This window comes from Rissa tridactyla, chromosome 4 (genome assembly GCF_028500815.1).
Source record: "Rissa tridactyla isolate bRisTri1 chromosome 4, bRisTri1.patW.cur.20221130, whole genome shotgun sequence".
NCBI lineage: Eukaryota > Metazoa > Chordata > Aves > Charadriiformes > Laridae > Rissa > Rissa tridactyla.
In genome coordinates this window covers 80,628,502-80,700,590 of record NC_071469.1, presented here as the reverse complement: position 1 = coordinate 80,700,590, position 72,089 = coordinate 80,628,502, and positions in this window count along the sequence as shown.

Genomic DNA, 72,089 nt, shown 5'->3' with positions numbered 1-72,089 from the left:
TTAAAGAGTTTTTCTTAAGATGTTTAATTCTAATACTCATATTTGGTATAAATGTTTGAATACAAGGCAATTAAGATAAACCAAATAAAGAGATCCCCTATTTCTTGAACACAGGAAATTTGATTAAGTACCTTTTCCCTGTTGCTCTCCTACAGTGATCTAAAGGTTCCAGTTCTCCCTACACTGCTCATGAGAGGTTGTTTGCTGACACTCAAAGGCTCAATTCCAACATAGAAACTGAAAGTTCCCAAATTAATCTTAGTGCTTTGGCATCATCTCCAGCATCTGCATACCTGGCACAGGAGTGTTAGAGGAAAAGTAGTCATGAGGGACTGGTACCATTCTATTTGCCTGTGTAGAGCAAAGCCCCAGCTAAAAAAAGACAGGTGAACATGAGAAGTAACTTGTGAAAGGGAGAGCAAAGATACTAGAAATTAAAATAAAAAAAGAAAAATAAGATTGAATTGTTCTCCTTCAGTTCAATCATGTTTGCAGACCTGGATCTGAAGGATTCAACCACATATTTCTTCACCCATTCTTACTTTAAGTGAAAAGGATGTTTTCGTCTCTTTATTTTAACTACAGCCAAAAATACCACCCCTGGTGATAAAGTGAAAGATGACAAATGATAGTGTTGGCAGAATTAATTGCTCTGCCCTCTCCACAAGAAAAAAGTTTCCATTAATTCTACATGGCCTTTCATTTTAGTTTGTTTGGTGGTTTTTTTGGAGGGTATTTTCTTCTCTCCAAGGAAAATATTTTCTACTGTCTTCTTCAAACCTTTCATCATGAGAATGGCTAACATTTTCTACAGTCTTATCCCTAAAAAAAATAACCTTGAATAAAAGAACTAACAAAAAGAGTGCATAATGACCTCCTTATACCATCAAAATATGAACTTCATTCTTTGCATCTACCTTAAAAAAATGCTTTCATTTACCGAAAAAAAACCCAACCGCAAAACCCAACATATATACTTATGAATAGATCTTACCATTGTTACTGAGACAACTTGAGAAAAACCAGGTTAAAAAAAAGAATTAAAAGAGTCTTAAACACTAAATCAGAGATGTTTTTATTATTATTACTTTTTCCTTATAGTTTCTATTTTGCCTACAGAAAAAGAATGGTGGAAAGGAACAGTCTGCTCTTTGGTATATCTGAACTCAAGTTTCACGTCTTCCTTCAGCTTTTTAACTTGTCCTTGCTACAGAGATCATGAGAGCAATAGGGAAAACACCAAGCACGTCTTCAGGTAAAATCCTTGTATTTTTCATCAAGACATAATTAAGAATTAATTTTGAACTTCACTAAATTTTAGGCTATGTTGAGAGAGGTCAAGTATACCATCACTTATGAACATCACCGGTTTTGTTCAGCTAGAAAGCTACAAGTCTTTTTCAGACATCTTGCCTTGCATTTTGCAAGCTATTAATGAATCATTTTGTCATGTCTAGAATATTATCCATCTGAGGACCATCATATCATGAAAAGACATTAAAAATGTGCTCTCATTATGGACACAGTGATTATTATAAATCCTTATTTTCAGGTCTTAGGATAAAACTCACTTTAGCAGATGCATTTTATTAAAATGTGCAGCAGCCAAAGGTTTTTCTGAAACTAAGAAATGTAATGATATGACAACAGTACTGGTGTCTCAGAGTGAAATGAAAAATTAATTTTCAGATGTTTTTGATCATTTTGCATCGCAATAGGATAAGTGTTGTCACACGTTAAAGGCTCTCACATATTAAAGACAGTTTGTACTTAAAAACCCATGGTCTTTCATTAGGGGTATCCAGTTTTTTCATAAGCCAGTGAAAGAACTCTTCTTTGTCTGTCTCTCCAAGGATTCATCTATTAGCATTTGAAGAGACTAACGCAGACAATCTGTGTAATAAGAGGCTGCAAGTAGAGACTTTTTCCTTTTTTGCAATCTTAGACACACTTGTAGTGCCTGTAGCATCTCTCTCAATCTTCACTGTATTTAATCCCACAACACCTTCAGAGGTGAAAGGAATATTGTCCTATTGAGGGGGTAGTGAAGCACAGACCTCATGCAGCATTGAGGCACCTTCTTCACTCTGGTATCGCATCTGGGTATCTAAACACCTTTTGAGATATGAGTCTAAGCAGCCTGAGGTGACACAGGAAGTCTACCACAAAGCAGCATGTTGAACCCAGGTCCGCTAAAGCTCCAGGCTAGGGCCTCACCACTGAGAAATCTTTCTTGACCTGAAGCTTCACTCTGTTTCTAAAAATACAAGTCATTTTATGAAGGTCTTATGTCTTCATATCTATTCCTCAGCCTATTTTGTTGCCATTTAGGGCCTGGAATATCAGAGTCAGTGATCACATTGCAACACAGAAAAGAAAATCCTATCATTTCTACACCAAACTAATTTTAAATCCATTGTTCCATGACTTGGAGCACAAGTCTAGGGCTGCCTGTGTGGGGAAGAGGACTGGTTGTGAGCAGGACATATTGTCAGAGTACAAGAAATTAGATCAGAGAGAAAACTCTGGCTGTTCCTCCAGCACAACCAAACTTTTGAACTCCTGGGTTTCATTCACAGCTGCTTCCCCTCTCCATCACATTCCGTCCAGTAGTGACATACTGAATTGCCATTTTGACCAGGCTGCAGGTGACCTGCGCACCATATGTTGGCAATGCTACTCATGCCCTATTTCTGAAGATCACCCTTAAGAGTTGGGGAAAAAAATTTACTGAAACTGATGTGTCAAAACTGACGCTGACTTACAGATCTTTTAGGGCACCTTCTTAAGTTCGATAAGGAAAAATAATACACTTTCATTAGAGATAAACTGTTTTTTAGGACTCCTGTGTGCCTTCATTTGAAATCACTGCAAACAGCTTAAGCAGATTACCAAAGCTATGAGCCCTTTTAGCTATTACTGCAACTGTAAAGAAACTAGAACAGTATTATTATCTTGTTTAAAGAGTACAAAAATCTGGATGTATTTAGTACATATTTTCAGAGTTCTAAAGAAAATGTTTCAAGAACATATAACAGCCACTAATTTCTACATTACCTAAATCCAGATACATCCTTCCAGCAGTTTGGCCTTTTTCTACCCCATGCAATAACCTCAATAGCAAAGAAGTTGTAGATATGCTGCTAGTCAGAGTGTAACATGACTAGAAAACACAAACGCAGCTGCAACTGAAGCTTAACATTAGGGGATGTACAGTGAAGTCTTCAGATAGAAGGTACTGCAGAAATACCTTCTTATTAGGTGAGTGGAAGAGCCCACTAAAGTAATAAAGAGATAGAACAGAGAACAGTTAAATGCTTTAGCTCATAGTTATTATATCCACAAAGATAAAATTTGAATGCCGTTTCTTTCATACTTTTCCTCCCATTCCTTATACCAGGCATGATGCTTTGGACTTGTTTATTTCTTGCAATCCAATGAGAAAGTCTACAGCTAAGCTGATTTCTCTTCTAGCAATTGTTAGGGTGACTCCCATCCTATAAATCTTTCTTGAATATGATCCAATGCAATATCCTATAAAACATTCAGCTACCCAAATTTCTAACCAAAAACTGCTTAACTCACTTTCATTATCTTTTGATGTACAGTTCTATGCCAAAATATTTGCATTTTCTCCTTAAATTCTATGCCAGAATTACAGTAACTTGACTCAGTGTTTATGCTTACTACAGTACATAAATGACCGTGTTTATGCATTGTTTTTTTCTAGTGGGCAAACTGAAGCTTATATAGAATCTAGTTTGGGTTTTTTGCATATCCTCCGAGACTTCAGATTACAGTATTTGCCAATGTATTCAAAAACTAGTCAACACTGACAAATTAGAAGTGTTATTATCTCAGTGGAAGAATTGTGAAACATTGAAGTAAAAATCTGCCTCAAATTTTCTCAAAATGTACAGCAGAGTAATCAGTTAAAAGCTTGATCCCCTGATATTCATTAATTTGATAACATGTGAAGGAATTAAGACTTTTATAATAAAGATCAGTAAGGATTTATTACCATAGCACAGATCATAAATCAGGAATTGTATGAGTTGCATGAAAGGTGAACTGGAAATTTTTAAAGAGGTCAGCTCTTTTTAGCCAACAAAGATATGTAGAAGCCTATGGATGCAACCATTGGGCATTTAAGAAATGAAAAGCTACACAGTTCACATGACAGAAAAGTAAATACTCCACAAATGCACACGTAGAAAGTTAAATTTAAAGAGATTTACAGAGAACACATAGATAACCAGGGTACTTAATTACATTTTGTGCCTTTGGAGAAACAAAAAAACCCCTACCAAACAGCAAAAAACCAACCACGTCAAAACACCAAGTCAACAAAACACAATACTCTCCCTAACTTTTAAATAAACTTAAGAGATAACGTTATCCCCATTAACAGTCCTGCATCGTTCTATCTGATGCAAAAGCTGATGAGACTGTTCACTCCCCATATCTTCATGCCTATAAGTGTCCTGATTCAGCACTCATCTGATTACAGAAAGATTAACAAAAAGATAAAAAAATATTTTTAAATACTAATTTCAAAGTGTCTTACCCACTCATTCTCAACTCATAATTTAAAAATCTGGTTTAGCTAGACTATTTTTCACTGATAGCCCTCATTCCAGATACAGAGAGCAACCCCTTTTTGCAAGACATATTTGTACATTCTGCATGAGCAGAATAGAGAACATAAGCAAATAAACCTCACAAGTGTCTTGCCTAGAAAGTGACCAGTTATTCACAGGTTGTGGCAGTTGTTCAATTTTTAAGTGAATTTTGCTGGAAGGTCAAAAAAATCACATTTGAATTCAATAGATCACATCTGTACAGGTCCAGCATACACTCTGCTACAGTATTGAACAGCTTTACAAATAGTGTAAGATTAGAATTATTATGTATAGGTTAATTTTCCCTAGTTTAATTTCTTTAAAAATAACATCAATGAACAGTTCCTTCACCTCAATGGCACATTCCTGTAACACTGAAATTGTGTGTCCTTATAAGCAAAGGCAGCCAAGCAGATGGGCTGTATTAGGTAGAGTGTGGCCAGCAGGTCCAGAGAAGTGGACCAACACCTGACTAGAAGATACAGGAAATAGCACCAGCCTTTTCTCAGGGGTGCAGAATAGTAAAATGACAGGCAAGAAATGCAGGCTGGAAGATGAGAAACCTTGAAGAGGTTGTGAAACATCCACATTTGGAGGTGTTCAAGACCAAATGGGAGAAGTTCCTGAGCAACCTCACCTAACCAGACTGGCTTTAAGCAGAGCTTTATACCAGATGACCACCAGAGATTCCTTCCATTCTTAATTATTCTGCAGTTCTATGCAACTGTCCATTATATTTCATAAAAGATTAAAGCAGACTTTATTTTATATATTTTTTTAACCTTGGTAGTCTTACTAGTAGTCTGGAGTTTGTTTTTTGTGGGTTTCCCCCCCACATCCTAAGCCTACTATGTCTATAGTAGATGACAACAGCGACCTTCAGTGCTTACAAATCTTTAACAAAAGTTATGCCACATATACCTATACATGTAGTTATATATGTAGACCTCATTTCCTATATGTATGTAATATGTGGTATTTCATACCAATGGCACTGATTTACCTAACCTGGACATAACTGTATCCTCGTCAGCGCAACTGCAGTGGCTGCTCTGGTCTGCACCAGAAAGCAAAGAGAAACAATAAAAGCTGACTTAAAAAGAAGAGATGTAAAATTTAAGCCAATTAGCAGTATTAGTCTAGGGTCACTGTGGTACCTACAGTACAGGCACCGTGCAAACTCACAGAGAAAAAGACAAAAGGATGATCAGAGATGGGCTTTAGCAGAGACCAGAGTGAGTAAAGTTTCATAACCCACATAAAGTTATTTTTAACTAACATTTTTCTTTTCCCCAAGCAGAAACTGCAAAGAAATATGCGGGTGACTATCTCAAGTCAGTGTGCTTGCAGCAAGGCCAGTCATTTTGAACAAAGCAAGCTCAGAGTTGATGCCTTTTAACACAGTTCAACAGCATGCACTTGAAGGACAACAGCCAACTGAATCCTGACATTTTCAGATCTATAAGGTGGTCTGCAAGTACAGAAGTTGCCCATGCAAATTTCCTTTTGATGCACAGATAAAAGTGGCAAATGATGTGTGGTTATTCTTATAGATAAACCACACAAAAGCCATGACTCCATCTGCTTGCGACTTGTCTTGAGACCTAAAAATACCTTATTTGGACAGCACAAAGTATGCTCAGGCTCTGAAATGAAGCGCTTTACAAGGTCTTATGTGTTTTTTTAAAATGCAGCTAATTATTTTTAACTGTTCCTGCACTCTTATCCCATCCCCCCACCCACAGTTTTCGTTCTTATGGATGAAAAATATCAGAGACAACCAAAACAGTCCACCTGAAACAAGCATTCATAGTACCAGCCACAAAAATGAAGTAAAGAAGAGATGGATCATCCCTGACTCTCTTTTAATAGCCCCAAAACCACAAGCATTCAGAACTGAAGACTTTGCTCAGTTTCCTGTTCCCGCATTCAGTGTCCATGAGACAAGGATTTCACACAAGGAGCAGCAGTTTCTAGAGCAAAACAGAGCTGCCCACTTCAGAATACTTCCAGTATTCTGCCCAGTTGCCTGGGCAGCAGAAAAAAATAAATGGGCAGCAGTTCTTTTGTACTGATCCAGCTAGTTCTTACTCCAGAAAGATTCTTGACTGGTTTAAGAAAAAACTGGAGCCTACATCTGGCTTGAGAGTCTGTCTTAAAAATGTTTGTCTCAACTAGTCAAATTCATTAATAGTTTGAGTCTATTTTATAGCAATTTTTATTGCTATAAATAAAACCACATTTTATAGCAAATAAACTGGTCTGTGGGAAAAATGAATAATCTCTTACAGCCATAAGCCTAAGAATTTATTTCAAAATACACTTTTGTCTATTTCTTATTTCCTTTTGTGATTTGCCATCATCTACTGGCATTTTTGGCACCCAAAAACCCAATGTAAGTTCATTGAAATCTTGCTATTGGTTGTAGCAGCCATTGGATCGAACCTATTGGTAGGAAGTCAAGGCTTTTTAATATAAAGACTTATTCCTAGGAGATTTTATTTCCACAGAAACAGACATATGAATAATTACATGCTTATTTTTTCATTCATGTTTTCAGAGACTGTGACCGGTCACAGACAAACATAATATAAACATCCTGAAAGACAGTTACAATCAAGCCCTTTTCTTTATGAAGAGTAAGTCACTAAACGATAGTTTTAGCTACAGGAAAATTCAATCAAGTGTAATGACTTTTATCACACAGCAGCTGTTCAAATACAGTAAAGCAAATTTGGCTTAATAGCGACTTGATGAGCATACACTGGTCTAACAGAGGCCAAAGCAAAAACGTAGCTGTGTTGCATATTCTGTCATGTAGGAAGGTCTTCAAGATATGAAAGAATAAAAAACCCCAATATGTCAGTTTCAATTCTACTCAATTATGCTGGACATTTAGATAATTAACATAACAGTATATAGAGTTTTGCCAGCTTAAAGAATTGATCTGATGACATATAGGCACCATAGGCAGTGCCTGCTATTGCTCTGGTAAGAGAAATCCTGTTCATTAAAAATAAATTTGTAAGAGTAAAATTAAAAGATTTGGAGGCACACTACTTTACCTTGTAGGCATCGATCCAGAAGTAAAATATTAAAAGCACTTTCTCTGGTTGAATTATGCAATTCTTTTGTACAATACACGATACAAAAAAGCTCACATAGGAAGAAGAGAACAAAGCTGATAAAGGAATTTCCTAGCAAACTATCACTTTGATGAAAAACCAGTAATGCTCTCTCTTACATGATGGATATGAAATTTCTGTAGCACATTCCCTGTTCAAGATCAAGTTTGAAGTTGTCCTCTACTGTGGGCCAAATTAGCCCAGACAACTTAACCTTGAGGCACGGTGCAACAGAGCTCAAATATTTCTTCAAAGGGAGGAAGAAAAAGAAAAGCACTGAACAGTTTTAGTTTAGGCTACATAAGAAAACAAAGCTTCTGGACTGAGTATATTTTGAGAGGATTTATATGGCTTCATATCTAACATTTTAACACAGTCAGAATAAATGTGGGGTTTTTTTTTTTTAAAAAGAGATGATAAATCCTTCTAACCTCTTCTCATGGAAGTGTTACAAGATTTCACATTTCATCAGGTCAGAACTGGAAGGTGCTGCGAGGACAAAGCTTCATTATAATTTAGTTGCAAATGGAGATCTGGTTTCTTCTCTGCCAGATGATTACATCTGTACACCAGCAAATGCTCTAAAAACCATCCCATCCTCATTCACTAAGCCACAGGTGAACTTTGAAGACCCACCTGTAGATCCACAAGGAAGGCACCTAGCTTTAATTTCTCAGTTTCCATGCCATAAAGGCTGACCAGCAGTGGGTGATGGTAGCAGCTCCAGCTAGCACAGGTGGTCTCAGGCCAGCCATGCCTCAGTTTGCCTTTCAGCTTCAAGAACCACTCACTTGACCATATTCTAAGGAACTATTTGCCCACTTATGAGGTGAGACAGAATTTTCCTAAGGTAGCACACTATCACATCCCAAGGCTCCTCCTCAATGCACACTTTCATTCTTCAACATTTAACAGGAAAACAGGAATTAGAATAACTGCTCACTTGGCACAGTCTATAGTGGATGAAAGCCTTCTCCTCCTGTGTCTCTAGTACTGAAAGAGGACACTTCTCCCATCACTCTCCTCACTTCAGATTGCATTGTACAACCATGTCACCCTCCTGGAGTTCTCCCCTGCCTTCAACTCTCCACCCTCTCCTTTATTTTTAAATAGAAAACACCCCTCCTTTCTCCCAGCTGACTTGATAACTGAATAGGGCTGATTGAACCTGATAATGTCGCTACTGTGTTGTATTAGTGACTTACAAAACACAAGGAGACAGCAATTTGTGCTATTAATATGGACGACAACAACAGTGGAACACCCTCCTGCTTTGAGAAGCAAATTGAGAGTTTCCAGCTGGAAGCTCTTATAGTTTCAATGCATTCCTTATCTGCCTTTGTCCACAGTTGCTGATGAGAACTAAAGTCTTGCATCCACCCCAGCAAATTACATGAGTTTAATCAAGTGGCTGTGTGATATATGTGGTGACAGCAGATTTAGTTATCCTGCTGTGATAAAGGGTTGATCAATGTACTATTATTCTTTCCTTTATTGGCTTTTCTTTCTTCCCAGCAAGCATAATACTACAGTATCACAGACCAATTTTTCTACACTTGAGAACTCATCACCCACTTCTAAACCCAAAGACAATATTTCCCGCTTCAGCAATAAAAGCATTTGTTGCATCTTAAAATTCATGCTTTTCTAGCAATCCTTTAATTTTCACAAAACTGAATTGTTATTCCATTGAACTTTTTATATTGGCCACCATTATTTGGAGACTTCTTCCTTGTTTGTTTGTTTTTTTCTAAATAGTTTAAAGCAACTGTCTTTTTTCAACAGTAGTCAAGGAATTCCTGCTTTATGGTCTTCCAAAAAAAAAAAAAAAAGAAAAAAAAGGAAAACAAGACAGCAATTTAGTCTTTTGTCTCATTGCTTTCCAGCCTTGATCAGTCTGACTCTTAGTCCAAGACTAAGCTAACAATGTGAACTTCAGTCGTACAGTCATTGAACTGTCTTTCCCAATAAATTTGGGGTTAGATAACACAGTATGGCTCCTGTTCAATGGTCAGATGAGTCAACCACATTTTTGGCAAGCTTCTGTAAACGTGTTCAAAAAAAAACCCCATTTTCTACATACTTTCCCTCTTGAAAAATTGTTCCTAGAGGTTGAAGAACTTGATTTAAAAACGCCTCACACAAATGTTCATTGATGCTACTAATAAATCACTTTTTTTTCTACATCTCACATCGGAAATACCCTCTTTGCCTTGTAAAATGCCATCTGATCCTTAGTAGGACAAGAGAGGACAACATTGCCTAGGTTCCTTCATTTTTGTGTTTTGCGGTTTGGTTTGTTTTAAGGTCTTCTATCTCAATTCACTTTGAGATATTAAAAGAATGCAACCCTTTGGAGTAAAAGGGCAGATTTCCAATTGAAGAGGAGTCTGTGCTGTCTGTAGAACTTGCCCTGCTATTCAGTGTGCTGTTATATATTACAATGTGTATTAAATTTAACTTTATATTTAAAAAGTAATTGAAGGATCAGAAAAGCAAAACTCCCCTTCAAGCTTTTTGCTTTTACTGCCATTTTCTGTCTTACTAAGCAATATCTTTATCATGATGTCATTTCTTCTATGGTAGTAATAGCAAAAAAATGCAGAAATCAGTCATCTACAGTAGAAGCTTGGAATGGGCACTTAACATTGGAACTTACCTTTACCTCTTGATTATAAAAGAAAATGGCCCATATGCCATAAATACCTTCAAATGAAATGGGAGTTCATGAATTTATAGCAAGTGTGATAAGGGTAAAAAGATCTCAAGAGGAAATGCTGTGATAATGGTCTTTTAATAGACTTAAGAGAAAAACTGGCTAATTCTTACCATAGCTGAGCAAATAAAGGCACAAATCGATGAGAAAAGTTGCTAGTTAAACAGAAAAGAATCCAGAGCAAAGTTCATGTAATAAAGCAATCTGCCTTCAAATGAAAGTTAAAAGGCAAAATTCTTATGAGACAAACCTAAGAGCAATAAATTAGAATACAAATGAAGACATCTGCATTAGTGGATGTTGAGAGCTTTTAACCAGTTTAGAGGCTGAAAGTGCAGACAACAGTGCACACAAGCGACTTGGAAAAGGGGTGGGTTTGGGGTGCGTGTGTGTTTGTTTTTAAAAAAAATCAGTGTTTGTTTTTAAAAATCAATATATTTTTCTTTACCTACTATGAAATTACTTCAGTGTATGCAAAATTCAAATCTGTGTTCATCAAGGCATTAAAATATCCATTTCTTAAAGAGATAACCTGTGGCTTCAACTACTAAGTGATAAAAAAACTTCTGATCTCAAGGTCTGTGTTATTGGTTCTGGAGCCACATATTTATTTCTCTGGTGCAGACCTACTCTAGGGAGAGAAATTAAGTTTGATTGGAGATTTTCAAGCTAATTAAACATGCAGTTTTAGTTCTTTTAGTAGCATCCAAACTGTTATTGAAAGTTCTCAATTTTTTTTGCCCAACAGCCCTAACACAGACCAACAGCTTCTACATTATCAGCATTTCTGAATCCTTCTTCTTGTGCATCTTTAGACCTCATCAGTTTAATTCAAAAGGTTGTGCTCCACTGACAGGCACAGGATCTTTATACATTGATTAAGTCCTATAGTCAGGCATTCTTGAAAAGACAATCTAGGAGTAGAGATACTGTTTAATGAAATTTTTATGTGAAACAGAGCTAACGTCTTTGGTTTTTGAGATTAGTTTGATTTCATAACTATGCTACCTGTGAAGTTTAGTGTCATACAAGCTAGCAGAGTGGAAATATAATACCACTGAACAAGAGAACTTCATCACTGGTTTGTTTAAAATCACTGAAGCAAACACTTCTTGATGGCACGAGTACGTCATAAGAAACAAGAGAAAGGCTCATAAACACATGGCATTACACACCAAAAGCTCAAAACCGATGACCAAACATTTAAATGTGAGTATTTAAGAACAGTGTAATTTGTCTAACTTAATTCAGTCAATAGGTAATTTACATTTTTTTCTGTAGAAAAAGGAATCTATAGAAGACAACGCATGCACTAGCTGATACATGCATGCACCTACTGCAGATACATACTCCAAAGTCCTCCACACTACACTGACTGATCATTTTTGTGTCTATAAAAATACCCTCCTTTGAAAGTTGTGATGGTCACCAATCAGATCCTCATTTTCTAGTAAAGTGATGCAGAAACTACTATCTTTTGCTGTGGAATTTAGACCCATTTTGCTGCATAATAAACTAAGGCCTTTATTATTCTCTTTTCTATATTACCTATGCAATAGCTTTGGCATGCATGAAAAATAGTGGGCAAGATGTTAAGAACCAAGCAGAACTGTATCCACTGGTCAGTCATAACAAGGCAGGTAAAAATCCCAGTCAGGTTAGCCACTTTAATTTCTTTTTCATCATAGCAGAACGTGTGTGGGAGAGCAGGAGACACGTAGAGCCAGAGACCTTGCTGAAAGGAAAGAACGTGATCTTCTCCTTGCACAAATTCTGTTTTGTTCTAGGCAGCATTACATTCAACAAGTCACATCATAAGAGCAAATGCAAGACTTACCCACATTTTAAAATGGTATTGCTACGGTCAGGTTTACCACACAGTGCACTCTATCAATGAGTGTCTTATGAAATAAGATGCTATTTCAGTTCCTCCTGGTATAAGTTAACTAGTGAATACAATTGAATAACAGTTGCTCCCACACTTCCACATACAAAAAAGGTAGCTGATTTTGTTGACTAAGTGGTTCATTTTGAATTATTCTCTCACATCTAACTGTTAAGGAGCATAGTAATACTTATAATTGTGTCTTGACTTGTGTTGGGAAGTTCTTGTTTTGTTTCCAACCTCCTACTCTTTTTCTTGCCCATTTCTCCTAACAGCCACACTATAAAACTACAAAGCAGATTTGTAAAGTTTTAGAGAGAAAGGAGAAGAAAAGTAAAGTTTTCTGTCATTTGATCACCACAGCCCCAATGAGAGAATCTGCAAAACGAAATGCATCTTCAATATAATGACCAGGAAAAGGATTCAGGAGTTATTGCAGAAAAATCCCTAAAAGCCCTCATCAGAACGAGCCACAGCAACAGTGAGGAAGGTATTAAAGCCTTTGGATTACACTGTCAGTTGCAGCTGAAATAGGTAAAAAGCAAAAATTCTCCTTTTTTTTTTTTTAAATAAAAAAACAACCAAACCCCCCAAAACAACAACAACTAGACTTCCACCAAAATATTGCGCTGTAGATAATTACAAGATCATAATCTTTTCTCAATTACATATGGAGTAAAAGCATACAGCTCAAATTCACCATCAGGTTTGTATGGCCCTCCACTGGCTCAGGTACTGGAGGCATCCTTCAGTGCGGAGGTGTGCCCAGTGGCACAACAGCACCCCAGTGATAGCAGCCACCAGCTTGCCAGAGATGTGCAGTAGTGAGCAGAGTGCCACTGCCTTGGCTGCATTTGCACGGCCTTCTGGGGAGCATCACAGCACTCTTGGCATGATTTTGAAGTCACCTGTCACAGAGAAAAGCTCACCAACCGTGACAGCTTCTATGGTGTAACTTTAAACCACATATTCGAGGTGTAGATGAACTCTGATTTTGCTCTTTGATTATTCTGCCAATGAAAAAACAAAACATACACTACACACCATATCAGAACCAAGCCTTGTGACAAGAAGCACCAAACAGGGCCACAAAGACATCATAGTTTTAGGGAATACAGCTAGAAATGACAGGTTAACCAAAACAAAAGCACAGCTTTTATCTAAACTGCTGAAATTAAAAAAAAAAATTAAGAAAATCAAGTTACAGATCCAATGACTCAGTCTTTCAGGACATTGCTGCGCATGTGTATCAGCTGAAAAGAAACAGAGCAGCACAAGAGACACTTCTGAAGTGCCAACCAGGCTTTCTTTTTTGCTAAAGGAAGTATATTCATTGTTGGTTAAAGTTCTCTATGGCCTGTATTTGGACAAAATTGGCACTTTGGGTGTTTTCCTATTCTGCAGTACCATCTAGTGACATTGCAATGAATGGGAATTGAGCTTCACTGCAGTGTTACTTTTTGGTGGTGTAATTATTGGACCAAATCTTGCAACTCCCACTTTAACCATTTCTTTCCTGTCTTGTTATGAGCCCCATAAAACAACATGTACAGCAGAAGACACAGCCTGTAAGAAAAAAAACATTCATGAGCCCAGAAACAAAGCACTTTCTGCCTGCTTTCCAGCTGACTGGAGAAGAGACGATTTCAATGAATCTACAGGTGTGAAACACATCCTTTCTGAAACCAGCTTTAAAATAAAATGCAGCAATTAGTAAAGCACTTATGCAATTCTACTGTCGCTACCTATCAGGTAACACTGTAACAGTATCTTAACTGTAGGGAGGGGAAAAAAAAAAAAACAAAACTAATAAACTGTGTCTTTGATTAAGGTAGCTGCTTCCCTGGTTCCCAGATCTCAGCTGAACGTGCCCTCAGAGGCATTCTTGGGAAAACTAGACAGGGAAAAAATATTTCTAAGCACATCCCAGCATTCTCTTGTGTACTGAATACAAACGTTCTTATCAAAGTGTTAAAATAGTGACTATTACTGAGTTAAAAGACTGTATTTGTTAAAAATACTTTAGATGTTGTTCCGACAGAGCAAAATAAATACTTCATTTGTAGGCTGCCTTATCTCAGCTTTACTGGGGAGATTGAGAGAGACAAAGATAATGAGTTTTTACAATGTCACAAAAGGTAAATAAAACCTTAAACTATAAAATTAAATCCTTTGTTATAAAAAGTTTTAACACCATTTTACACAAAACTTTTTTTCCAAAGCTGTTATTCCTAACTCAGATCACAAAACAAAAAGCTGACATTCTCAACCAGAACTTTCAATACCTATCCCTAATTACAATACCAAATACTACAAATAAAATAAATATTAAAAAGAAAAAACAACACATAAAAGCCATCTTTGAACAGGTTTTGGATCTGCTATATTTGTTCAGGATACAGACAGTGTAGCTTAAAGATTTATTTTACACTATAATGATTCATGCATTAAAAGTTGTAATCTATGTCTAATGCAGAAAGAGAATTCATGTGCAATACCTATCTTAAAGGCATACAAAATGATCTGAAAGAATAGTTGAAGGACAGATGATCTGCAGCAAGCAGGAATTACTAGCAGTTGTGCCTTTTTTTTTTTAATTTTATTTATTTTGCTTAACAAATATTCACATCACCTATCATCTGGGCAGATAAAGGAAGTTTTTGAAATAAACTGTGATCATAGCCAATGCTAGACAACCAGCTATCTGGACTTTTGTCAAGAGAGACAGGTAAAACCATTATCCGAGCCAGTGTAAGGCAACTAGAAAAAACATCCCTTGCAGAACTAATTACTTCGTCTGACTGTTTCATGAGTTGCAAGGCAGCTGCCCTCTGCATGACTGTAAGCAGATGACATCAAAACACTGCAGCATGGAAAAGACTTGATACCACATATCTTATCATAATGAAACAACAACACATCAATATTCTAGGCTTTCATCTCCAAGCTTTCTGCAAACACAACACTTTCTATTAGGATATGGTATAAAACTTACATCAGAATTATCTAATGAAGGATTGGGCCCTGAGTAACAAGTTTCAATAAAAGCATGTCTACAATTCTGATGTTAAATCAGGTTCAAAACTACAGCACTGTCAGAAATTCTTGGCACCGCCTAATTTTGCGGTCATTGCACTCAATAGAAGGCCTGCCATTGTCTTCAACGGGTGCAAAGAAATGGAGTAAAATCAAATTAAAAGTTTTTGAAAACCCTACAAGCACAGGCACTGTAGTCCGGTTGACTAATGGGCTCCATGAATTTAAATGTCAACAACCCAAAACAAGCCTGCTCTGCAGCACCATCTAGTGAGGTTACATCGGTTTCACAACAAACCAGTATTGCAAAAAAAGTGTTAACATTAATTGCACAATTTATATGTATTAATGCATTGCGTGCAGCTCCCACCAATCGCTTGAGAAGCACTTTAACCAACAAGTTTAGCTATAACTAAAACAAAAGCCTATACCTCCAGGCTACTGTTAGAAAGAAATCTGGAGAGATTCCTAATCCTTCTATGGATTGTCAAACCAAACAGTGCTGGCAACATTAACTGAAAACAGAAACTCTAAAGTTATATAGTTAAGATGTTGGTTGGTCAAACCAAGAGAAAATTGTTTTGTTGCGATATCTAATTCAAATTTATGTCAAATATTTGAGAACAGTCTCAATCTAAGAAGTTTCAGATTCTAGGTAACGTGTCATTGTATCAGCAAGTCTAGGAACACAGAAAAAGCTCCCATTCTCAAAACTTCTGGAACTCTCTCCTTCAAGGAGGGCTCAAACTGATGTTTTAATTTGGGTAGGGGGGTGGGGGGTTGGGTGGGAAACCTTTTTCCACAATAAGGTTTTTACTATATATGACAGTGTTTCTTACTGCTGTATTAAAATCGCTCAGTCCTGCATCAGGATAGTCTTTTACTGACATGATTACACTACTCCAGTGACAGATTTCTAGCAATTAAGAATAAGAGAAGTGGCAGACTGCTTTAATAGAATTCTTGCTTTCTTCAACGAGTGCTGCTGTTGCAGGAGACATACTTGGAAGTCACACGATAGGCATTAAAGTGACTCTTCTTCAAGAGGAGAAAGAGGAGACCGCAATGCCTATTGCCTGACTAAACGAGACTTAAGCTTTGGACCACAAACCCAACTGCATCACACATTAACTTCTGAAGAACCATCATGAACCAGCGAGTTCTGGCAGCATTGAACCACTTTTAGGAAGTTTTAATTCACTGTCTAAAGTCTTACATTGTCTTCCTTACTCATTAACTGCTTATCTACTAGATATTTTTAATCTAATAGCTCTGTTTTCTTGCTGTTGGATACTCTACTGATTCAGGACCTCAAAATGGATGAAGAAAGAATCTGGTTAAAAGGAAATTGGTTTAAGTCAAAGCACTTTAGTTTGCTAGATAATCTCACAACCTGCTTCAGATGGTGGATAGCACCTTGCAGAGTCCTCAGAGCTATTCTTTGCACCACTACAAAGTGTTCTGATGGATTTTGAGAAGCACACACACACACACAAAAAAAAAACCAACCCACAACAACAACAGAAAAACAAAGCAAACCATTTACCAATGACAAGTGGAAAAATTACTGAGCACGCCACATTACCTAACATTTTCTCTAGCTAAAAAAAAATAGTTATTAGATTTCCCCTGCATACCCTTTCCTCCCAAACTTTGAGAGGAAAAGCTAAGGAACACATGGAGCTGTAATGCACAATTCATGTTAAATTAGAAGCCTGCAGGAAGTCGCAAACCATACAGTTCTGATGTCTTCTTCATTTTCCAGGGAAGTCTGGAGATTCAGAAGAAGTTATCACAACACAGAAAAAAATAATCTTTGAATGGACCAAGATATAACAGCATTGCTGTCTCCCCTTATCTTTCTTACTACTATTGACGTTTACTCCATAATAGTTGCTTTTATCCCTGATCTTAGATTTGCATCAAATGTTTTCTAACTGTCATCATCTTAGCAGTGAAAGCGTTAATACAAGTAAACTTTCCTTTTAATAATGACTTATTTAAGTAAAAAAGTAAAGGCTAAAAACTATTCACATTTTCTGAAACTGAGACTTCAGAAATTCTCCCCTCTAAGTTGCTATGCATGTTCAGATAAAAACAATTATCTATATGAGCTATCGCATCATGATGTGGTGCTTTCTTCATGCTGCTTATTTTTTCCATGCAACTAAAAGAGATGCAAAAAACAGGTGGGATGTGGTATTATTTAGGCACAGCACACAAGATGCTTAGCAGAAAATTCCCCCACCATCTGTCTCATGGCTTCTTATGATATCTCCAGAAAGTCAGTTGCACACTACAGCACTTCCAGATTTACAGAGTTACTGATTACCCTTACAGGTACAGCCTCTGCACCTGCATTCCTGCCTGCTTTTTCCTGGGCAGTGCTAATCCCAAACTTTCTCCTGTATCCAGCTGCCAAAAGTTGCAAAGATGTTATTTTGTGGATTCTCACCCGCCCACCCACTCTCAAACCCATCTGAAACCATGTTTAGTATACAGTAGAGTGGAAGGGCAAAGGGGTCCAGGAAGGCTCTTCAAGAAGGAAGTCTTAAAGGCCCAGGAGCAGGCTGTCCCCAGGTGTCGCAAGATTAAAGGGCAGGGAAAATGGCCAGCCTGGATGAACAAGGAGCTTTTGATGGGACTTAGGAATAAAAGGAGGGTTTACCACCTCTGGAAGAAGGGACAGGCAACTCAGGAGGAGTACGGGGATCTCATTAGGTTATACAGAGAGAAAATTAGGAAGGCAAAAGCCCAGCTGGAGTTCAACTTGGCCACTAACATAAAGGACAACAAAAAAAGTTTTTATAAATACATCAACAAAAAGAGAGTCAGGGAGAATCTCCATCCCTTACTCGATGCAGGGGGGGAAGTTGCAACCAAGGACAAGGAGAAGGCTGAGATACTTCTTTGCCTCTGTCTTCAACAGTCAGACTAGCTATCCCCAGGGTTTTCAGCCTCCTGAGCTGGAAGATAAGGATGGAGAGCAGAACAACCCACCCATAATCCAGGAGGAAGTAGTTAGTGATCTGCTTCTGCACCTAGACACACATAAGTCTATGGGGCCGGATGGGATTCACCCAAGAGTACTCAGGGAGCTGGCGGGAGAGCTCACTAAGCCTCTCTCCATCATTTATCAACAATCCTGGTCAACAGGGGAGGTACCAGATGACTGGAGGGTGGCTAATGTGACGCCCATCTACAAGAAGGGTCGGAAGGAGGATCCGGGGAACTATAGGCCTGTCAGGCTGACCTCGGTACCAGGAGAGATCATGGAGAGGATCATCTTGAGTGAGCTCTCACGGCAAGTGCAGGGCAGCCAAGGGATCACGGCCAGCCAGCATGGGTTTAGGAAAGGGAGGTCCTGCTTAACCAACCTGATCTCTTTCTATGACCATGTGACCCCTGGGGTTCTGGACACGGGGAAGGCTGTGGACATTGTCTATCTGGACTTTGGTAAGGCCTTTGACACCGTCCCCCACAGCATTCTCCTGGAGAAGCTGGCGAATCACGGCATAGACAAATGTACCCTTTGCCGGGTTAAAAACTGGCTGGATGGGCGTGCCCAGAGAGTTGTGATTAATGGGGTGAAACTTTCTTGGCAGCCGGTCACCAGCAGTGTCCCTCAGGGCTCAGTTTTGGGGCCAGTTTTGTTTAATATCTTTATCGATGATCTGGACGAGGGGATTGAGTGCACCCTCAGTAAGTTTGCAGATGACACCAAGCTAGGTGGGAGAGTTGATCTGCTTGAGGGTAGGAAGGCTCTACAGAGGGACCTGGACAGGCTGGATCGATGGGCCAAGGCCAACTGTATGAGGTTTAATAAGGCCAAGTGCCGGGTCCTGCATTTTGGTCACAACCACCCTAAGCAACACTACAGGCTTGGGGCAGAGTGGCTGGAAAGCTGCCCAGCAGAAAAGGACCTGGGGGTGCTGGTGGACGGCCAGCTTAACATGAGCCAGCAGTGTGCCCAGGTGACCAAGAAGGCCAACAGCATTCTGGCTCGTATCAGGAATAGCGTGGCCAGCAGGAGCAGGGAAGTGATCGTGCCTCTGTACTTGGCACTGGTGAGGCCTCACCTCGAGTACTGTGTTCAGTTCTGGGCCCCTCTGTACAAGAGGGACATTGAAGTGCTGGAGCGTGTCCAGAGGAGAGCTGCCAAGGTGGTGAGGGGTCTGGAGACCAAGTCTTATGAGGAGAGGCTGAGGGAGCTGGGCATGTTTAGCTTGGAGAAGAGGAGGCTGAGGAGAGACCTCATTGCCCTCTACATCTACCTGAAAGGAGGTTGGAGAGAGGTGGGTGTTGGCCTCTTCTCCCAGGTGAATAATGACAGGACCAGAGGAAATGGTCTGAAGTTGCAGCAGGGGAGGTTTAGATTAGAGATAAGGAAGAATTACTTTACTGAAAGAGTGGTCAGGCACTGGAACAGCCTGCCCAGGGAGGTGGTTGAGTCACCATCCCTAGAGGTATTTAAGAAACGTGTAGATGTGGCACTTCAGGGCATGCTCTAGTGGCAAAGACTGGGGGGGTGGGGGGGTGGGTGTGTGTATGGTTGGACTTGATGATCTCATAGGTCCTTTCCAACCATGAAGATTCTATAACAAGCAAATAATTTCCCTGTTACAAAGACATAACTTTTGAGACCTGTGCTATATAGGAACAACTGGTGAAGTGACAACAACACAAGGTTCAAGGGAGTTGAGTTTTGTGTAGATAAATAATCAGAATCAAACAATAGGGCACACAGTGCATCATTCTGACAGTCCTGCTCACAAGACCTGCTGCACAAACTGAACAAGTCAAGCATAAAGAGGATAGCTCAAAGTAAACCTCACCAGAAGACCCCACATTATACATTTGTTGTTCTACTTTTATCCTTTAGGAATGTTGTAGCTCCTTTTATAAACTCTGGAAAGAAAGAACTCATTGCAGGCTTAAAACACTTTATAGAAGGAATTAGATAAACTTAATTACATTTAAACTCCTAATATAAGGGCTAAAATTACTGGAAATGCTGACCACACACCAATGCAGCCACATTACTAGGCTCTGCTAATTTTCATCCCAAGTGAAAAATAACAAACATAGAACGATGTCTATTTAAAGTACTTTTTAATTACGTACTGCCATATTGTATCCTACTGTAGATTAGAGAAACAGTCTCCAAGTACCTCTAAATTAGATGTTTTAGCATAAATGCAGAGTGGGAACAACATAACACTAACTAATCCTCAGAAATTATTAAAAAAAGAAATCGGATCAAAAAAAGAAATCAGAGCAAATTAGCTAGAGAGAAACAGCGCTCTCCTTCCCTCATACAGTCCACTCCCTCCCAGAAAAGGCTGACAAAACCATCAACATGGGACCAAAAGAGATATAGTTGGTTTCTGCTTTGTAACACTGAGTTTAAGAACCATCTCTTTTTGTGTTAGTCAGCTGAACAGACTGAGGAGACAGGCAGGAAAGCAAAGGAAAAACTCAATAATGTTGGTTGATTATATGACTGAATAGTTCAGGTATTAATGAAATATAGCCCAACATCTCACCTATTCAATGAGATCCTTTATATGCCCATCACAAAAAAAAATGAAATAATCAAATAAACTATGTATATTTTATTTCATTTCATGATGCTAGTTATCTAATGCAGCTTCTACCAACGCTAAGTATGATTATACGGACACACAAAGCCCAGAGATCCTGACTATGATTCTTCTCAAGGGTTTTCTGCCTTCTGGCTCTCAAACTAACTTGAAATAAATTGGCAACACATTAAAACACTGCAGTGTGTAGCCCTTTCAGAACAAGGTTAATTAAAAACAAACATAGTAGATAAGTCTCTCTTTCAAAACTGCTCAATTCAACCACAGGCAGCTTTGAATCTCTACCACAACAGATACTGCGTACCATCAACAACCCCATAAGCCCTCATCCTCAGGGCCTGGGAAATACAGTGCCTCCGACCCTAGCCCTACCTGTCCCACAGGCATCAAAACAGGCAAGTGCTCATCATGCAGCAAAGGTACGTTGGGAAATGCTAACAAGGAAGGAACAGTAACAGCTCCAGAAATTGCAAGAAGCAGTGGAGAAGGAACAAAGCAACCAGTAAGACTAAGAAAAAAGCTCAATAAATACAAGCAACACAAAAAAAATTATCCTAGCTGAAGAATCTCTCTTCCTCCCCTCATGGTCAACAAGCCCCCTTCTCCTGCCCTCCCCCAACACAGCCAGTGCTACAGGTTTTTGGGTAAACACAAAATAGTAGTAACAGTCAACAAAAAAAATTTTGAAGACAGAGTGATAATTTAAAAAAAAAAAACAAACACCACATTATTTCTCTTCTCAGCACTCAGCATTTGGGTTGGTGCAGAAGGACCACAACACAAGATATTTTTACAGCCAGAAGTAGCTTTGTGTTATTTCCACTGCCTTCAGCCTCTAGAAGCTGGGAGTGGACCTCCATACTCATCATGGCTTTCGCTGGGATCTAGCTAAGCTTCCTCACTCCATCTGAAGAACCTGATCTCGCATCTACCCAGAGCTCTCAGGACCAGTTCCCTCACTGTCCATCAGTGGGATCAGTGCCAATGACTTCCACAAGCATCAAAACAAGTCTTAGAGTCCTTTCTGTCCAATACTCAACTGCAAGTAATATCAGTGTCTCTAGGGATACAAGAAACAGGCAGAAATAACCGTCTTAAAATAAAAAAACACAAAACCAAAACACAACAGATCATTAGCAATGCTACAGCAAAAATGTGATGAACGTAAGACTTCTGAATTTTTAGAAATCTTGACCGTTTCCTAACACAGCCTGTAAAAACTGTCTAAAAAAAAAAGAATTTCCACTTATCTTTATGAATATTGGTTTATACCGCAATAGTTTTGCCTTTGTTTGGACACAAGACAAAAGTATTGTGTGTATTCTTTTCCTATTCTTGGTACCATTTATTTGGTGGATGTTTTATTCTTCCATTAAAGCATATATTCACTTTTCCCTAGTACCTGTTGTCCAATTTATTCATCAGAATAACAGATCTGAATTTCAACAGTCATTTGTAGACAAGTTCCAGCATCAAGTTAAAACCATATATTAATAAAACCAAACTGCAGGACAGCTTGGAAAGAATATGAAGGGACAAAAATGACTCCCAGGAGCAGAAAGAAAAAAATGCCCAGTTTCCTGCTGGCTCAAAGCCAGATTTCCACTTCCTGCTGAGCTCTTCAGTAAACCAGGCTCCAGGAGAGGAGCAGCCTCTATATCGGAAGCTGAAAACAGTACCGAGAGCAGTTGTTTTGTAGGTAGACGTTTCATAGAACACATTTTCTATCACTGAATCTCTTTCCTGCCCCACCTGCAAAGACCCCAGACATAAGTAACTGTCACGTGTAACAAGCTTGAGCTTTTCTCACCCTTTCCCCCCCAGCCCCCACATTCCTACAGCATTATAGCTCCAGCAGCTCCCCCCAGGCAAGGAGTCAGCAGCGGCACGTCACCTGCACTGCACTGACCTCCCACACCAGACCTGGCTCCTTGTGCCATGACTATTTGCGGTTACTGAATGCCAATACAAGGCACCAAGCAGCTGAAATCCACTGTACTCTCTGCCGCTGCCAGTCAAAAGCACAGTATTACTCCCAAGTTCAGCCACAGGCAGAGAGCAATTCAAGAGGGGCAGATAACAGCCTATTTAAGCTAAGACATTTTTCTTCTTCATTAGGTTTCCTGGAGTAACTGAATGTTACTCCATAGAGGATGCTCTATGCCTGGAGAGGATAGGAGTGGATGAAAAGATTGAAGAATAGCCACAAAAGTTCCTTTTCTCCAGGGAAACATCCCTTGAATAATTAATTTAAAACAGGGAGATGACACCACCCAACTGTTCAGTTGAGATGCGAACAACATCTTTAATGAATAAAATATTAGCACTAGAAAGCACGTTTATATTCTCCTATAACAGAGCTTATAAGCAAACCATAAACAAACTACAGCAACAAAAAGGCAACGTACTTGTAAATATTCATGACATTTTCCATTCCACTTTATTTTCATCCTAAAATTGCTCAAGGCCCAAATGTTGTTTGGTTTTTTTTAAGATAGTTGCATTAAAATAAAAAGGAGTAAAGGTACAAAGGTCAATCTCAGCACGCATAATCCCTCTCAATTATGAATTTATGATAAGATAGTTCTTTTTATGAAAAAAGGTAATGCCAGAATTAATTAGAATCCATACACTTTAATCCACTACAAGAAGTTAATTCGTTGTACAAGTGCCTTTGGGATTACCCCGATCTCTAGATTTTTAAAAAGTTTTTTTAATAATTTTTTTTAATGAGACAGGTATTTCCATATCATTGCAAGTAATGACAGGCAATGCAGGCCACTATAATGAATTAGTTTATCAGGGAAGAAACTGGTAGCCTATGGATCACTGTGAGTGCAAGCTTGCAGCATAACTAGGTACAAAGATTTGTTTAAATTCCTAACTGTTTCAGCATATTGCTATGGCTGGCAACAGTCTCACCCTGCATAAGCTACATAGCATCTTATATACTCCCTAGATCTTATTAAAACCTTACTAATTTTAACAGATTTATTTGAATGACTATTTTATCTTTTATAATTTGCATACCAAGTATTTTCTCTTGACGCTGCTTTTCCATTGAACATTACCATTTCATTGTATTAAGCGTACTGATAATCTCATGTTATAAATGACTCAATTTATCATCTTCTCTTGCCATCAGCTATTTGCGAGCAAGAATGCTAGTGATATTCAGTAAAGCTGCTGCTGCACTTTCATATTTAGGGTTTCATTTCACACTGAGGGGTTGTACTACATCAGAGAGCCACCTGGGAAAATAAGGGGATTTTACGGAAAATAAAAACCAATGTTGCTTTGGAAATCCTTCTGCAAATTTCAGTTTGCAAGGCATAAACAGGAATAACACTAACACTAGATATATGTGGCTTTTCATCTGATTTTCCAGCTAGTTTTTTGAACTGAATAATCACCCATGGAACTAGTATTGCACGGTTTTCTCAAGATTTGTAAAATCCCTTATCTACACTGGGTTAAGGATGCTGAACCAAGCTAAGAGGCCAGGCACCAGCACAACATAGTTGCACCTGTGGTGGTAGAAATTTGCTGTATTGTGAGCTTGTACAAAGGGACCTCCTCAAGCATCCATACTCAGCGCAATCACATTAGTTGTCTTGCAAGACACTTCCCACACTTGCTTGGGCTTATTTTATACTAATGAGGTGTCAGAATTTTAATGCCCCGTATATTCTCTGAGGGCGGAAGTGCACTACTTCCACCTTTCTACTGTTCTGCAGTGTGACTCATTGGCAAATCTTATTTATAGCCATAGCACAGCAAACAGCTGCAGCACAAACAACACTGACACACAGAGCCCCTCAAAAGGGGACAGTTGATTAAAGGGCTTGATAGGAATTCCCTGGAAGTCACAAACTTCCTCTTGCATATCCAGTAAGAAAAAAGAAAAGAACAGCAGCTCCAAGTACAGAAACCCAAATAACCTGCAGATAAGTACCAGAAAGAATTTTATCCATGCTGGATTCTTATGCTTTAGGATAGCTCCATTGATTATAGCGACAGCAGAGCCTACAGTTCTAAACAATTCTCAGATGTTAGATGCTGCAGTTAAAGACCTTTGTCACAATAGCATAACCGTCATTACCCCAGTCACTTTCCACTCTTCAGAAACCACATATGGTGCTTTAGCTCAGGTGTAGGCACAAGAAAGAAGGGTTGTTTCATGGAGGGAGTTTTGGGGTGTGAGTTGTTGGAGGTTTTGGGGGGATTTGTTTTTGGTTTTTGTTTTGTTTTTTAAATAAGTTTTTGGCCCTGAAACATATTTTTAAAAAGTACAAAACACTCTTGCACCTGAAGATTAGCAAGAAACAACTTCCCATCTTGGTGATGTGCGACTAAGCTGCGACTCTGAAACAGCTCAACTCTCAAAAAGGTGAGACAAGTGATGAAACAGTAAGAGAGAGACCTCGCAGAATGGACTGTGGTCACACCAACAATTTCTGGGAGCAAATACATTATTTAGAATAGTTTGTTCTTAGAATGCAAACCAGAAACCAATAGTCACATTATTACAAGAATTGATTTTTAAAAGTTATCAAAATCCAAAGCTAAATATTCCTCTGTCTATGCAGGCATGCTGGACTCCCACATCACCTCAGTTTCTCAAGACTCCTTTTACACAGGCAACACTGAAGTTAATGGAACCAGGGAAAAAGTTTAATAAAGTAAAAGCAACAGCAAGGGGATTATTTGCTATTAGGATTATTTATTTATATTTATTTTCAGTCTGATCCAATGCTTGTTTAAATTAATGGGAATAAAATGAAGTTTCATACCTAATTGTTTTTTCTTACCTCTCTCAGCCTCCTTGGATTTCTTACTTTCTTTGATGTTTACCTTTCCCCAGCACCCTGTTCTTACTTTTTCACATATTTGGACATATCTCCTCCCTTTCTGTGGCCTCTTCCCCCTAGCCCATATCAACTGCAGTGTAGCAGTTAAAAGGGAATGAGAGGGAGTCCCAGGCTGATCTCAGGTCTCATCAACCGCATGCAGCTTAACTATTACCAGCCTTAACTGACAGGGTGGTTTGAACTGCAGATTGTTCTCCCAACCTCCCATGCACTTACTCTGTAGTAATTACGAATGTTCAAATTGAGAATTTAGAGCACAGTAATACGGTGCATGACTAGCACATGACTGGCATAGCAGTTTGTGCAAGCATAGCTACCTTCATCTGAGACTTAAAACAAAAACAAGCCCCAATCTCCCCCTAGAAAACCAAACACACTCACAACAACAAAAAAAAAACCACCAAAAAGACAAGATGATGAGACAAAACTGTTTAAGTCATCCTACCTGGTTTTCCTTGAATCAAAATCAGGGCTTGATCACCCAAGCTGCTTCACTGCAGGTTGGAGAGAATAGTAGTCTATGGCATTGGCACAGCTGGATCTAGACAATCCACAATTGTGGTTAAGGCAGTAACTATTCTGTTACAATCAGGTGGTTCAAGTACAACTTGAAAATATTCTACATGGCAGAAGAGTTGCACAGACAAACACTATTTAGACGACCATAAGTCATCTAATAGTAGGTTAGTTTGCAGGTACACATAGCTCTTATAAGGCTCATATACTGCAATACTTACTATACAAGAAACTAATTTTATACAGTTGCCACTAAAACAAAAAGTAGGAAGTGAAGGGGGGGTTCTTATTTTCTCTAATACATACTGTAAGTATTTCCCAGTGGCTGAATATTCTCCAATATTTTCCCTATTTATTTACTTACTGTTATCTATAGCAGTCACTAAAAAGTCAATTTATTGCAGAACTTATAATTTGTATTACTTGGATACATATTACTTAGGGAAGGGTTTTTTTTAAAATCAAGAAAAGCTTACAAATATTACTTCTACTTACAATACAATTCTTTCCACAATCCAAATAACTCAGGCTACTTTAAGCTGCAAAGCTGTTGCTTTCCAGCAAAGGCCAGGCCTGTCCTGGAATCTCTCAGAGGGGCAGGGGAAAAGTCTATAGGTCAATTTAGGCTATATTGTTCAGTTCCCAACAGCAACCTTCACTGAAGGTCACTGTCAAGCTCCCACTTACACAGTTCTTAAAATTGTGGCAGTTTTGGTCTTGCTTTTTGTTTGTTTAGGTTTTTTTTGTTTGTTTGTTTTTAGATCCAGTAGTTCTTCATTAGTATGTATGTAATGCTTGCAGGAAGAGCTATTGTTAGAGTTTTGCAAACTTTACTAAAAAGTGTAAGAAAAAAGGGCATAGTACTGCAACAAGTTTATTTATCCTCTTTTATAAACAGAAAAATAGCCTGACTTGTTGGGCTCCGCATTCCAAATCTCCCCACCTTTTCAATAATGCAAAGGGAAAAAGGGGAGTGGGGGGAGGAGAAAAGGTTAAACACAAGTACTTGCTGAAGGGGAAACACAGCATTTTCATTAAACATTTCATTTTTGCATATTGAGAGTTGGAGACAATGAAGCTCCAGTATTAGGTTGAAAGATCATGCACTTGCCATATGTGCACACGCCCATGCAATGCTTTCCATTTTAGCATAGTTATACGCTCAGAGAAAACCATTTAATAGGCAGCTCAGCTGTTCTCTTCAGCAATGACAGTCCCAATGGCCATTAAAGGCAGGAAAATATCTGATACTGTCATCCTATCTAAACAATGCAGCTTGGAAGAATTAAATTGCTTCATGTATTTCAAGCCTGCAGTAATGAAAACAGAAGCATACCAAGGCACATCAGGGACATTGTTTACACTGCTTTTTAGGCCTTAATACCCTTTTTGATAATGCATGTTTCTGAATTATTCCATTAGAAACACACAGAGATGAAAAGTGCCGACAGTCTCCAAGACGTTTCAAAGCCATGCTCTTCTTTTTTTTTTTTAATAAAGAACTCCAAAGTACTAAACAATTCAAGAGAATAATGCAATTAAGTAATGATGTATCATTAATAACACATTTCTAATAGAACCTTGATGTTTTCTGAAGAGTTTGGTTTGTTTTTTTTAAAACATCTTGTTCTTTTACAAGTGTTTGTCTCTTCTTTACACTCTCGTCTGTACGTAGGTGAATGTTATTCCAGATCAAGCAATAGCAGGTCTAATTTCACTGCTTCCTGAATAAACTCCACTCCCAAAACAACTGTGGGTCAGTGTTCCCACCCACAACAACTAGGAAGGTCTTTACCTTAGGAAATATGTAGGTTCAAGCCTTTGATATTCCTCTTAAACCACTAAAACCAGATTTATTCAGCTACCTCAAGAGATTATTCAGTCCACAATACTGAAACCCACGAGTGTATGACCTTACATTGTTATTTTAACTGGAGACGCTATTGTTCTGTTATGCTGGAAGAAAGGCGCAATTCAAAGTTTTCAACAGGTATAAGAGTTTAAATAGCGAAGCTGAAGATTTACCTTTTTTGTCAGGTTTGTGAATCTGCAAAATATCTCTGTAACTCCCAGTCGTGTGAGTAGGCTTAATAGCTCTAATGAGGTTAACCACACAACTCAGTTTCTGAAAGGAGTCAAACTTCTACATTTAGCTGCTCCAGTGACATGGTTCCAACACCATTCCAGGAGTCTCTCCATCCAAGTCAGTGGAAGGATCTGAACTCATTCTTTTATAAGACATATATTTCACCACCAGCTGGTGTCACCATGCACCTTAAATTTATGCCAGTTTATTTTGTACTTATCTTGATCTCCAGCAAGTCATCAGAGAAAAGAGTTTAGTGTTTAGAAATAAGCACTGACACCGCTTCATACATACAATCATCTGACTGGCCTTATTTTAATTTTTAAAAGATCTGAATAAAGAAAGTTCCCCAAATAAATGCATTAAGACTTTTTTACTGCCTTTATACATTATTATTTTCACCTCGTTTTGTACATTGTTTATATCAACAGCAATCCCCACAAAACCAGATTTATTCTTATGTGGAGAAAAATTCACTTTAGGCATAGTGGTAGCTATTGTGTGTACTTGGAATCACACTTTTCTACTTCAGGACAGGTTGACTACATGCACTGAGGATTACTTACTTATTTTTGTGTAAAAGAGGTATAAAGAATCCATTTGTTAGAAAGAAAGATAGAGGGTAGGAGAGAGGTGGGTTTGTTTTCTCAAGCACTCAAATCCACAGGGCAAGATGAATTTCCTCCTAGGATATTTAAAGAACTGGCTGATGAAATCCTTAGAGCCATCAGTAGTTTATTTTTGGTAACTCAGGAGAGATGGCTACAGTACAAAAGATTATATTTAAAGAATGGCAAGTGTGGCATACCTATGGAAGAGGAAGAAACTGGACAGTTGCAGAGAAGTAGCAGAACAAATATGATTGGGTTTCACCACACGGAAGACACTAAACAGCAAGCAGGGTTTATCCCAAAGACATACCAAGTTAATCTAATCTCCTCCTGTAGACAGGTAACAGACTTTATAAAAATAAAATAGCAATAATGTTTTATCTCCATCTTGACAAAAAGCACTAAGCCATATTAGAATACGCCATCAGAATGCCTTCCAAAGAAGTGCAGTATACAATAGTCTACGTACACAACCAGCTTTTCAGTGGAGATACCAGCAATTTCCTGTCAAAGAGAAAGGTTACCCTGAGGGGAGTCCACAGCAATGAATCCTTTGAGTCAGTCCTATCAAGTACCATAGTGACATGGCTGATGAACTAAGGATTTTGATTATTCAGTTTGCAAACTTTACCAAAGCTGGAAGGGACAGGAAATACAGCGGGACCCTGTCTAAAACTCATAATAATATTAAATTGGAGATGTGCTGTGGAAAAAGACAGATGACAAAAAGGTATAAGACTTCATCAGAAACAATCAGCTACTGCAATAAAACTGATATTGTTCTGGATGTTGTATGGCAACACATCACAAACAGTTTAGCATGAAGAAGTGAAGACTGAAGTAAGAGTCCACAATTGCACTGAGGTATATAAAAATCTGCTGCAAAGAACACTTTGCCTTTGTGTCCATGTTGAATACGGACAATAACAGCATTCCTAAACTGTGACAACAGTATTCAGAATAAATAACGAATAGTATGAAAAACAACATAGAAACTTAATGGGGAGTAGAGGGAACCCCCTGCCAGCAATAGCACAAGCATATTTGATCTTGCTTCAGAGAAGAGTGCAATATCAGAGGGTCCTGAAGGTCCTTTCCCAGGCCCCACAATACTAGGGCCTTATGTTTTCTTCCCTGTTGTCCATCTAACATCCTTTTTCATTTCCTTACATCTTTTTCCTCTCCAGTAGCCTTATTTCATCTTCAATATCACAGTTTCACCACATTTGTGAATTAACATCTTTGTCATATTAGCATATCATTTTCTAGAAGATCACCAATACTTTAATCTACTGCCTTCATTTATATCTCATTATAGGATCCTTAGGCATAACACCCACTGAGTTTCTAGGCTTTTGAAATCTCAAGTATGGTACAGCTAGAAAGGTCAGCCTGCTGTGATCGGTCTCACACATGATTCGCCCAATATTAAGGATAAGGTAGCAGAAATCCAAACTACCCTTTTTTATTTTTCCACTTCTGATAGTAACAGCAACAGAAAACAAAAGCCGCTGTAAGTGTCTGGAGATTGACTACTGGCCTGGCATCTCAGCATCCAACCAGAAACCCTCATTTTGTCACAGGAAGAGACTAAAATTGCAGCTAGTAACGTGTGGGAAAGCTTATCAGAGCATTAGCAGTAAAGAATATGGATATACATCAAAGACTAACAAGTAGAAAAATTTAACTTTCAATTACAGCTCACTGAAAAAGCCACATGTGTCAATTTCATGTTTTCCAAATATTTTATTCCATTTTTTGTGCTCTGTTGGTTTCCATTTAGAACCACATATTAATTTATGTGTACAATCACTTACAGAATTTGAGTGAAAAACGTACTAATCACTAATAAAATTGGTTGCAGGAAAAAATGTACAACAGCTATAAACACAGGCACAGTGGTATTATGCTTGGATAATGTAGAGATAGCATCAATTATCACTTTATAATGAAGAAATAAAAAGCATCCTAAAAATTAGAAGGTAAATAAAATGAAAGATGAAGGTCTTGGATATCAAAACTCCCATTAACTATAAGTGGACTTTTAACTGTGTCCCACTAATCACTAATTCCTTGAGAAAATTTACTAATTAAGCTGTCATGACCCAAACTTGCTGAAGCCATTCAACAAAGAAGCATTTTTCTTTGTTATAAGATAAGTCTTCAGCATTTTGGGCATCTCAGGAAGGTGATATCAGTTGCACTGCAAATCAGTCACCTCAAATACCAAGTGTAGTGTGTACATATATGTCTACAGCATATATGAAGAGAGGACACAATGCTTTAGGACCCCTATTCAAAATTAAGAGATAGCTGCAATCATGCGATTAAAACCACATAAGAAATTCTACAAACGTATGAAATACCCATTCCCTAAAGCTTATGATAGCATAAATAGGAAAACAATGATGGGGAAAAAAGCAAACATTAAGAAGATTAGCAGGGACTAAAAAAGATTCCTAAAGGATCTGACCAAGAGAAGTATTCTGTTTCAAGAGAACAGTTTTAGATCCAAGGATTTCCCTTTTCTGATGCTGAAGGACATTGGAATTCCCCACCTCTCCAACCCCCACCCCACTTAAATCCAGTCAGCCTCTAATTCTCTTTGGTGACTTTCTGGATTTCTGTAGAAAGCATCCTGCAATTTTACAAATGCTATAGAGGCTCTATGAATTGAAATTTTTCTCTTCCCAATAAGGAAGATTGTCATTGCACTTATCTGTAATAGAAATGAATATCTTCCCTTTATAATAAACAGATACAGTTACAGACCCTGATGCAGTTGCATACAAACAAATGAGATCAATTTTTATCCTACTTGAGGGACAATATGATTTCACTAGGTAGTGGGAAGATTAAATTATTTAAAACAAAGGCAAAGTTAAATATATAGCGAAGATAAATGTGTTATTTGCTACCACACAAGCATGTTAAGCCTAAATGCAACAATTTCCTGGTGAATAAAATTAAGAGACATTTGTGGGGAAAACAACTCAAACCTCAACCAATTGTGCTCTCCCATCTTCGTCATTAAAAGTTTATATTGAGAACCAATGATTACGATATCTTTTATCTTTAAAGAAGTGACTAACTTACACTGAGCACTTATATATATAGTTAAGAAAGCAACTTTTTGTTTCTGTCCTTACATCAAAATAGTGTTAAAAGGTGTTACTAGATGTGATCTCTGCCAAAGTCCCCTTCATTTCACAATAGGATTATTTCTAATAATTGTTAGAAAAAAACCCCACCATCTCAACACATATAGAACACATGCTATAAAAAGCATTCAAGAGTTAAAAAGAAAATATATTTCCTTAACAGATGAAAAGGTATTGTAGCCTTTTAATAAAAATAGTGAAACAAGGTGAGAAGTACAATCAATTTTTAGTCAATATCCTGATTCTTTTAATATTATTTTAAGGAATGGCTAAAATTCAAAATACAGGACATCCTTTCCTGGCTCCAGACCCATCTACGTTTCCCCTACACTATCCAGAATCCAAGTAGGTGGACAAAGTGAAACCAGTTACCTAAATGCTACAGGTGCAAGGAGAAGCCAATTATATGCTGGCAACCACACTGCTTTTAAATACTCCGGTTATTAACAAAAGCATGAGAACAATCTGGGTGGTTCCTATTGTTCAGGATCTATGACTTGGTTCACCTGAGAGTTTATTTAAAATGTAATGAAGTCAGGATGAATCTTTCTAAACTTAAACTACACAGCCAGCCACAGACGAGACAGAAATGCACATTCAAAACAGATTAAGTAGAAAAGCAGGAATTTATCCCCCCAGGAGTTCATTTTTCAAAAAAAGGCTTTTTTCAGAATCCAACAAGTTGCAGGTGATTAGAGGCTCAGAGCTGAGAAGACCCATGTATTCACCCAAATGCTCCTATACATATCCACTTAACCTCTCACTCTCATATGGTCCTAATCAGAGTCCATCTTCAATGCATAAGCAAACAACTGTGTCAAACTGACACAATTATTTTATCCTCTACCCTAGTTAGGAATCTCATTTAAACTGTAATGAGGGCAGGAACATGTCTACTTCCAATTATGAATTGGCAATAGCTTTGCCAGAACTAATACAAAATATTATCAGCTCCAAGTAAACTAAACCTTTAATTCCAGTTGTATCTTTAATGTAGTCAGTCATGCAATTTTTCTGCCCAATTGTCATCTCCCCTGTATCTCCTTCTGTTAAGCCAGGTAAGTAGCAAGCATGTGAGCATCTGAACTGGGTAAATGCTACCTCAGCATTGCTGAATACCAAGATCTCCGTAGCAGTAATTCTACTGCTCAAAGTGATGGTGTGACGAGCAGAGATATTCCTATGTAGGGATAAAAATAAAAAGTTACATGGGAAGGGAAAGGGGAAACGGAGGAGGTAGTGGAGGTCTGTAATTCAGCAGTCTACTGATATTTCACTTATATGTATAACCTTGTACAGGTCAAGCTTATGGTTTAATTCTTTTTCCTTTCAAGTAGTTTGGTGTATGCTCCTCCTCAATAATGCATGTGTCATAGCTACCATTTACAAACTGCTGTCAGTATTGGAAAGCACAAGTTTTTAGATAGCTGCCAACAGAAAGTAATTTTAACGTTGCTTTCACCATACTTGTTACGCTAGAAGTTACCTTCACTTTCATGCAACTGTGTTACTATTTCTTTGAAATTCATAAGACTACTCATAAGTTGATAAGCATATGCAGCAAAGTTTGCAAGCAGGTGGACTGTTACTGTATTACCACTGAACTGTATCAGATGCACCAGACTCTCATTTGGCACTTACAAATTGAAAAATGTCTTTAAATAAAGTCATCCAGGCAATTTGCTGGCTAATTCTTCAAGTTTACAGAGCAAAAGAGCAACTACTACTTTAAAGGGCTTTAATTATTCCTACACTGTACATGCCTACAGCCGTTAGCAATGGCCTATTTAGACCATGAGATACCTATAATGTTTGCACAAAAAGAACGCACCTATGCACTACCAAGACCAGGATTATAGTTTAGGAGGTTTCAGAACATAGCCCTGAATCAAGTCAATGGACTACAGCATTTCAGGCAACTACTGCACAATGACTTGACTGCTGACTCATGTACACTTACATCCAAAAGGCTAATAATTCAGCATATTTTGCTGGCTACCTGAAAACATACACATTGCTTTAAGCGGCGAGTCCTCAAGATTGAGGTTGGAGGGCCTATGCAGAACTCTACGGCTTTACAAACTACAAATTATACCATGCAAAAGGAAGTCCTTCAAATATATCAGTAAATTACATATATCTCCAAGTACAGGGTTAACTGATGAATATTCAGACAAAAAAACCCCAACAAACAAAAACCAAACACATAAACGTAAGCAATTCAAAATTACCTTTGGAAAGCCAACCAAAATATTTAGGACTGGTATTGTAACATCACACTGTTTAGGCAATATGAAGTCTGGATGATATAAGTCAGAGTATTCCCAGAGATAAAATTGTTTATATTAGTATTTGACAAATATCAGAACAACAGCCAGTTGAGCATCATACATTTAAACTGAAAATCAGCTGGCATTGGAAAGCCATCTTCCTCTTGAAAGAGGAGTTAATATATTATGCCAGGCAGTGGGAAAATAACATTGCAAGCAAGAGTTACTGGATAAAATTAGGTCATTTTCAATAATAAAAACTTTCCTTCTCTTACAGGGACACTTGACAGACAATTCATGTGTAGCCTTTTTATCTAAGCAATCAACTGGCAAGTATTTGACAAATGTTTTTTGGATATTATTGTGATTATATTTACGAAAGGCAATTACTTTATTTCAGTGGCAAATAGGACATGTTTCAGGGAATTTTCAATAAAAAGTTTGTTCCCTAAACTATTGTGAATGGCCAACAGACAGCTGGTGGACTTTTGTGCATTTACAATTAGAAGATCAGCTGCCAAGTCTCACTTCAGTATTCTAAGCAGTAAAAATGCACAAGTTTCACAGCTGAAGCAGAACTGGCATATTTAGATACCTATGTTACAAGCATAAAGAGAGAAAAATACATAGGACTTAAAATTTGGGGAACTGGGAGTTAATTTTGGGCTGTGGGCTTAGCTTTGTCCAACATAAGGGTAGCAAATGCCACATGCTAGTTTCGTCAGTTAAGATATTTCCTGCCACTCATTTCTCCCCAGCATTCATTTCTCCCAAGGTCAACATCTTCACCCTCTTGAAACATTGCACAACACAACTGAGAACTGGAAAGGACAGCAGCACAGATTTTGCTTTGATGGAATGTGATACAGTTTCAAAGGTATAGCTGGTAGAGATCATTAGACGTGCACAGTTCTGCTCCGGTCCTGTAGGTTCAAAATGTGCACACGACCACAAGCTAGCTCTTGGTTGTGACTCAGTGGGAGTAAGAGAGATAGTACTGCACCAGGACACAGGAGACTTGAACTCTATTTCCAAATCTATGGAAGGAAACAAGAACACATAAGACACTCATGAAGGAGGTGATATGGACCCTAACTTACCGTGCACACTTTGATTCTTCATCATGCTTTTGACAATGCTCAAAACCCTTTCCAGCAGTCTGGCAATACATTTAGGGGTTGTGTTAGCTTGAGATAAATTCAAGTATGGTTGGTTGGATGTGACCAAGCAGTGGCCCAAATTAGAACAACAGTGCTCACTTTCACAGCGTCAGTAGTCTCTGCAGTGCATGCCACCTATTTTTTCCTCTCCGTAAACTACATTTATTTCTTATCCTCACAGATTCACAGCAGAGATTAATAACAAGATGGTCATACAAAACCTGAAAAGGATGGGCCGAATATTTTATGGTTTTAAGCCAGTTGCACTGTCTTTTAAAGCTACTGATAAATTTGATCTATATAAATACAAGTGTCATGATAAAGTCACAGTCTAGCACATTTGAAAGCACTTAATAGCCTGTCAGGGACAAGATGATTAAAATCAAGTTAGTGAGGTGAATAATGACAGTGTCATTTTTGCTAATGCACTAGACAAAACCTTTCTGTCTATATATATATATAGTCTTCAAGAACCCCATCAGCACCTGTGTGATTCACTTCATAATCAATAATGACTAACAGGAACTCCAAGATCAGATCTGTGATGTTATCCTTGTCAAAATAAAATGTCGGTTATCTGAAATACACATCAGGAATATTAGACCTTTACAGACATGATTCATAGCTTTGCAGTACTTAAGAAAATCGCTATGGCTACATACACCCTCAAAACAAAGCAGTTTTACTTCTGATTTTCTTTACTATTTCTTCTGCCTTTACTCCTTGGTGGGAACAAATTGGTTAGAACGAATGCAAATAAATCCTATAGGCAAAAGAAGCAACAAGAAAAGTGTTGCCATTTTTATTTATTCACACATGACCCTTTGCTGTTGACATGTCCAGCCTGTAAACTGCAGGCTGTTTTGCAAACTGCAAACACTACCAGCACTCAGCTGGAAAAGCACTCTTGCCTCCTTTTCCACCTCCCAGCTAACACACCCTGGGAAGTAGTGGTACCCACAGGCGGCTCAAGCTGGGTCAAGCTGCTTCGCACCTCACCATCTCACAGCTAATTCCTCATCTTGAAGTCGTATCAACCCTAACTTACCATCCAACCTTTGTTCTTCACAACCAGTTCTCCGGGAAGCCTCCATCCATTATGGCTGCCTCTACTTTTTATGCATTTTCCCAACTGCTGCTCAAATTATTTACTGTACTACCCACAAAGCCAGGAAACTGCTAGCCATCTATCGTACTCCTTTACACCTTCCCAAATTGGCTAATGGTTAAATGACACTACAACAAGTAGATGTGCTTCAGAACATTAGGTGGACTTAAGCAGTCTTATGCACTCCCAATTCAAAGTATTGCTTTTTCACATCTGGTATGATAGCTTTCAATATGACATTGCATTTCAAGTCTCAATCCATAAATAAATATTTTGGAGAACTCCCTACCAGATAAAGTGAAAAGCTAAGTGATAGCAACCAAAAATATAAAAAGACACACTGGAGAACAGAATTCAGCTTAATTTTCAGACTAAGGCTTAGTCTCTGTTGGATAACCTCAGCTACTATGTTGTTTTTCTTTTGTGCTTTCAAATTGTGTACCTTTAAAAGTAATGTCTCATGCCCTCTGCTTCAGTTATCTGTTGTGTGCAGCTAGAAGAATCTTATCTTGCTTTCAATGAAACATTTGAAGGGTTTCTATTCAGAAACTGATGTAAAACATGAATTATACTGTAGTTCAAATCAGTCAGTCCCAGTACACAATGAAACCTGCAAAACAGCTCTAATGCAATCACAAGGCAGTCCTTCAGCAAACAAATAAGAAGCAGTGTTCTCATTATTCATCTGTTTGATCATACTTCTAAAGAAGCCACTTAGAGAAGGAAGTTTCAAAAAACTGAAGGCCAACTGCAATAACGAGACAAGCATGTTAACTTGCAACATGCTAGCTTATGCTTCCCCAAGATTGTTAATCAAAAGCCACTGAAGACCAGGAATCATTAGCCTGGAGTTTTTCTGTCCAGGTAAAATACTTTGTCTAGTCTAGAAAGTCAGTTCATTCCTGTCCTCTGCATATGATTTTCACACAAATTCCACCTATTAAAATCCACGATTAAAATCGACTTCTATATTTTTTCCAGATCTCTATCTGTTGGAATTTTTAGTTTGTGACTGCCAGCGAAGTGGAATAAGTTCCCCATATAAAATTGAATTATTTTCTCCAAGTTATTAGAACTAGAACATCACAAGCTTCGTTTTGGCACACAAGCTTATAGAGGTTCAGATCACAAAAAATAACTTTCTTTTGCTTTGGCTTCACCCTCTCTCTCCCCAACTCTTCTCATTAAAACTTTTAAGCCATATTCTTCAAACATAGCACCTGAAATGATCAAGATACTTTAAGATTGATACTGCATCCTCTTTCCTTGCTATCCTAGCTATTTTGGCAACAAAACTACTGCATTTTTAAAAATAAATCTAACTTGCAGCTTTTTGTTTTATCCTTCATTTCCTGAGGCAACATCACCAGCACCTTTCCATCATGCTCTAATTGGATAAAAGAGGGTAAGATCACAATTACTAAAATACATTAGGTCACATAAAAAAACAACACAATTTATAAAAAACAGTTTTCTAAACTCTTGCAGCTTTGAAATATCACACTTTGAGGCCCTAAAACAATTTGGGTATTCGAGTCTTTTATTGTACAAATCTGTCTTTTAAACAACATTTTAAAAAAAAAAAGCAGAACAACTACTTTATTTCATCTTTCAGTATAAATGGAACAATTTCTTCCAGGTCAGCCCTAATTGTCCTTCTATGAAACAGCAATTATTGAACTGCAAAATACCTTAAGGAAATGTAATACCTGTTAAAGTTTCTCATTGCTGCCCTCCCTTCACTTGAAGGTAATCGGCTTCCTTTGTGATTGTTGCTTACTGCACTTTGTACATCATTCTTCATGATGGAAAGGTAGTGTGAAGTCACAGAAATATGCATAACAAGCATCCTTTATTGAGTGCAACAAGTCACTGTCACTCTGATTGCACCTGTACTGTCATCACAAGTGTCACCCTTTATTACCAAAAGTGCCTTTGCTGGTAGGATTTTCTATTTATTGAAGGGAGGAAAAAAAAGCTACATGATGATGAGACAAGATGATGGTTTGTTTGGGCTATTTTTGTCAGAGTCCCAAACTCTGCTGCATTCAGCATGCTTAGACATACCCTCCCCAAGCTCTTATCACTCTAAACAAGCACTTCCAACCCTTTATCATTCCTTTACAAAGTCTTTGGACAGCAAATCATAATCTTCAGAAAGATTTGCATCTTAGGATGGTCCTCCTTCACTTGGAGCAAGCCATGAGATTTCAAAAGGAGTGACAGAAACTGGCCCTTGAATGTTGTTTTAAAGCAAAAAGCCTTATTGACAGCAACTCTAGATCACTCAAGGCTAACCTTCACTGCCCACACCCTTTGACGTGGACAGGCATGGCCCATGCACTCAAAAGAAACTGAGTCTTGGCATTCTAAATATGTTGCAGAGAGCAGATTTCTGACAAGCTGAAAGAAAAAACTCAACAATGTACAGTTATTACCACCTTGATTTGACTAACACTTCCATTTTAGTCATTTAGGGTACCAGTCCCTATCAAAGGATATGCAATGTTGTTTTTCAAATTCGTTACAACTTGTTCAAATTTCAAATGCAACGTTGTTCCACATATTCAAGTTCATGAGCACAGACCACCTTTCCCCCATTGAGGCCAACACTACCTTCCAAGGAAAACCTTTTACAACAGACTTTATGCTGCATACTTCTGCATCAGCTGGGCAAAGTATTTCTGTTTGCTACTTCCCAGTTAAGCTTCATTGTGTATGAAGCACACGCTACTGATAAATGAAGGATTTGAATATTTTCTGCATAGTTTCAAGTAGTATCTGTCTACGTGCTCTTCTGTGGCACTATTTTCAGTATATTCATGGACGATGTCCAAGTTACATTTTCCCTTAAGTATTTCCAGAAATGAAGTATTGAAGTAATTGTGTAAAAGTTGCCTTTGGGTTGTAAATTTTAATTTATTATTAAACTATCTACACTACTCCAAGTCCACTACATCACATCAGTACTTAAAGTATCTTTGACAGTAAAGCTATAGTCAGAAAAATCACTACTAAAACAACTTATGTCTGTTCTCAATGTATTACGTTGCATATCTATTTTATCAGTAAAGTTTCCCCAAGCCTGAACAAGTACAGTATTTCAAGAAATCCCAATTCTTGTATTACCTAAGAAAAATAATCAATTTAAGGGGCTTCTTTTGGCATTACTGCCATATTTTCCTTGAACTAATTTCTGTAATATATTCCTTAGAATAATTCTGATGTTTATGAGCAAGTGTCATCATCATAGTCTGCCTCTTCCTGTTTTCAGTGCAGTTTCAGGGGGAAAAAGAAGCATCATCAAACCTTCAACTCATGTGATAAACATAAATTGTTCCAAATCAGAGTATACAGGAACAAAAAGTGCCCCTTATCTCCCAATTCTCAGCCACAGTAGCTTGTCCACTTAACGTCCATTAGTATTTGACCACATTTAGTAACTGTAACTATTTCAAGGCAAAAATTATGTTAATAGCTTCCTTTTCAAACCCTAGACATTGACTCTGAAGACTAAACCCTCAGGCAAGCACACTGTCAAGGTAAACTCACCGTGCTAGATTCCCTTCCACCTGCAGGTCCTTTCATAGACTAACTGCAGTTCTAAAGACTTAAGTTTTTGGAAATTATTCTCAGAGTGTTATTCCATTTTGTTTTTACAAGAACAAAATTGTCTTTGATAGTGTCCCACATGCAGGGAAAAGCACAACACTGACCATTGCTTGCTCACCTCCAATAGATGTTAGGTATTTTATTTCCATTTCTTGCCACTGGGGGAGGGAAAAGGAATAAGGGTCAATTACTACCTAACTTTGAAGCAAAAGCAGCACCAAAGATGTCTGAAAGTTTTCAAAAAATAAGACTGACTACCTTTCATCCTACTGGAATCATATCTTTCTCTGATGCCTTTGTAAAGTTGCCCAAATTTTTCCCTAACCTGCAAAACGATTAGAAATACCTACCTTCCCATGGAAAAACAGACTTCCTCTAACCATATGCAAGTATTAGTTAGTGATCCCATAGCCCAAACAGAACTGTGCATGTTTCATAGGGAGTAAGGGAAGGGTATCCTCCCTTAGCATGCATATTAAGAACAGTTAGAAGTTTTAATGGAAAGTTTTTAGCACCAATTAGAGATACGTAAACTGACATCAACTGCTAATCAAACCTTTGTAAACCTTGCATAGTTCAGACTTAATTTGACTAGTTAATGTTGTAACAGATTATACAAGTCATAAGGTGCTTCTTATAGCACAAAGGACTTTCTCATCCTCGCACTTGCCAGACTACTAACTACATTACAACCAGTAAAACCTCAGAAATGGAAGAACACCAACCTGCAGCACCGTAAAGCCTGGCTCAACCTTGGCAGTTGCACTGTTGGAAGAAAGCCCCTTTGTGTACCTCCTTCTCCCATGGACCTTTTCCTTCTCCCATTTTTAAACAAACAAAAAAAAATAATCTAGATTTTGTCTTTGAGAAGCCCAGAATCACTGAGTTTCCCCAAACCATGGGCCCATCTAGAAGGGCTAGGATTTCATCTAGAACATTTAGCAAGTGAAAAGGATAAGTGAAAGTAGAAGAAAGGGGAAGGATACATTGCTGAAAACCACAACTGCATCACTGAACTCTGGCAGTGACAAGTTACCATTATTGAGTGATTAATGCTACCCTGTAATCTCATGAGAATGCAAAATACTAGCCAGTTTCTCCACTTTGTGCTTAGTTATTTGTTACCGATTAAAACACTACTAATCTAAGTTTAGTGACATACCATATTCAATTACCCCAAATTTAAACAGCTATGCAAAGACTGCAACAACAGAGAATAAAGACCATAGCATGTCTTTTAGCAATCCCTAATACTGCACCCCCAACTATCTACTGTTAAGATCAAATTAATTCACCACTTTTTAGAAGTCAAGTCTTGTGAAGCATTGATCACTTTCACTGCCTACTGTATATTTAAATACTGTATCCTATACTCAGGCCTCAGTAGAGGGCAGATCCTCTTGATACTTTATCATCTCTACAGCTATAGATTTTGCCATTATTGTATTTGCCTTGCGTTACACTGGACTAAGATTGTATTTTTGATTTATAGTAGCAGAGAGGCAATTTATTCAGCTGTTTACTTCTTATAGTTGTTTAGGTAGGAGTAATATATAGAAAGAGATACTTGCCTAAGTCACTAATATCTTCTATTGAGTCGTATATATTTTTCTTCAGAGAACAAAGACATTTGGCAATTTGAACAAAAAGGAAACAGCGCAAACTGCAGAAAACAGCAGCATCACCACTGTCTCCTAAGGGTGATTAGTTATAGTACTATACACCCAGAAAAGTCTTGATAGTACTGACTTTCCTTAGGGCAACTGTCCTGCCTCTCAGAGTGCAATTAGTCCTGTTAAGGTAAAGAGTGAGTAGTTTACATATGCACACAATGCCAGACCTAAATGACATTCTAGCAGTAAGTTTAAAACCAGGGCTGGTTAGTTTGATGCTGTCATCATGTGTCATGTTTCCCTGCTTCCCATCTCCTGAAGGAGGGAGCAATGGGCTGTCTTTGTTTCTATTTTCACATTAGCAGAATGAGAGCCCAAGCAGGTATGCAATTTAACTGGGAAAACACTAGACAAATCGACTCTGCTGTAATAGCAGGATCACACAAAATGCCTAGAGGTTGCAGTCCTGTTTGGACTGTGGCAAAGAAGTGCCACACGCTTGTAAACCAGGTGAGAATAGGGTGTTTTCTGCTCATTTTCTATTATGCAGATTATCACAAGGTGCTAGATAACAGAGTGTGATGCTTTTGTTTTCCATTAATAAACCGCCTATGTATCTCCAAAGGACCACAGAGATCACAGCCCAGAATGAACTACTGGATTTGTTGCAAGAAAACCTAGTCAAGCTTTTTATCTGCAGAAAATAGCCACTTTTTCAATTTTATAAACATTTTTCCTTCTAGCCAGGACAGCCTTGTTGTCAGACAGCTCTCTATCAGCTTTCCTCCTCTTAAACAGCTTCCACAAAGCACTCTACTACAGACTTCAAGCATTCTACTCATGATACATCTGGATCCTTCACCATGAGATAATCTTTTAGCTACCATGGTTATCAGCTGCAATATTACATCTCCTGTCAAATGGAAGTATGTCACTAGAAGTCCTCACGTGCAGTACATAATGCATAATCCATGCTTCAAAACTACTTTTCAAAAAATACTTTACCAAAAAAAATATCACAGGAGCATTAAGTTACTGGAGTAAAAAAAAGGCAATGAAATGCCTTTAAAAAAAAAAAAAGGCACCACCAAGTTTAGTATTTGGATTGAAGTCAATACTTCTTTTCCTACAGATATATACTCCCACACTTGCTGATGCAAATGAAGGATGTATTTGACAAGTGAAAGGCTAATACAGCTGAAGAGGCAGTAAATCACTGTAGGAGGAATAAACCAAATCAACGCTTACAGCTTTTTTTTCAAGGGCTCCAAAAATCTATATGAACAACAATTTGCTTCATATACTTGCAAGTGATTTCTGCCTGTCACACAGCTTAAATTTATGAAAGAGAAAAACAATGCCTAATCAAGCTCTTAAAAAAAAAATACACTACAGAAAGCTAGAAACCTTTTAAAAATATGTGCATGCATTTCTAAATAATAAATAGAAAGTGTCCAATAAGTACGCCAGGCTGTGCATGTGCAGAGCAACTAAATCACACAAATCCTTATGATGTGCTCACACGTTCTGAACACACGATTCATTTTCAAGGGATCACAAATACACATCTTGAAAGCCTGGGGCTCCGAAACTGTGGACCTTTTGTTGTTAAAGTTTCCTTCAGTAAAAATAATTCCTCTGGAGACTTGCTCAAATAAGAAAAGCACACTTGGGAGCAAGCCTGTACAGAACTCTCGTGTTCACAGTTGAAAAACTCTGTTAACTTCTGCCTTAGTCAGCAAAGTACTAGAAATGACACCATTCAAGGAAAAACGTCTCTATACAGTTAAGAGCTAGGGAAAAATTCTAGTCATCTCTGCAGTGAGGACATCTTATTTATTTACCTATTCCCTCAAAACCAAGTATACTCCTTTCTGCCACAGGAAGTTGAGGGTTACTGCTTCAAAATAATTCCTCTAAGAGAAAGCAGCAGACAAGTCACCAGCTTGCAGTTCCTTGAGGATGAACATTTTCCAGTAATACAGCTGTTTTTTGGGGCACAGGAATGAACACGCTTTAGACCACTGAACTGCTCTGGGGAAGAATCAATCACTACAACATTCTTTTCTGTAGAGTTAAGTACATAGCCTGGAGGAGCAGGATCCAATAGAATTTTTCTTATTCATACACAGAAGTATCTTTTAGTATTAGAATATAAAATATTTGTGGGATACCACCACAGTATCACAGAATTGACAGAAGAGACTCCTCTTCCCTCATTTAATCTCCATCCAGAATTCCCCTTTACCTCATCCCAGACCAGCAGCACCCACTCAGTATCCTTAGAAGTGCCAGAAAGAAAAAAAAAGTTAGCGATGCAAACACACATATTCTGATGCCTCGCTGAACAGGAAGGGAAGTGTAGCTCCAAATCATATTAGAAGAAGAGAGGAAGAATCAGTTATCACCTTAAACCTGAGGCAACAAGGCCCAAGATACCCACCATAAGCCAAATGTATTCAACACAGCCCAACCTCATAAGAATTTATTATCACAGCTGAGAGCATTGTTATTCAGTTTACAGAAAGGTTATCTATTGAATTTGGCATTTACACATACAAATCCAAAACAAGTATGGTCATAATAAAAAGTAGCACTGCAAGCGGTCAACTAACAACTTTTAAAATACTTACAACTTCTCCTGAACACCATCCAGCACAGCCTGTACACACTCCCAACCCTGCTGGGTTGCTCATCCCCTTCCCTTTAAACTTTCCAGTCCCACAGGTGCTGCCAGTCTCTAAAGATTGGGGAACTAGGTCCACCTGCTCCTCCTGACAGGCCAAGCCGCTGCTTCCAGCCCCCTGTGACAGGGATCTGCTTCATCCCCACCCTGCGAGGCACAGTGCAATATAGCAGCAACCACTCACAACTTTACCAGAACTCTCAAAGGCTGTGGCTAGAGCCTATGGCAGCTTTTGCAGGAGCACAATGTATTTAGGCACAGGCAAAGCACAAACTTGACTTCACTTCAACATTTCTCACTCCAAAATTCCCACTGATGGTATGGGTGCCTCCTTCCGCAGGGACTAGCAGGCACTATGAGCCTCCTGCATGTCCTGGTCACTTTGTACTGCTGTGCTGAAGCATTGTGGCCTCAAAGCAGACACACGTCTCAGTCACAGCCCTTTTAAAACATCTATTAGTTTCTTTTAACCTTCCAACCCGCTGCCTTGGCTGTAGTTCTCATGATTGATATAATGACTCTAAAAGAGTTCTAAGTGGTAACCACTACCTTTTTCTCATTTCTGATGTCACAGCACTGTAGAGTTACCCCTCCTCTTTAAACATTCTCTGTACTTTTTGAGCAGAAATGCAGAAACAGAAATCCTGCACATCACCACAGACAGAAATCACCAGCAGTACAAGGGAACTGGAGGGGGAAAAAAAATTAATTGTATTTTTACAAATTTCTTCAGTATAACTCTAATTTATGTCTCAAAATACTGCCTTTAATATATACAGATAAGATGCTTTATTGCAAGATCAAATAATTAACTCTGCCTTTAATAAGGAAATGTATCTCTCAGTGCCTTACATATATTTTGTCCTATTGCCTTCATTCCCAAGTCCCATCTCTCAGATTCTGATCTGCAAAGACTCACATACAGAAAATTAACCAAATTCAGGACGGATCAGGACTGAAGTTCAGAAGTACATCCCCTTTGTCCCCACTGCTTCATGAATCCTCTAGTGGAATTTCTGAGGGATTTGGGGACAAACTTTGCCTAGTTTCCTCTGAGAATATCTGTTTAGAGCATTCTAGTTCCCACAATTCCCTAGAAACATTTAAGTTTTTGTGCTGGTAAAAGATTATTGATTCTACTTTTGGGGGGAAGCTTCTGGAGGATTAACATAATTTTGTAAACTCTAAAGAAATATTCACAATAATTCTGTGTCTACATTGATGTCAATGTTAATTATTACTAAATTAAAAATATGGCCTTGATGTAATGCTGATGAGATCTTTAAATCTGAAAATAGTATTTTAATGTCAGGTAGAATAAAGATCTAAAACCACATTCTGTATCAAATGGTAAATACTACAGAAAAACTAGAGTGGAAATCATGGAACTACACCTCATAAAATCAAGCTCATAATTCTTTTTGAACTACACTGACATAAACTCTAGTCCATCTCATAAGGAATACAGCCATCACAGAATTACTCACAGAGCAGCCTGGCTCATGGTGAGGTTTTTATGGTTGAAGTTCTTTTCCAGAGTCACTCAGCTGTGCTGTATTGGATGTCAGAAAGAAAGTATTTTTCAGAAGTAAAGAAAAACCTTTGCCTGACAGAAAGCTAATGATCTTCATTTTATTTATGATGTAAAAAATCTCAACGAAACATTCATGCACAAAAATTAAATAATATGAGAGTTTACCAGCCTCAGTAGTGCAAGCTTAAAACATCTAACTCTGATTTCAAGCATCAATTCTTGTTCTGGAATACAAGGGATCTTTGTTACATTGACAAATCTGCAAAATTGATTTTTTTCATTCCTGGCCAAAATTCATCATCTTCAGAAACATGACGCCACGCAGCACAGGAAAAAAAGTTCTTTTAAAAATGGTAATACATTTCAAAAAGGTATTTTAAAATATTTTCTCCCTATTGTAGCCAAGCACAAAAGAGGAGAACCATCCTCGAAAATCAATTAAATTGTTATGCAGATGTAGAGCCAAAATTGCCACACAAAGACCAGAACGTGGTCTGAGGCTCATACACCAGCATAGTAAGGCCAGGAGAGAAAACTTACTGTCCTGCTTTGCTGTGATGCAAGAATAATGGTGCTGTTCCTGGACACAAAGCAGGGCACATGCTGCTGCTCCCAACACCATCTGTTATCCCAAAGGTGACCTGATTTTGGCATTCTGCAGCACTGTGATTTTGGTATCTCCAGAATGGGAGGCGCACATCCCAGTGCTTTGACTGCAAAGACTAGGCTGTCTTCAAGGTATTCCTGAGCCTGAGCAAATTTCTCCAAGAGCTCCAGCCATCGGTAGTCTGAAGTATTCAGTTAATGTTTTCCGGCACATATGGTAGTGAAAATACACAATATACTCTCAGAGTTTCCAAATAGCATTGTTCTTTACTTAAAAGGAGAAGTGACAGTACATAACACAGTAACTGCACCTGAACCATGCACTTCCCATTGGACGGTATCAGATGATCTTTTCTCAATAAGTTGGTTTGCCTATGCAGCAGCCAGTTCTGAAAGTGCTTCCCTTCGATTAGAAAATCATCTGGATTTAATGACCTCCCTGTTCTTAGCCCTGTATCACACCTCACATTAATTTCCAGCCTTTTTTTCAGATAAAGAGATGAAAGATGGATAAAAAGCTGAAAGTCCAGCAAAAGTGCATAGGATTTGTAATTCACATAGAACTAACAGGTTACGTACAGCCATATTACCCCAAATACCACTCTTCCATATAGACAGGTTTTACTTTCTACCCTATAAACAAATCAATGAGAGAAGAGGGATAACGCTATGAACCACAAAACGATATGTAATTTCATGCCCTTAAAGTATATGTTTCCTCTTAAGTCACTTCAAATCACTAGGCATCAGAATGCAAATACCTAAAATTAAGCTCTACATATTTAAATTGAAAGAAAACCTTACCTTTATCTGTGGAGGTCTGATTATACTTTTCAAACTGCTTCTATGAAAGTGGAAGTTAATAACAGTATTTCTTCTGTCTTCACAAATACTGCTAAATAATTGTAAATCTTTTTCTTATTTCAATAATTGATCTAAGAAAAATCTAAACCAACTTATACCATTTTGAAACTGAAATCTGATAACTTATATATAGCTTTCTGTTATGCAGTGCATTACCAATGGCAGTAAAACTATACAAAAATACCACTGAGACATTGGTATATACACCATTACCGATATAGCTTTCAGAATAAATCACCCTTTTTCTCCCCCATGTATTTTGATATAGAATCATAAAATTGTCTAGGTTGGAAGGGACCTTTAAGATCATTGAGTTTAACCATTAACCTAACACTGACAAAACCACCACTAAACAATGTCCCTCAGCAGCACGTCTACTCATCTTTTAAATACCTCCAGGGATGTGATTCAACCACTTCCCTGGGCAGCCTGTTCCAGTGCTTGATGACCCTTTCTGTGAAGAATTTTTTCCTAATATCCATCCTAAACATCCCCTGCTGCAACTTGAGGCCATTTCCTCTTGTCCTATCACTTGTTACCTGGGAGAAGAGGCCAACACCCACCTCACTACAACCTCCTTTCAGGTAGTTGTAGAGGGCAATGAGGTCTCCCCTCAGCCTCCTTTTCTCCAGACTAAATAAGCCCAGTTCCCTCAGCCTCTCCTCATAAGACTTGGTCTCCAGACCCCTCACTAGCTTCGTTGCCTTCTCTGGACTCACTCCAGAACCTCAATGTCTTGTAGTGAGGGGCTCAAAACTGAACACAGTACTCAAGGTGCGGCCTCACCAGTGCCGAGTACAGAGGGATGATCCCTTCCCTACTTCTGCTCATCACACTATTCCTGATACAGGCCAAGATGCTGTTGGCCGCCTTGGCCACCTGGGCACACTGCTGGCTCATATTCAGCTGTCTGTTGACAAACACCCGAGTCCTTTTCTACCAGGCAGCTTTCCAGCCACTCTTCCCCAGGCCTGTAGCGCTGCATGAGCTTGTTGTGACTCAAGTGCAGGACCCGTCGCTTGGCCTTGCTGAACCTAAACACATTATGATGCAGTATTGGTTGGGGCAACGATATTAGTGGTCCATTTATCAGTGGTGGTATTTAGTTTGAAGATAATTATCATCTCTACTTTTGAATAGAAACGGGATTTCCAATTCAATTTGTATTTGCCCACTAGGAAAAGGAAAGCCAAAAAATCCCTGCATTTTTGTGAGTATTCTGCTGAGTAGAAATAAACAGATTGCTTGCTGCCCGAACAATTCCTAATGAGGTTCATGCATACCTCATACATACAATGAAGAAATGAAAGAACTTTTTAAAGAAAGGTTACATATTTTGATACTCCCAACTTTGAAAAAAATGAAATCAATACAGTCGATCAGTTAAGAATCACAGCAGCTAAAAATGTCTTTCTGTCATGATGTGTTGGTTCTGACATCAGGAAACCATAACTATAAAATTTGTATTTATGTGCAGCCAGAATGAACTGATTTAGAGCTTCCTTTTCTTCAAGACAACCTAATTTATATTTTAATTTGCTGGAGGTAATTGATTATCATGGAGTAAATGCATTGTACTGAAAACTCTATTAAATCACTGACTTAATGGGAGCAGAATGATTTTTTTTCTTTTTTTGGATAAAGTTTAACCTTTGTAAGCATTTTAAAACTAATGTATCAGACTCTAAATATTTTATGGTCTGTATTAAGCACTGTTTGGGGTTCGTGTCCCTTTAGACTCCAACACAGTACATTATACTATACAAAGCAATTTGCCCAGAGTAATGAGTTCTGTAGTAGCTTCACGAAGACCAGTATCGAATTGCTGCTGCTGCAGGCAAGCACTTGATCTGATATAAAGTATAGTGGGGAAAAGGCTGGCAGATTGTTTCTCATCCTATTTGTATTGTAACTGGCAAAGACATGAATATTCTTTAACTAACGGGTGGTCATTGGTACATGGCCCATAGAAACCAATCCAAATTTACAGACCAGAGTGGATAAACTCATCTTTTTAAATACTCAATATCAATATGGCTATGAAGTGTAATCTAGTAGATAATTAGACCAAAAAAATCAAGGAAAATTGATGAAGTGTAAAGGAAATAGAAAAATCTATGCATTTTCAGCAACCAATACCCTCAAACTGAAGACCAGAACTAAATGAATAAAAGCTGGAAAATTAATTCAGATAATATCTATGTTTTATTAACCTCATGCCTCTATGTTTCTGTAGTGTTTGCTTATACTGATCACATTTACCAAAGTAATTTTTATTTTATGAGGAGTGTAATTTTTTCCTTGGGAGTAGCTATCTAGCCTGTTTGCTGATTGGGTTTTGATATGCACAAGACATACTCAGTTGAAAAGGTTCAGATTTTACTGAGCATTGAGAATCTTTTAGAATCCAGGAATATTATGTTTCTAGTACATGGCTTATTCTCTTGTGAAAAAATAGCTGGTCAGGAAATGAAAAAAAAAAAAAAGAAAGGTGGTTCTTCTCCAATTTTTTAAATTTACATCTGTAGCATATTCTATACAAACATTTTGAGGCTTCTTCTATGTACAGAATAAATTAAAACCAACTCTAATATTACTGACAGGGGGGTTACCTGATAATTCATGCTGCTTAAGAGGAAGTGCATAAGCTCACTTGTGAAACTCTACAGAGATGAGACTGAAACTCTAAAAACCTCAAGCTTCATCCCTGCTGACCATGCCAAATGGCTCATTGACTGGTTTTGTGGCCATGTTCTAATGGAAGGGGCAGGAACCTTTCACAGGAGGCAAAGTAAAGTTCTTATGACAGTAATATAAAGGTTTCTAGTTGACATTAGTGGCAATTATATTATCATTTTACAGCCCTGGTGTAGCGCCAGCTATAGCATGAATTAGATGGATAAAAACTGTATCCTACCTTTGGTCTAACCGTGCAGCTACATGGGCCACTTTCTTTCTCATCCTGCCTGTGATCAAAAATGCTTCAAAGCATACTCCTCAGCTACATGCCTTACCATGACTCCTGCTGTATCCTTTTTTTCTAATCTGAAATATGGTAGTCCTGGGCTTACTCACCAGCTGTACTCTAACATACATCTGGAACAATCTGTTATTCTTTGAAGCAAGCAACAAGAAGGCAAACAATGCTAACACCAAATTTCTGGGCAGCTTTGTGGATACATGCCTCTCTGTTTCTCACTTCCCCACATCTGCTAAAACATTTCACATTAAATTACTTTCCGTTTCACAAACTGAACTCTTTTAAAGCAGATGGTAAACTTCCACTGCAAATTAAGCATGCTGCTCCTATTATTTTTTAACAGAAGTCAGCCTAATTTCCTGTACACCATTCTGATAATTTAACTCATCTAGTCCAAGCAGAGAAATATTTAGAAAATGAACCTTCTCTGGAAATGAACTGATAGCTGCAGGCCTAATGCAAGCTGTAAAGTAGAAAGACCATGAAACACTTATGATAAAGAAAGAGCAACACATAATCCCATGATCTGGATTCTTACACCAAACTTACAACTGAAATCCTGGGACGTGCTATGCATGTTGATAGTAAAATATTGGGTCTTATTCCTTACAGATTTTTCAATTAATCTCCATCTTCTCAGGCCTAAAGCCTCATAAACAACATTATGTGCTATCAGACCACATACCTGACTTCAACTTTTGATCTAAGTAAACCCTGGGGTGAAAATATTCATTAATTATCTCATTTTGTCTTTTAGAAGTGAATACAGTTCCTTCAGCTGAGCTCAGAGCAGCATCAAGGACTGATCCTGAGCACTTTCACCTACTCTCAGATCAGCAACAAAGGGATGATGCAATTGCAGAAGCTATAACATAAAGGCAAATTCAGGGAATGTTTGCTGCTAAATCAGAAATTCCCCATGAAGAATTCATCAGCGTCAGGCTGCTCTCCTTGCCTGCAAGAATGATGTTTCATAAAGTTGGGAACCTTTTCTCTGCCACAGCACACACAGAAGAATCCCGCAAATGTCAGTCAGTCAAACAGAGGAGGGAGCAGCATGGCAACTAAAAGGCATGTCCTTGATTATTATAAAACAAGGTCATTTGATAACCTAATGGGACTATTGCACGTTGGGAGGCTGTTTCAAAGAGAAAAGAAAAAGTAATGCTTTTTATACTGCATTGTCAAATTAAAATTTTAAAAATCTGTAATTTTATTATGACTCCTTTTATATATAACTATATATAATCTGCTTAAAAGCATTTATAGTTTTTATGACTATAATGATTTGTTGACTATAGAGTAATATATACTAAATAGTTCCTATAACACTTTGGTATAGAGATTTTGCTGTACGTCTTACCAGTTAACCTTCCCAGAAGCTAGTTTTCAAATGCCTCAGTACTCACCACTATTAACCTTTATCTCTCTAAATTCTGAGCATTCTGAGAGAAGTGGGAAGCTGAAAAGTCTTTTCCTCTTTTAAAAATATATTCCTTTCCATTCAGTTCCAACCTCCAAATTGTATTTTCTCCCTAATTTAGCACCAACAGCATCAAACTGCAAACATAAGCCATGGCTGAGAACAAGCCTCATTTTCACTGGCTAGAGAGATTAAAGTTGTCTGGGTATCACATCTGGAGAGACAGACATGTCTTTCCTTGTTGAGCAGAACCATAGACTCTTTGAGGATATCTGGAAATATCTTCACCAAAAGTATGAAAAATGAGTACCTTATACTTTGATATTTCTTTAGAATCAAATAGATCTCAATATATCAGACTGTCTGAAATAAAATAAGAATTGATTTAAGAGGCAACAAAAGCAGAGATGGAGTTCACTGGATTAAAGGGATCTCAAAAGCTAGTCTGTGAAAGACTGAAGCATAGGTAAGAATACAGGCCCTTTTGTCTTCAAACCTCTGCTCTGTACACTCATTGTGCCGGTAAAAGAGTAAAAGGTACCTGTTTGTGAAGGAGCTGTTACTGTATCAGTTTATAAGTCACAACTTCCCAAGGCCAAAACAACTTGCTTAAACAAACCTTAGTTGGGTTAAGAGGCAGAAGGCTACAGAAAAAAAAAAGTCTACAACTTAGAAATCTAGAGCTTCTCACTGTACAAGGATGTAAACCTGCTTTTGCAAAACATCAAAGGCAAGCAGGTCTGTCATCTTAAAGATGCATTAAGGAAAGTTTGACAGAGACCTAAATTACTGTTTACCCTGAAACTGACAAGACAAATACTCTGTAACACACTGTTAGGCAGCAGCATTTTAGCTAAGTATAAGTAAGTGCCATAAGCAATCTTACCATGGCAGCAGAGTTCTGCGCAGCCTGATTGATACTTCTGCAGCTCGTCAACTTCTTCACCCCACGCTGTCTCAGGTATCTCTACAGGGCAGGTTTGATATAACCTGTTACATCAGACCTCTCCAAAATTCTGCATTGTGACATCAGTGCTCTGGGGGTCAGCAGTGACATATGAAGATCGTAACAAATAACTTCTTCTGATTCACCTTAACCTAGGTTATAAACAAATTCACAAAGGTGGCTGCAGCGTCCACAACCTGCAGGCACCTGCAGGCACAACCTGCAGTACTGAAAGACCTTTCTCCAAGCACATCCTGACTTACTTCAGGAAGAGAGTCGTTTAGGGAAGTGAAGGCATGGTTCAAACCAAGCTGTCCTAAAAAATCTCCTCTGAAAGAGAAAGAACTGAACTTACTGAACCCAGAAGACTACAAAAATTTGTATTATTATTTTAAACATCCTATGATTTTTTTTCAGCCAACCTCATTTTAAGGCCTAACTCTGTTGAGTGTTGCTGACAATAGCAATTAAATAAGAATAAAAACAGGGCAGAATTCAGTTCACCCTGATAAATGTGGAACATTAGGGCTTTCTAGGGCTTAGAAGCCATTAAGCCTGGAAATATATCATGTTTGCATGCACAGAAAAAACTAGTCTACACAGAGTTTTGCTAAAATTCAGAAACTGATACTTTCTGAGTTGAAAGCTATTTGTTCACTAAAATTAAAAAACAAACACAGTAAATCTCAGTGCCAATGCCAGATTTCTACTCTGCAGCTACCAGCGTTTTTTCTGTATTAACATCTGTCTTGATGGTTGTGTTCCTAGATCCATCTAGATCCCAGACAGCGTTTCGTACATTGAAACAATGACTGCCTATTGTTGCTGAATTTATATAGTGTAATCACTTGTTATCCATTCACAAATCTTGCTTTTCAGTCACATATTTCAGGCCTGTCCAAGTGCTGGAATACCAAGCACTACAAGAAAAAAATGGCCAAGATGTTCTAGTCCAAAACTACTACTTGCTATGACTGAAGAGATCTTCACTACTCATTTATCCATTTAATGTACTAACTCTCTTCTGTCTTGACTGGCTATTTATTTGCATAATCTCCCTCAGTGATGCAGTTATCAAGTTAATCAAAGTAATTAATGGAATAAGAATATATGGCAATGAAGCCCCTCTGAAAAGGAAGAGAGAGAAATTGTTTGCAGGTATTAAATGTCTGAGAGGGGAAAAGCAGACAGACGCATTATTTTTATACGCGCCGTATATTGCTGCTGGTCACACTGGTTTTGTAATTGTTCTTTGATATAAGTACGCCTCTAAAAAGAGTGCTGGGAATCTTGTGCTGGTACCTGTATTATGTAAGTGTACTGTCAGACAGAGTGACTCAGGAAGTAGCTCTTGTTTTGGAAAAAAAAGAAAAAAGAAAAAAAGAAAAAAAGAAAAAAAAGAAAAAAAAGGAATACATTTATGGTTTCGGTTCAGAAATTCTCCTCTGGAGGCATAACATAGAGCTAAAATAATGAAAATCCATCCTTGGAGGTATCTCTTACCAAGAAAGAGCTATAGTCTAAAATTGCAATGCTAGAAACACTGCCCTAGAGAAAGTTATAATACAATGATGAAAGACAGATTCATTTCCGCAACATAAGAAAAATTCTACCATGGCTCTAAACCAATGCCACTATAAATCTAGGAACATTTATGCCCTAAAGATAGATCCTACTACAGCACAACACTACAACCGTGGAAGCCTGGACTTGACAGTAGAAATGTAATATCCTGAAAAAGAGTATTTCCTCCACTGAAAGCTCAGGAAGATCTGTGCCGTTTAACAATGTTTTGAAGGTTGCTCTGTTTCACAGTATGCTTAGTAACTGAGGCATTTCAACACCTACCACTTCATTCTGCAGTGAAGGGTGGACTTTGAGACAGTTTAGTAAGATGTGTTATCCCTTCTTTGTGGCAACTTTAGAAAACCATTCATCCTGAAGGACAGTATGAAAGGCTAACTTGCTACTAGTTGCATTTGAGACTCCCCTACTAGGAGAAGGCTCTCCTCTAGAAATGATGAATGCACAGGTCATGATGATTTACACTAGAAGTCATCTGAGGAAGCTACCTTGATATCAGAACTAATGGCATCATTCCTTTTCTAAATTGAGATAGTATCTGCAGAAAGCTTTGACCCTAAGCAAGAACTTCATCATTTTACCACATCACATCAATAAGTCACACTCCTTTATCGACCATCAATGGGTTCACAGAATTGAAAAGATTATTGTAGGACAAAAGTTAGCCTTTTAACAGACTCCAATTAAGTGACTCTACATTAGAAAAATATATTAGAAATGTATGGTAATCATGTAATAGGAATAAAATTGATAGCATTCTTGTATCCTTAATGGTGTGTCTGAAAACTTGTCTGTGCTATCGGTATCAGTTGGTCAAGAAAAAATAAATATTATCTCTTTTCCCAACCTTATCCTGTCACATCAATTCTATGAATAAACTGGAATTATATTTTAATTTCATATTAAACCTATGGTCATATATGACTCAAGGTTCACAGACTTGTGAAGTGTAGTTCTGGCATTGGAAGATTGCTTGGGGTGACTCCTTATGTGTTACTGTGGTTGACTGTAATGAAAAGATGCAAGAGGTTACATTGAAAGGAGAATTACCAGAATAAAGAGGCTACTAGTGGTATTCCCCAGAGACTGATCTTGGGATATGACACAAAATTAAAGGCACTGCCTAGTGAGTAGGCACTCACTACCAAGGACTGTGAGATGAAATTTAGCACTATAAGGTGCAGCTCTTTGTAGCTTCTTTTGCTATTATTTGTACATTCATAAACTGGAAATTATGAAAACAGAAAATCTAGATTATTGCTTAGACAAAGGATGATTATGTACTACCATCTTGATGCAGCTGTGAAGAAGGTGAATGCAATTCTAAATTTGATGAAATGAAGCATTTTTATTAGGCACAAGGGAATATTAGCACTAGGAAATAAGAACATGGGAAAGACCTAATTTGGCATATTGTGTATCTGGTATAGTTCTGAGTATCCTTGATCCTTATCAATGAACAGAAGTGAATGAAAAATATGAAGGAGGGTTAGTGTTTTAAGCATTTGTCTTCTGAAGAGAGATTGGAAGAGCTTGCCTTTGTTTAATCTACCTAAATAGAAACTCGGAGGTGGAGATGTGAGCACTCTGATGATCTCCTAGAGTAAATGCTGAGCGATGAATGACAGAAGTATAGTAGACACAAAAGATCGGGACTCTTTGGGGTGTTACAATACAGAGACCTGACTGGTGTGTCCACTGGAGAGACACAGGCCACTGACAGTGCTAATGAATTCTCCTGTTTCTCTTTTGGTTTTGTTTAAGCCACCTTAAGATTTATTGCTTTAGCGTTTATAGCATGGTTTAAGTTAATTACAGAGCATAGAGAAATACTTTATGTAGATTCCTTCATATCAGGTAATTATGATGTGGTTGCCACTGATCAATAAGGAAATAACTCAGTGTTCCAGGTGTTCTCAGCATTCCTTTCCAGTCTTCTGCTTAGAAGTTTAATTGTAATTTATTTACCATCTTTCCGGTGTGTGTTTGAAACAGCAGACATCCACAGAGTCACAGAATAGTTGAGAATGCAAAGTCAATTCAGTCAGTTTTCAATTCAACTGACTGTCCCAAGTCTAAGTAGGTATCCACATTTTAAGAAATATAGTTACCATTTGATAATGAAAAACTATTTTATTTTTTTTTAAAACTTACATGCAATAATGGATCATTCTTGCTCACATATATATTTAAAATTGTACCTTCAAGGGCACCTCTAGGTGTCTAAATCTTCATCAGTTTGTATGCAGCTATTTGAAATGCATCCACATGTTCTCACAAATATTAGAAAGTCTGTATATATATGAAACGTGGAACTGTATTACTAATCACTACTTTGATTCCTCCTCCAGTTCATTGCTAAATATCCATGGCTAATTTATACAGCATAGACATACTGCCAAGTCATTTATTGTTTGATACAGCAGGAAAACTTCTCAGACATACAATTACTTTAGACCATCCTCATGTGGGCAAACCCATTCAGGCCAGTATGGAGCTATACTTCCATTTTGACCTTAGTATGTATTCGACCCAAATAACTCCCCAGTGTAAATCTTATTTACATATTTATATTCTTTACTTTATAGTTCATTCAGAGAACTCCAAGAAAATACAAAAATGCATAGGATACTAAGGATTAGTGGTGGTGTAATTAATGAGAAACTATCAAATAGATGTGGTAATTACAATGCTCTCTGGGACAAGGTGTTTAATGGGACAATTCAAAGTACATCCAGGGTATTTAATCCCTTGGAACTCATTTCACATCTGCTTTATTACAAATGAAATGTGAAGACTTAAGCATTGGTCTTGCTTTCATTGTTCAGGAAATAGAGCTTATAATTATCTCCATAAAGCAGGAAAGTATTTAAATACTTTGCCTTCTATGTACAGCAACAGGGTACAGTTCACAATGCAAATCCTGCAGGAGCCTAAAACACAGGCAGATCAAAAAGAAACCTGCAAGGTAATACAACTGAGATGTGATAAAGTGTTATATATAAAATCTTGTGCACTTAAAAATAAATATCACTTTCCTGTCTAAAAAAAAAAAAGAAAAAAAAAGAAAAAAAAAAAAGAACGAACTGCCCCTTCGATTTCAGAGAAACCAGCAGTCCTTGCCACAAGAATAAATCAGACAGTAGGAGACAAAAACTATTATAGATTCGCTGTGTGAAAAAGTGACCTCACTGAAATTGGCTTTAGCATTGTGGATGAATGCCCGATGGCTCGAAACAGATCTAGTTTAGTCAACCTTATCTTCTTCAATGGGAGATGTTATGAAACATACCGATTACAGGGTCAGCACTGCAAGGTCAAAAGCATGTGTTGTCACGTCCTATGTACTGCATTTTTAAATGCAAACTAAATAAGGGAAAAATACAGTAATATGTCACATATTGGGAAGCTAGGGACAGTTATATAAGAGAAGGTGAAAAAAAAAAGCAAGGGAAAGTAAAATGATTGATTCAGCCAATAACCGAAATCAAGACAGCATGTATTTGTGCCCCAAATGCTTCACACAGTATTTTAGCTCCTGAAGCTGTGTTTTAGCTTGCTCTGCCTCTTTGAGCCTTTTCAAATGGCAGAAGTCATCACAGATGATTGTGTTCAATATAGTAAAATCACCCATACTGTTTCAGTTCCTCTCCACTGTTATCTGCTGGACTGGCACTGTAAATCAGGCATGACCAAATTAGCTAAAGACTAATGGACCAGTTGCCAAGGTACAGCTGTGTGCCTTTAGATGCTGAAGTTTAAAGAGGAAATTCTTGTTGTATTCACTGGCAGCATCTGCATTCTTATGGTAAAAGTAGTACAACAACCCACATAAACTAATGTCTTTCTCATTTTTAGCAATCTCACTGACCAGTGCCTACTGAGCCACAGCCCAGTATATCATTTGGAGTATTACCAGTCACATTAAGAGAAAAGGAAAAGAGAAAAGGTAAAGTGAAAGAAAAGTCATGAATGGTATCCCTACTGCTCTAATAAAGAGCTGGAAAACAAAACAACTATGCCATCATGTTGAGGAAAGGAGGGAGACAAAACAAGTTGGTTCAATCACATAATGCAAAGTTTAATGAAGATAACAAAACTTGGTCAACAAACACAAATACTATGTGGGAGAATAATTTATTCTGTCCTTATTGTCAGAACTCTGCACCTGCTTTGGGATAATGGAATTCTCTCTGATAGCTACAGTGTCCTCACACTAAAACCTCCAGCTATTTGGAGAAGCTGGTGCATGTAACAGATGCATCTCTGTTAAAAGTATTCATTAGAGGAGTTTCATCTGGCAAAATATGGCTTTGACAATGCTATAGGAAGCATGGCTCTAACAGTAATTTCCTTTTTCCAGTTTTACTCTAACTTGGGCAGGTATTTGCAGAAGATTGCAGAGGAGTGCCAGGTGAAGGTTCAGGGCTTCGCGGCTGGACAAAGAACACAATTTGTGAAGGATGGAGAGAATCATTGCCCAGTGCTGGTCGTCAAAGACATACTGCATAAAGAGGCAGTTTTTACACAAAAACACAATTCCTTGCCTTAAATGACATGCATATCGACATAGCTTTTTCCTTTCCAGGTGCTGAGCAGACTGGATACCTTACATCTGACAAGGTAACCTTACATCTGGTAAAAGAACTGCTGCACAAGTGCAGTTAAAATGTGCATCTTCTAGTTCTGCAATGCCCAGTTCTGTAGTGCTTGTGCTGTCAGATTCATACAGTGTGGCAGAATCACTCAGATAATATATGATTTATCTGCACAGAGATACAGGGGCCCCTTTTTTCAGAACCTTCAAAATCCTAAAGCATTCCCTGCTGCAAATAATGTACATAATCTCAGACTTCCCAGGTATGAAGCTTGTGCACTGAATTTGCTCAGAGCAGGTTACTCTACTTTCCCTTGTCTTTCTTGAAGGTTTACAAGGAGAAAGGGGTATTTGAAATTTAAGGACAGCATATGTGGAAACATGAACAGGAGAAAAAAACTGAATATGCTTCAGTGAATTTTTTTGCCCATGTTACCTACATGACTTTCCTGGAATTCTACGCTAAGGACACCCCAAGGACTTGTCATTCCCTGTTATGAAGTAAAAGACAAACTGAATCACAACATAGGAAAACAGAAAAACTCTAAAAAGAAACCAATCTAGCAGGAATTCAGTTAGTCATCCTCCTCTAAAAATTACCATTGTTGAATTCAGTGAGGCCAGACATGCACACTAGCCTCGGGCTTGACAATCTGTCAGAAAACAGTGCTAGTCTCACATGTCATTTTGCATTTGGATATGAAATAAATCATGGAATGGTTTTTCAGGCCTGAAAAAGTTATTCGTGTTCTAAAGCTTCTAAAAAGATAGGCAAAGTCTATTCATGATAACATTTGTCTGGGAAAAAGCACGTGGATATGTACTGGGTTTGAAGGAAGAATTGCATTCCAGAAACCCTTAAGCACATTGGAACGTCTCCTGCACTGAGCTCTGGGTGGATAATCAAAAGCCTGACTTCTCAGCTCTTGTGGTACATTCCATTTTCAAAACAACTTATAAGAACTACCTAATCCTCACAGAATCACAGTGAAGTACCATTACCTCCAGAGTTGGTTACGAGACTGTAATCCCTGGCTCTCAGTGCCTCCTTCCCGCTGGGAAGAACATGCTTCTCTCCCGGTTGAACTTGGCTGTTTAACAAGACTTAGATCTTTGGAGAATATTGATTGGTGATGACATGAACAGGTTACTTTGAAGAGTAAGAACGAAGAGTGAGAGGATAAAGAAATTTATTACGCAGCAGAACCATAAACAATTTATTTAGTAACTAATCCTACCTCCTTTTTGACAGAGTGGCTGAAAGGTTCCTCAAAATAAAACATCCTGATGCTAAAATATTGCTTTCTTGCTTGAAGGCTTTGATTCCCTGGACTATTTCCAAAAGACCAAGCCAGCAGGCAGAATATCAATACTGCACAGGAACATCAGTGAATGTAGCCTGGAAGCAAACTCCAAAGTGAAATGCGTCTTCATATTAATATTGTGTCTGTTCCTTTAGGATCTAAATGGTTCTTTATTTTCACAAACACCACTGACAACATAGATGCGTATCACCTGCCACAAACTTGCATGGATCATGTATGGAATATGTCAGAAGCTTACCATTTGTCTAATTCTTCAGGGAGATTTCAAAGGATGTATCCTTCCTTGAAGATTTCACTTTCTCAGACCTAAAACTGCTTTTCAGGAAAAATGGTTTCAGAGTTCTTTTGGGATGTATGGATAAAAGTCAGTTCTGTTTCAGATCAATACTTACAAGTTTGGTAAACTTACAAACATTTCTAGGTGTCATGGAAAATGCTGGGTAAGCTTCACTCTCAGCATTCCTGTTGCTTTCAACTGGACGTATCTTTGTCCATCCATCACATGCTTCACTTCCCATAACTTGACAGTTTTGTGCTTTTTCAAAAGGGATCAGGTCAGACAGGCTCTTATTGATGTTGCAATGCCTTATCAGCCCTGGGGATATGAAGATCTTATTCACCCAGAGTTAAACCTCAACAAAAGAATCCAAGAGGACCAAAATCTCACTTTGAGAAAGACAAAAACTGGAAAAAGGAGAAACTATCATCTCCTGCATCCACCAGTTCAATCACAGCATTTCTAATCGTTCAAATGCAAGCCATAAAATGCCACATCAGAAGTCAGAACAGTATCAGCACCCACACACCACCCATATGCCTGACACCATGCGAATACATAGGCAATGCAGACATGCCTATTGTTTGTATACAGTCTCTAGAGGCTCCAGGAGTCTGGATCCGCACATCAGAAGCAGATTTATTGGACTGTGACTATGTGCTCTGCACAGTAAGAACCAATGAATCTTGTGTTGGATTGATTAAAATTGTAATTGTACAATCTCTGTGATCCAAAGAACAAGGAGTCATTTTTCACACTGAAACACTTGGCAATTGGACAGACTCAAACTGTCTGCCTCGTGGCATTTGTAGCTGTTCTTTACATTGCCACATAAATCAAAGGCATGTATTTTGACCCTTCTACACATAATACAGCCAAACAGGAAGCGATACGACAAAAAGAACATTGCTGTTGAATTTATAACAGCTTTTCAGAAGGAAAAACTGTAGTGGATATAAACCCCTTATGTTTTCACAAATCTGATATAATCTTCATAATAAAAAATACAACTATACAATTAACAATTGCTTAAACTGTACTGATATTCCATTTTTACTACTACATATAAGGGGAAGAGAGAGGGGGAAATGCAAACATAGAAATAGCCAGCGAAATGATCAGGTTCATTTCAAAATTAGAATTGGCGGGGAAGAAGAGACCTGAATTACCCTCATTTATTTGTTTCTTTTTCTGTAAAAGCTGTTCATAAGACCAAGAATTGAAAGCCCTTGCTCTCCATACCTAATAAGGTTTTCAGGCAATGAAACCTCTTCCTCAAACCAGGAATTCTACTATAGCGCATAGGCTAAGAATAGGGTGTCAATTTACATTGCTAGTGCTCAGAAAAATTCTTCATTATAGTAGAAAAGCTGCAAGTATTTATCTTTGAGTGACATCCCACCCCCCAAAAGAAAAAAAAAAGTGGAAGAGGTAAAAAAGCACAGACACTCAGAAGAAACAACCGTATTTACAGCAGTCAGAAGGTTTTCTTAGGAGACTGCTCAGATAGCTACTGCCATCTCGTATGTCTAGGTTGATAAGGAACTGAAGCTAGGGCAGAGTTCAGAGACAAAGCCTAGGACAGAACGACTCACCAAAGGGACTGCTATTCCCCAAGACTCTTAAATCTGATTGTTCAAACTCACTGTGTTATGCAGTTAATGAGTTACCTTGGTATTACATTATTGATTTTGTGCTCTAAACTATCTATTTGCAATTCAAAGAGCTGCACAGAGAAGAGATTAGAGACGCATTAGTGACACCAGTGGAACACAGTTTAGCTGCCCATCAGAGCACCCCTGCTGTATATATGACAAAGATCACACTAAGGCTCCAAATGCCAGTTTGTGCCATGAGCAACGTTAAACTGATGAAGTCAGCATATGGGCAAACAAAAATAAGGATCTTAAGATGGAAACCACCTATGTGTTTCAAGTTCATATACTCTGCTAGTAACTGCAACTCCTGTTGCAGTCTTCAGCAGCTACATCTGCTGCTCAGATGACACCTACAAACTAAGCCATTGTCACCTAGCCAGTTTATTCACATTCTGTGGAATCACTTGCACTAGGCATCACAGTCGTTTATTTTGAGTCATCCATGGCAAAGTCACTCGCACAGCTCCTGCAGCTCTTACCTGAAGTGATAACGGAGCAAATAAAAATCGTATCCTCCTTACCACAATTAATATATTTACCACAGGTGATGCCACAATTCTATCCAATTAGTGATAGTACAAACATATTTTCAACTGAAAAACAGAGTGGCTATATTTAATCGCTTCCTCCATTTCACATTATTTGTTTAGATTTAGACACAAATGGAAGCCAATAGTATTTTTTACAGCCTGCTGAATTAAAAGTGCATTCACAGAGATTTGACCATTCAGAAACACAAAACTCAGATCCAACAAAACAAATTATTTTACCTAATCTGCAATCTAAGATCATAAAAGATACCTTTTATCCACCCATAATAATTTCAGGGGACAGATGATCAGTGTAAGTACTTGCCTGCAGCTAAGGTAGAGTCAGACAAGTCATCCAGTATTTTATTGAGAGTGAGAGTTTCTGCATGCACAGTTTCCGCCCAAGATCCTATAGGAATATCTGTTACCATGTCAGACCTCAGTCTCCAATACTACAGTTGTCAAGGTCAACATTTTTTCAACTCTTTAGAAACGGTAAGGTAAGGGATCATCATAGCCCACGGCATCCCAACAAATTCCTTTTTCTTGGAAGGTTGCAGAACCACTGCTTTTACTTAGAAAAGTTGTAGCAGGATGACAAGTCAGGCCTCAGAGCAAAATCAAGACTTTAAACTCAACCTTGACACCAACAGATTCTGAACTAAAAAAACCCCGTGTTCAAAATCTTCTCCTACAGGGTTTACTATTTTCTGCACCTGAACCCAAGTGGCTTGAAAATACAGTTCAATTTTTCATTTCTCTTGAGAGCCCTTCCATGTAGTGGAAGAACAGAGCAACTGCATTGCTAGATCACTGAATCAATGTCAAGGTCATGTGTTTATTTGATAATCTCTGATAGGCTGTAAAAAACATTTCTTGAGACAAATGTACCACCATGACTAGGATTCTGTACCTTTTTATCAGAGATGATAGCTACTTCAGAAGAAACAGGAACAAAGGCATACTTAGCTTTTTAAAAACTGCAGTAGTGATCTGTTTTCTTCATTTGAAGCCTCCTCCTGTTAAGTTACTGAATATTAGGATCAGAATTGTCCTACCTGGGAGGCTGAACAAAAGTTTGTTCCAGAACATGTTGGTCCAGCTCCTAGCATTTGCTGGTAACTTTCTTTGCCAAAGTGACACAAAGTAATCCTTGTTCTAGGAGTCCATTCCTAGGACAATCAGGAGGGCTGTACCGGGGGACATGTCAAGGGCTGGCTGTCCTACAGGTTACCGTAAAGTAAGGACACACTGTAATTACAAAATAAAGCAACTGGCTGTGAAAGATTATAGCCAGACAAACAGGCGTTTGCTTTTCCTTATAAATATGTAGGAGATGTTCTGTTTCCACTTACTATTTCAGCTAATGGCCATAGAAATTTTGCCTATTTGCTGTGTCAGGTATGTCAGTGCTCGTTTGACTTTACTAACTGGGCTCTTCCTAGTAATGTTCACCAGAAATAAACTAAAAAAACAATTAAACAAACGGTAGATCCTTTATCATCTGTCGCAATTAGAAGCTTTCTAAGATCAGATTGTTATGACAAAATGTTTATAAATACATAAACTATTTTATAGGTGAATGATCAATAATTCAACATACACAAATGGACCACTAGAAAAAGCTGTTGTGAGCTTGTACCAGCCTTCAGCTCTGACATTCACTGCTGTCCTTTCAGATGCTCACTAGTGTCAACTTCTAGCTATACTTTTTCCTCCTCTTTCTGAGAGCAACTCAAGAACAGAATAAACATCAATAAAACCAAAACCTAGTTTAACACCAGAGGAAAAATATTATAATAAGAAATGCCATCTAGCATTCTCCTCTTCTGTGCAGCCCTGGAAGGCTGCAGTAAGAACAAAGCCCCCGGGAACAGATGCCCTCAGTCTTGAAGAACGCTGGTTTTGTTAGCAAATCACCACCAGTGTCCCTTTCTAGTGAAAAGCTTTCCATGCGACAGCAGAGAGGAAAACTCTAACATTTTGCAAAGTCAGTGATATACAGGGCATTGCAGAGTTCCAGAGGCTTATCCCAGAATGACTCCCAACCAGTTATTAGCACAGGTCAAGCCCTCTAAGTGCCATTCTCTGGAACTATGTGGTACAGATAAGAAACATGACTGCAGCTGACTTTCCATGTAAGCCTTTTCTTTTTCCTTTGTCTTTTTTTTTTTTTCCACTCAAGAGAAAGGGAAGTGAGTCCTAAGTCCTACTGTCAAGAATCTGTGAGAGGAAACAAACCGCAAAGCAATTTATAGCGAGTATCGATCACTTGGTTGAATGTCCAGGAAGTCAATCTGTGCTCAATCTTCCCTAATGTACACTTAAATACTATAAACTAACTAAGAGGGACAGCAGAGGTCCGATGGCCCATCTATACTAAGCGTCATTTAATTGTGCACATACCTGAGCGATCTTTAAATGAGCCACAGCAGCCAAGCCCTCAGCAGCAACCAGCTGTCTGAACACTTTGTTTCTTGGTTGAATTTTGCAGCCCATCCTGAACTCTGCTGTTTTCCTGTAGCAAGCTTAAAGTGTTTGTATAGATGGGCAAACGTGCACCAATGTACACAGTGCATGTGCCTGCCTACCCTGAAGCAGCTTGTGGCGGCTGTCTGTGCCCGAGGCTGGCAGCGGGGCGGCAGGGCCTCTGTGAGGAGAGGCCGGGGCTGCCCAGGGCCGGTTCCCGCCAGTTCCAACTGCCTCAGCGCAGGGCACAGCTGAGCCCTCAGCGAGGCTGGGGGCACCTCTGTGGAAACCAATTTGGGAAAGGGCAAAACACTGCCCAGCAACAAGGGCAAAGCATGAGGGGAAAGCGTGAGGAAAAGTGTGAGGAAAAGTGTGAGGAAAAGTGTGAGGAAAAGTGTGAGGAAACATGAAGAACTGCCCTAGAAGCAGCGAGGTTGGAGGAGAAGGGGGTGGAGGAGGTGCTCCAGGCCCTGGAACAGGGATTCCCCTCCAGCCTGTGGGGAGACCATGGAGGAGCAGACACCCCCACTGCAGCCCGTGGAGGGCTCCATGCTGGAGGAGATGGACATTTCCTGAAGCAACTGTGGCCTGAATACCCACACTGAAGCAGGGAAAAAGTGTGAGGAGGTGGAAGCAGCAGAGAGGAGTTATTGTGGACTGACCACAACCCGCCATTCCCCAGAATCACCCCAGGTATCGTCTGTACGTTCTGTTGTCATGTCCCATGTCCATTGTTTCAGAGGAAGAAGTACACAATTCTCACAGTAAAAAAAAAAAACTTAGCCTACAAACAAAGTCTAGGTAACAGGTAATATACATCATCAATTCTTGTAAAACCAAATCTCCCTTTACAGGCAAATACAGTCAATGAAATTATGATAAGTATCATCTTCTATCCAACTTACATTTAATTACTTCAAAAAGGCTGAATGAATTTGAAGGAGGATTGAATCTCTAAAATACACTTCTTTTATAGCAGTTTCTTCACCACTAAAAAAATTTATTAGTTTTCCTGTGCGATATAGGTAGGCACATATACGCATACTCCAGGCTACAATAAAATGAAACATAAATTATACTATAAAGTTGTACAGTATATGCAAAATATACATTCTATCTCTAGCTGTTCATTAAATTTTATTGCCAAAAATGATTTTTGCAATAGACTTCAAGTTTTAACACAAGAAACTAATCTTAGATTTTTCTAAATTTTCTGATTCACATGCTAGTTAAAGCATTAGTGTGTAATGTGGCCTTGCCTGACTAGCAGATGTTTTATTCTGGCCAGAGATAGCTTATTACTATATAAAAGCAATTTTGTAATTTAAGTCATGTGTATATTTCTATCCTAAAACAATAAATTACAAGAGGTGAGGAGAAAGAAGAGTGCAATCATGAAATATTTCATACGTAACAAAACAACATATGTAAAAAAGTATTTGTGATGTGCAAAAGCGGGAAACGTTTTAAATACACAGAATATCATTACTATTGCCTGTAAGTAATAGAATTTGACTGTTTCACCTCTAGATGTCAAGGACAATAGTTAATTTGTACAAAGTAGATAAATGAGGTGGAAACTAATCAGAAGAGGTTTGTTTATCTGTTCTTTGATGATATATTACACTGCAATAATAAGACAGTAACTGTGTTCTGTCTGGCTGACAATAACTTCCAACATCATTTCTCATTTTTACATATCAGATCTGAAAGCACCTCCCAGTCTTTGAAGTTCAGCAAAATTCAAAAACTGTAATTAAGCCCAGCCAACTAGTAGCAAGGGATTTTAACAAGAGAAGTAACAACATTAAATTCCACCAAGTCTGTAATACATTACTTCTCTCAACTGACTTGTGTGCATGTCACGTCCTGTCTCCTCTGAATTTAATGGTCATGAGCACCAGATTGCGTTAAATTGGTAACTTTTCTTTGTACTGGGCAACTCCAAATGAGCATGTAGTTTTAAATGCATTTTAATTTTTTTAAAAAATGTTAAAATACTCATTGTCTTCTGTTAGTACATTGTGTTACAGTGCAAGAAAAGAATTATTTCAGAACATGCATAATATCATACTTTAATTTAAAAGTCTGTATGGATAAGCATGCCCTTAATAACCCACTACAACCTGCATGCTTGCTGGGAGATGGGATGATGGGGAAGGTTTTTAAAAAAAATAATTCCGTCTTATGCTGAAAATCCAGAGGTTTACCAAAGAGCTGATGTGGTTCTGCCTTTGCCCTCCAAAGGCCAAGACCTCCAGAACTGAAGCAATGTGATAGCACACACAGTGCTTCATTTTTATCCCCAATTACAAAACACTGCTATTTGGTTTCCCTTAAAGATGCCAATTATCAGCTGCTTATTAAAAAAAATAATTCACAGGCTGGAGGAAGTTGATGAGAATCTACCACACATTTTTCAACAGAGAAAATGATAAAATAAATGAAGAGGGGGATGAAGTCTATTTAAGCAAGTCAAAGATACTAGATAGAAAAAAATAAATTTACGTTGTGATAAGTGGTAGGAATTTGATTTAACAGAATTTATAAACCATACATATGGTCTTTCACAAATGCATAAATGCAAGTAGAGGTCTAATAAAATCCTATTTCCTTCCCTGCCATCTCACTTTTATAAACGTAAAAAGAACTGACAGCCAAGTAAAAATAATGCATTACTTCAAGAGATTTTAAAAGAAAAGAAACTGAATTATTGTTATGCAGTAATATTTATATCATCTGCCAGTGTGCTATATCTCCTTTTTATAAAGCACACATAAATTTTCAAAGAAAGAAGCATATTAGAGCCCTGCCTGCAACAGTGAGCAGCTGTTTCTGGAGTAAGTCACATAAGCAGTCATAAGCAGACATGGATTCACCTTGGGCTTTTAGGAAGGCACAGAAATACAGCAAAATATCTCATTATAGAAAGAGAGAGTTTCATTCTGGTAGGCCGCAGTTCAATTTTTCAGATTCTTGCAAAATCAGAATTGCTGATAATTTTAGATATCCTGTAAATGTTTTGCTTTAGAATACGATGTGGTAAATGCATGATATTTGAAAAATGTGAAGAACCATCTACACTATGTGAATTGAGTTTTTCCATGGACGCTAATAGCCAGCTGCAATCCTAGACTGAATACAGATTAACTGCACTTACGTCTTAGGTTGAGCAAAGGGCATATGTGTATTTTGTAATTTAAAAGCAAACATATAACATACTGTTAACAGACCACATGCCAAAAATTAGGAAGATACGCTTTTCAAGGCAACAACAGATTATTTCTATAGGTTTAGGAAGAAGTTACATGAGGCTGAACTTCTAAAACTGGTGAATCTATTTCTTCTTTTGCTGGGTTTTTAAATTTCTTTATCTGCAGCACAGCTTAGCTTCCCCCCCTAAAAAAACACATGGGGGGTCTGCTCCTAATGTTTGAATTTCTTCTGTTTTTCCTAAGAGAAAACAGCGACAGGCTGTGCTTACCTCACAGCAGTGATGGCTGGAGTGGCTCATGGGAACGCTGTTTCCAGTCAATTTTAGCCTAAGTGGCAAGTTCTTCAGAGTGCCTTAGTCATTCACAAATAATCCAAAGTGTCAGATGGGGAGGGATTCTCTCCTGCAAGACTAGAGCTATATAACGAAAATGCTGACAGTCTTTTAATTATCAGTAGCACAAGTGGGTGGTACTATAATAAATCCCTCTTTCCTAAACACAGATGAATCAAAAAACTAATTAGTAGCTTCATCACAGCTCTCTAAGATCAAAGCTGGTCAAAAAGATTATATAGGAAATGCTACTCCAACAGAGTTTAAAATGAAGACAGTCATTTGGATATACTTAAAACACCCCACACTGATAGCCCAATGAGAACGTACTCCAATATTCTGCTGACATAAAAAGATACCACATAACATTACATTATGGAAACACACATAAACTTTTATAGTTTTACTTTTTTTCATTTTCTTATTTTGTAAGGAAAACATAAAATGCATTGAATAGGGTAAATGAATGCCATGGAACCATGTAACAATTACAATGATGATTATAAAACATTAAAAGATCTCTTCAGTCTACACTTTACAGCAAAATCAAGAAAATGGACATCAGACACTGATAATCTGTCAAAACAATGGCTCTGGATATCTATTTCTATCTCTCTCTTACATGAGTGGCAATGATGCACTGTAAAATCATAAACCAAGGCAGTTAATTCACACAGCAATTACAAGCTCTAATAAGGAACAGCAAATCAGCAGTTCAGCAAAAGCCTCAAGATATAAATATATCAATGTAATATATTTGTATGATTCTGAGCATGTTAACTGTAAGATATCCTAGCATGTTTGTTGGCATGCTAGAAACATGAAAAAGGCATTCATCTTAGAAATCCAACTCTGTATCTGCCGTTGAGAAAGGATGATTTATCAGTGGAATTCTGTTAATACACACACTATGTAGAGCCCTAAAGCTCTGATACTTGTCCTATTAAATGGCAACATACATTTCTAGAGTCGAGTAAATCAGTCTAAAATACTGCCAAAAATATTATTTCACATTTAAAAGACTGTTGTTCATTTCAAATGACTGAAAACAATTACAAGTATCTTCCAGTCTTTCATTAATATCATGAAGATAAAACAAATGCATACACCTTGCATCCGCAAAACAAAAGAAATCACACTTCTGAAAGAAAAATTAACAGAAAGATTCACAAACCCCATATAGTTAGATAAATAAAATCTTACAACAGGGCTTCTGTGACATGGAAATAAAACATTAAGGAGGAGATTTTATAAATGCAAACGACATTATTTTGTCAATGAGAGCTGAGTGCCAGCCTGCCCCTTCATGACTTTGAAAGCCTTGCCATAAAGGACTGAAATAAGGAAACCTTTAGTATTGTCTAATTAGCTGTAGGGAAGTACGTGGAAAATACATTTAGATAACAATGCTGATCTGATAAAGAACAATAAAAAAACAATCCCCCTTCAATATCAAATGTACTAGATACTAGACTAAGAACCAAAACATTTTGCAAGTCCTATTAAATCATAAATTGCAAAATCAGTATGTACTGTGATTTACACAAGAAATTGCTGAAGATGTTACGGTATGAAATTCAGTTCCTACAGATTGCTTTTGAAAGCATTTGGGTACAATTTGCTAAATACAGCTTTCTAAATGACGTAAATTATTCTCCTAACTGCAAAGAAAGAACAGGTAAAATTTATCTCAGCTGAAGTCCTGACTGAGTTATATTGTTTGGTGGCACTTCATCCCTTGATGCCTGCTCAAGATATCCAATAATACAAATACAACAAAGCCCAGGAAGAGCAACACCAACATATTGTTTGGACCCAGCAAGTTCAGTGAAATGTCCTTCTAGTGATTCAATCTTCTTTCTTTTCTTTCATAAGAACTGTTGTACTTCCAAACTTTCTTACTTGAATTATGTTTCTAAGTGTACACATTGTAAAAAGTTATTTTTCACTGTTGGAGAAAGATACTGAATTCTCACTCATCGTATAACAAGCAAGCAACAGAAAAGGTGCAAGCTGGACACCTATGGATTTCCATCAGATGAATGTTTTTCTGGAGGCTGAAAAGGTACAACGTCATCTGAAACCAGAACATCTGTTACGTTCTGCAATGAAACTATATAAGAACGATGAAGCAGCATATGGAATACCCATGAAAGTTACTTTTAGTTTAGCATATACGTACAATGTTTATATGAAATCAGAATATTGCCAGAGACGAGTTCAGTTTTGTGAAATGAAACCACAAAGCAAGATATTTCAGGTCCACGTTATGAGTTCAGATACAACACCTGGGCATTGGTCAAGCAAAACAAACTCACCTTCAAGAAGAGGTTCTTTTTATATCTTTTTCCCAGGGCACCTCTCATGGGAGTAGCATCTAAGAACAGCAGAAGTAACTAAGTTCCTAAAGGACACTGTAACACCTGACATCAAGTGATACATTTAGAACTTTTGTTATATTGCAAGATAAATGGATTCTTTCAATTTTTTCTTGTATGATGTGTAGGAGAAGGAAAATATTCATTCATTATAATGATAATGAAAGTTTACTGAAAATATTTTAACACCACAAGAGTACACATACCATCAAAAGCCAGCCTCTTAAGAGAACAGCCATGGTCCAAGTAAACAAAACCTATTACAAATTTCTACCCTTTTCCAGAGCAGATGTTTTTTCTCCTGATCCTCTGTGGTAAACATTTCACTTAAACTTTAAAATACAACTATATTTCCAGGCACAAAACTATTTGTCCATACTGTAGTGACAAAGCTTTTAGATTTATGTTAAACAAATAATTGACTTCCTTTAAAAAAATAGATTTTGTATTACACAGACATTCCCTATATGTTTTCACCCCTGCCAAAGGTTTAGAGTAAGATATGCAAGCCTACCTATCCAAGAATTCCTTCAATTCCTTCAGTACGCTTTAAGCACTAACAATGGTCGGGCATGATTAAGCCACCATTATTAATGACTGAATGGGATTTTCTGTGTGAGGTTTCTGCCTGCTCTGTTTTTCTGTACACATGTTAATCAGTTACGGTCATTGCCTAAGCCTAAAATACAG